At 47.6% G+C, this 70,588-nt stretch overlaps 1 protein-coding gene across 1 annotated transcript; it reads left to right on the forward strand.

Annotated features, from left to right (window-relative positions):
* Nucleotides 1-18,722: 18,722 nt before the first annotated feature.
* Nucleotides 18,723-58,424, forward strand: KDM5B (lysine demethylase 5B). Its single transcript, XM_068986161.1, has 25 exons — nucleotides 18,723-18,841; nucleotides 19,625-19,795; nucleotides 25,274-25,408; nucleotides 27,155-27,251; nucleotides 28,370-28,479; nucleotides 30,095-30,253; nucleotides 30,702-30,821; nucleotides 32,480-32,638; nucleotides 33,177-33,358; nucleotides 34,456-34,618; nucleotides 37,320-37,439; nucleotides 38,277-38,471; nucleotides 41,063-41,244; nucleotides 41,372-41,496; nucleotides 42,413-42,563; nucleotides 42,681-42,795; nucleotides 43,220-43,575; nucleotides 44,558-44,696; nucleotides 46,893-47,072; nucleotides 47,714-47,872; nucleotides 52,446-52,931; nucleotides 54,158-54,269; nucleotides 54,905-55,059; nucleotides 56,137-56,457; nucleotides 56,902-58,424. Exons 2-25 carry the CDS (start codon nucleotides 19,694-19,696, stop codon nucleotides 57,037-57,039), a joined length of 4,161 nt encoding a protein of 1,386 aa, XP_068842262.1. The 5' UTR covers nucleotides 18,723-18,841; nucleotides 19,625-19,693; the 3' UTR covers nucleotides 57,040-58,424.
* The last annotated feature ends 12,164 nt before the right edge of the window (nucleotides 58,425-70,588 follow it).

A 70,588-nucleotide genomic window follows, 5' to 3' on the forward strand; every position in this document is an offset into this window, starting at 1 on the left:
TCCTCCTTGCCGTAAATCTTTCCCAGCATCAAGGTCTTTTCCAATGAGTCAGCTCTTCGCATCAGGTGGCCAAAGTATTGAGAGTTTCAGTTTCGGCATCAGTCCTTCCAATGAATATTCAGGGTTGATTTCCTTTAGGATGGACTGGTTGGATCTCCTTGCAGTCCAAGGGACTCTCAAGAGTCTTCTCCAACACCACAGTTCAAAAGCATCAATTCTTTGGCACTCAGCCTTCTTTATAGTCCAACTGTCATATCCATACATGACTACTGGAAAAACTGTAGCCTTGACCAGACGGAGCTTTGTTGGCAAAGTAATGTCTCTGCTTTTTAATATGCTGTCTAGGTTGGTCATCACTTTCCTTCCAAGAAGCAAGCGTTTTTTTTCATGGCTGCAGTCACCATCCGCAGTGGTTTTGAAGCCCAGAAAAATAAAGTCAGCCACTGTTTCCACTGTTTCCCCATCTATTTGCCATGAAGCGATGGGAGTGAATGATGATGTTTAGGCAATGCTAATATAAGGGCTTTTCTTACCTGTTGACTTTAAATTAATAAGAATTCTCAGCTTTGCCATAGGAAACTGAGAAATCCTTTTTTGTCAGCTCTGGTGAATGAAGAAATGGATTGGGTCCTTGGGGCTGGCTCTAGGTTCCATTCAGTAGGCTTATTGATACATCAGTAAGTGCCAGGAATTGTTAAGGTTCTGTAGTGTACAACTTTGACTTAAGGAAACTTGTAATCTACTGGTGAGAAAGATCAGCAACTAGATTATAATAGTAGGATGTGTGCAAGTGATGGAAATTGTATATGGAATGCTTGAAGGTATTAGGGTTGGGCAGATAATGGAGGTGGAAAGAGAGTATGGGGAGAGGGGGCTGCCTGGGGTATCTGGGAAGACTGGGTTAGGGCAGAGTTAGGGAGGGGGAGGGGTGTAGAATGAGAGTGAGAGTCATCCAAACCTCCAGAAACGTCAACAGACAAGGAGCAAAGAGGACCTAGACGGAGGCTGCAGGCAGTGTGCTGGGAAGCCAAGGAGAGAAAAAAGCTGGTTTGTTGAGTCTGTATTTCAGACTTACAGGACTTCTTGGCGATGATTTTCTCAAGTCTCAACTCCAGAGACAGCTGTAAAATTCTCTCATTTAAAATCTGGGAGAGTAGATAATAGAGGAGTTTTATAGTGCGTGTCCCACTGATACCAGGCATCCCTTCACATGAGGACCAGTTTTATCAGGCTGGCATTTCCTCATATTTTGGGGTCGGGTGCGTCATAATCATGTAATAAATCGATCAAATTTATTATTATGCCCATGCTGCTCGGCTTGCTGGATCTTAGTTTCCTCACCAGGGGTTGAACCTGGCAGTGGTGGAAGCACCTAGTCCTAACCACTGAACCTCCAGGAATTCCCAAATTGATTATTGAATGTGGCAGTACATGTGAAAGAAGTAAGATAGTGCCATCTGTACAGCAGAGACAGGAGACACGTCATAGGATGAATTTAAGGTTTTTGGACATAGGACCTGTATCTGCTCTCCTAAATTGAGCTTGCCTGTGTAATATTACATCCTTTGTCTTTCAAACAGAAGATCTAGCCTTGAGGCACGGTCAGAATTAGAGTATATTGAATAGATGGTCTGGTTATGTTTGTGTAAATATTAGGTGATTGGCCGTGGGGTGGGGGTGAACAGAGCAGCTTCCTAGCAATACCAGCTCAGGTTCAAGCTTAGTCTTTTCCTTTGAATATGGCTATTAGGGATCATACATATTCTAAAATTATTTCCACTTTTGTTATTATAGTTAATATATCTTAATTGCAGCAGGACTGAAAGCTGTTAAATATTTGCTTTAATTAAATGTGTGGCTTACTATTTATGTTTCTTTTTTGTACAATTGCAAATGTATCTTGAGATAGATGGGAAGAGCTGACTCATTGCAAAAGACCCTGATGCTGGGAGGGATTGGGGGCAGGAGGAGAAGGGGACGACAGAGGATGAGATGGCTGGATGGCATCACCGACTCGATGGACGTGGGTTTGGGTGGACTCCAGGAGTTGGTGATGGACAGGGGTCCTGGCGTGCTGCGGTTCATGGGGTGGCAAAGAGTCGGACCCGGCTGGGCGACTGAAGGGAACTGAACTTGAGGTAGAACATCAGAACAAAGACCACCCCTTAGTGTCTTCTCCGAGGCTCAGGCTGATGTTCGCTGCCACTGCTGTCCCTGTCCTGACCTTGATGTTTGAATCTCCCAAGAGAGCCCAGTTTGTCAAGTAGGGAAAGTGCAGTGTAGAGCAGGTGTTCACGGATCTAATAAGCCTTTAAAGATAGGGTGTGGGCTGTTTAACGTTCCCTGCCCTTGGTGCCCAGGTTGGTTTGGGTGTTACCAAGTGCAGGTTGAGGGGGCAGAGTCCAACCTCATTCCTAAAGTCCTTTCCCTGACAGATCATTTTTGTAATCTTTCTGAAGTATGTAATCTTTTCTTAACTTTAAATCAAAACTACTTATTAAATAACTTCAAAAACTGTGGTATTGCTACAGGATCATAATGTGGCTTGGTTATAGGCATACCGAAGTAATATTTTTGCCAGTTATAATCGCTACAGGGGAGAAGGATCTGAAATTTCTTGCAGACTCATTCAGTGACCATAAGATGTCTATGAATGACCTGAAATGAATAGTGCTTTCCTGTTAAATTTTCATGATTAACCATCGTATTGTCAGCCTGTTTAAGGGGAAGATAATTTGTTTTAGAGATTTAGCTTTCTTAGGATCTTTCTTTCAGCGCCCCCACGAGAGACTGACCCCGACTTGCCAGTGAGTGTCCAGGAGTCTCTGGCAGAGGCGTGGGCTGGTGTTGGCCAGCTGCAGGGTTGGGGCTCTGAGTTCGGCAGTGCATGGGACCTTTTGAAGGAGGTCACCATCATCTTCTGGAGAAGGCAATGGCACCCTACTCCAGTACTCTTGCCTGGAAAATCCCATGGACAGAGGAGCCTGGTGGGCTGCAGTCCCTGGGGTCGCGAAGAGTCGGACACAACTGAGCGACTTCACTTTCACGCATTGGAGAAGGAAATGGCAACCCACTCCAGTGTTCTTGCCTGGAGAATCCCAGGGATGGGGGAGCCTGGTGGGCCGCCGTCTCTGGGGTCGTACAGAGTCGGACTGAGGCGACTCGGCGGCGGCGGCCACAGCGGCGGCAGCAGCAGCGCCATGACCTTCATCAGCCCTACCTAGTTTGGTCTCAGGTCAAACAGGGAGGGAACACAGCCCCGCCTGTCAACAGAAAATTGGATTAAATATTTACTGAGCATGGCCCCGCCCATCAGAACAAGGCCCAATTTTCCCCACAATCTGTCCCATCAGGAAGCTTCCATAAGCTTCTTATCCTTAATGACAGAATGAAAAACCACAATCACAGAAAGCTAATGCAACTAATCACGTGGACCACAGCCTTGTCTAACTCAATGAAACTACGAGCCATGCCCCTTAGGACCACCCAAAACGGATGGGTCATGGTGAAGTTCTGACAAAACGTGGTCCACTGGAGAAGGGAATGGCAAACCACGTCAGTATTCTTGCCTTGGGAAGCCCACGAACAGTATGAAGAGGCAAAAAGATAGGACACTGAAAGATGCACTCCCCAACTTGGTAGGTCCCTAATATGCTGCTGGAGATCAGTGGAGAAATAAATACAGAAAGAGTGAAGAGACGGAACCAAAGCAAAAACAACACCCAGTTGTGGATGTGACTGGTTATGGAAGTTAAAGTCTGATGCTGTAAAGAGCAATATTGCATAGGAACCTGGAATGTTAGGTCCATGAATCAAGGTAAATTAGACGTGGTCAAACAGGAGATGGCAAGAGTGAACATTGACATTCTAGGAATCAGTGAACTAAGATGGGATGGAATGGGTGAATTTAACTCAGATGACCATTATATCTACTACTGTGGGCAGGAATCCCTTAGAAGAAATGGAGTAGCCACCATAGTCAACAAAAGAGTCCGAAATGCAGTACTTGGATGCAATCTCAAAAACGACAGAATGATCTCTGTTCGTTTCCAAGGCAAACCATTCAGTATCACAGTAATCCAAGTCTGTGCCCCAACCAGTAATGCTGAAGAAGCTGAGGTTGATGGTTCTATGAAGGACCTACAAGACCTTCTAGAACTAGCACCCAAAGAAGATGTCCTTTTCATCACAGGGGACTGGAATGCATAAGTAGGAAGCTGGAGGAGTAACAGGCAAGTTTGGCCTTAGAGTACAAAATGAAGCAGGGCAAAGGCTAATGGAGTTTTGCCAAGAGAATGCACTGGTCGTAGCAAATGCCCTCTTTGAACAACACAAGAGATGACTTTGCACATGGACATCACCAGATGGTCAACACCGAAGTCAGATTGGTTATATTCTTTGCGGCCAAAGATGGAGAAACTCTATACAGACGGCAAAAACAAGACTGGGAGCAGGCCATGGCTCACATCATCAACTCCTTATTGCCAAATTCAGACTTAAATTGAAGAAAGTAGGGAAACCACTAGACCGTTCAGGTATGATCTAATCAAATCCCTTATGATTGTACAGTGGAAGTGACAAATAGATTCAAGGGATGAGATCTGATAGACAGTGTGCCTGAAGAACTATGGACAGAGGTTCATGTCATTGTACAGGAGGCAGGGATCAAGACCATCCCCAAGAAAACTGCAAAAAGCCAAATGCTTGTCTGAGGAGGCCTTACAAATAGCTGAGAGAAGAAGAGAAGCTACACCTTTCCAGAGAATAGCAAGTAAAGATTAGAAAGCTTTCCTCAGTGATCAATGCAAAGAAATAGAGGAAAACAATAGAATGGGAGAGATTAGAGATCTCTTCAAGAAAATCAGAGATACCAAGGGAACATTTCATGCAAAGATGGGCACAATAAAGGACAGAAATAGTATGGACCTAACAGAAGCTGAAGATATTAAGAGGTGGCAAGAAAACACAGAAGAACTATACAAAAAAAGATCTTCATGACCCAGATAATCACTATGGTGTGATCACTCACCTAGAGCCAGACATCCTGGAATGTGAAGTCAAGTGGGCCTTTGGAAGCATCACTACAAACAAAGCTAGTGGAAGTGATGGAATTTCAGCTGAGCTATTTCAAATCCTGAAAGATGATGCTATGAAAGTGTTTCACTCCATATGCCAGCAAACGTGGAAAACTCAGCAGTGGCCACGGAACTGGAAAAGGTCAGCTTTCATTCCAATCCCAAAGAAAGGCAATGCCAAAGAATGCTCAAACTACCACACAATGGCACTCATCTCACACTCTAGCAAAGTAATGCTCAACATTCTCCAAGCCAGGCTTCAACAGTACTTGAACCATGAAATTCTGGATGTTCAGGCTGGATTTAGAAAAGGCAGAGGAACCAGAGATCAAATTGCCAACATCCTTTGGATCATCAAAAAAGCAAGAGAGTTCTAGAAAAACATTACTTCTGCTTTATTGACTACGCTAAAGCCTTTGACTATGTGGATCACAACAAACTGGAAAATTCTTCAAGAGATGAGAATACCAGACCACCTTATCTGCCTGCTGAGAAATCTGTATGCAAGTCAAGAAGAAAAAGAACCGGACATGGAACAATAGACTGGTTCCAAATCGGCAAAGGTGTATGTCACGGCTGTATATTGTCACCCTGCTTATTTAATTTATATGCAGAGTACGTCATGCAAAATGCCAGGCTGGATGTATCACAAGCTGTAATCTAGATTGCCAAGAGAAATATCAATAACCTCAGATACACAGATAACACCATGCTTAATGGCAGAAAGTGAAGAAGGACTAAAGAAGCTCTTGATGAAAGTGAAAAAGGAGAGTGGAAAAGTTGGCTTAAAACTCAACATTCAAGAAACTAAGATCATGGCACCCGGTCCCATCACTTCATGGCGAATAGATAGGGAAAGAATGGAAACAGTGAGAGACTTTATTTTGGGGGGCTCCAAAATCACTGCAGATGGTGACTGCAGCCATGAAATTAAAAGATCCTTGCTCCTTGGAAGAAAAGCTATGACAAACCTAAACAGCATATTAAAAAGCAGAGACATTACTTTGCTGACAAAGGTCCATCTAGTCAAAGCTATGGTTTTTCCAGTGGTCATGTATGGATGGGAGAGTTGAACTGCTGAGCACCGAAGAATTGATGCTTTTGAACTGTGGTGTTGGAGAAGTCCCTTGGACTGCAAGGACATCCAACCAGTCCATCCTAAAGGAAATCAGTCCTGAATATTCATTGAAAGGACTGATGCTGAAGCCAAAACTCCAATGCTTTGGCCACCTGATGCTAGGAACTCACTCTTGGAAAATACCCTGATGCTGGAAAAGGGGACGAGAAGGCAGAAAGGGACGAGAGGATGAGATGGTTGGATGGCATCACTGACTCAATGGACATGCGTTTCGAGTAAGCTCATGGAGTTGGTGATGGACAGGGAAGCCTGGAGTGCTGCAGTCCATGGGGTCATAGAGTAGACGTTGCAACTGAGCGACTGAACTGAGCTGAGGATCTTTCTTAGTGAATTTTAAAAGGATCCTTCCATTATAGGCTTTATGAGACTTTTGGGACATGCCAAAAATCTGTATGAATTGCTCCAGATAACTTGGTAGGTATCTATCAAGGGTGTTTTTGTACTTAGCTTGTTCCTACAGAGGGACTTGGGAGGAAACTGTCTTTGAAGTCTGAAAAGCAGTATTAATGGGAGGATTGTTTTATATTTTCATATGGCAAACAATAGATTTTCTCATGAAACCAGTAAAGTGGGCCTGTTTGGTCTCATTTTGTCATTTTGTAAGTTTAAAAGTCTTATATTAATGATATGATTGTGTTTTGGTTTTTGACAGTTCTCTTGTGGAGTCAGAAGTTTGAAATATAAGATAAAAATTGATCCAAATTATTTTTTAATTGAATATTTAAACTATTGTAAGTTTACAGAAAAATTGAGAAGATAGGTCGTTTGAGAACCTCCTCACCTAGTTTCTCCCCCCTTTATTAACATGCATCAATGAACTGTTAGTATGACACACTTGTTGTATAAAATCCGTGAATGAACACAGGTGCACTTCGGTTTTATCTGATGTCTTCTGTTCCAGAATTTTATCTGGGACATCGCAACACATTTACTTGTCAGGTCTTTTTGGGCTCCTGTTAGCTGTGGTAGTTTTTCAGATTTCTTGGTTTTGATGACCTTGACAATTTTGAGGAGGACTGACTGGACATATCAGCAGCTTTTTTTTTCTTTTCAGGAGCCATTTATTCTTGCAGTCTTTCCTGTTGGCTGTGGGAATATTTAAACATTAAAGCTGTGGGAGTTGTTCTTACCTTAACTAAAGGAAGCCCTCTGCTACAATACGCACCTCCCTTGACACAGTTGCCCATGTCTAAATAAGGAGCATGATGTATTTTACTAAAATATTGTTTTCAAATACTTGTCACCAAGTTTTCTTTATTGACAAGTTTTTAGCAGTGAGAGGTTTTTTTATTTTATATTTTTAATCTTATAGAGACATTTAAAACTCACTTTCCTAATTAGACTTTGCTTGTCAGGAGCGTTTATTGGACATCCATAGCACTGTTCTGGGAAGGTAATTTCCATTGTAAAGTCTCCCTTATTCTGTACTTCTGGTACGGAGCTCACTGTCCTTCATAGAAGGGGGTCTCAGGCGGGCACCTGTGGCTCCTGTGATCACATCGATTCATTTTTATCCTGTGCTTGGCTGGCTGTAAAACGTGACCCTTGAGTGAAGCTGAAAGAAGCTTCTTAGAACGTATAAATGTTTTGTTTATGATAATTAACATTGAAAAGTAAAGGAAATAACCTCAATGTCCAATAATAAGAAATTATTAAAGTGCCACTACAATGAAATATTTATGTTGATTGTATAGTAATAAGTAAAATGCAATGTAATTTTTTGGGGGAGGGTTTGAAATTATGAAGATAAGCATCTTAGAAAAAACACTGGAGGGATGTATACCAAAATGTAGCAGGTTTTTCTCTACAATTATAGGGCTGATTTTTTTCTTTATTTTTTTTCAGTAATAAGTCTGATTACTTTTGTATTAGGGGAAAAAAGTATATTTTAAACCTACTGTATTCCTTAGCCTTTGTCCCATAAGAAAATATGCAGTCAGGAAATTTTACATAGTGGTCATACAGAAAATGGCTTTGTCAGTATAAAATATTGATGTCACACGTGAAACCATAGGTAGACTTGCCCCCGAGTGTCATTTTTTGTGTTACAGAAGTTGAATTCCATTGCCACCCTAGCACCTCTTCTCTGGACAGTTTTGTTAACTGCCTCTATGCCTGAAACAGTCTGATGGCATCACCGACTCGATGGATGTGAGTCTGAGTGAACTCCGGGAGATGGTGATAGACAGGGAGGCCTGGTGTGCTGCGATTCATGGGGTCGCAAAGAGTCGGACATGACTGAGGAACTGAGCTAAAACAGTCTGATAAGAATCTCGGTGTTTTTTTTTTCTTTGGTCACGTCTCACAATATGTGGGATCTTAGTTCCCTGACGAGGTATTGAACCTGGGCACAGAGTTGATTCCTGGACTGCCTGGGAATTCCCTAGGAAGCTCTTTCAGCATGAAAATCCTGCTTCAAAAAAGCAGGATGCGTGTATCTAATGCTGGAAAAAGAATACAGAAAAAAAGAAGATTAATGGACCTCGAGTAGTATATATTAATGAATTCCATTTTATACAAATTCATAATGAAGATTAGAGAATCACAGCCATTGTTTTAAACATAACCAATCAAAAAAAGAGAGAGATGATTGCATTAGGCTTCCTGGAAACGACAAATCTTTGCAACATGAACATTTCATGCTCGGTAACGTGCTTTTTCCTGTCATTCACTGTGTGCATGCCAGGTGCCTCTCTAAAGGCCTCGCCCACATTATTTCGCTTAAGCTTCCTGATTCCCTCTCTCTGCGTGCGCACAAGGCACAAGGAGCTAGCTTAGTTCAGAGTCACAGTGGAGCCAGGCTTTGAGCCTGGGCAGTGCGGCTGCGGGCCTCCTCCCTGACATCCCCTCTGCGATTTCGGGGAGGCATAAGCCCCACTGTGCCTGAGGAGGCAGCATCGAGCAGGTGACAGGCGGGGGATGTACAGCCCTTGCTTGTTACAGTCAATTTTCAGTTCATTTCGGTCGCTCAGTCGTGTCCCAACTCTTTGCAACCCCATGGACTGCAGCACACCAGGCTTCCCTGTCCACCAGCTCCCAGAGCTTGCTCAAACTTGTGTACATTAAGTCAGTGATGCCATTTAATTTTATTTAAGTTTATTGTTTATTCTGACTTTATTGAGTTAAATGTATAAAATAGTAAAGTATATACAGAGAGGTTTAATAATTAGTTGTGTATATAGATATATAAAATTTAGTCAGGATGCAAGTTAAAACAAGTTCTTTTCTATCCCAAATACAGTTACTTCTTTTTTTAATCTTTTTTATTTCTTAAGTTATGAAGATATGATAACACATTACAGGAAATTTGGAAAATATAGAACAGAGTTACATATATTTCCACTTATATATTGCTGTTTTTTTTCTAAGTAGGTAAATTAAGATTTTTAGTTGGGATTTCAGTATCAAACTCAAAAATTAATAGAAATGAATATACAGAGAAGTAGAAGGATATAGTAGGCTTGGAAAAAGCCCCGTGAGCCAGTTTAGCATAATTAAGATTTGTACAATTTTCACACAATACCAAAAGATACTTGAAAATAACCCACATAATTTCAAGTTCAGTGTGACATTTACCGAGAGAGATCTTTGAGTTAGACATTGAAAGCCTCAGTAAGGTTAGAAAACTGGAAAACCACAGAGGGTGACCACAGAGAAGACGGCATTCAAGTGAGAGATTAACATCAACGATGCTTTTAAAACCCCATGTGTTTGGAAGTTAAATGTCCACTTTTAAGTGATGGCTGTATCTAAGAAGCCAAAACAAGGAAAATTAGAAAATATTTGTAACAGAATAAAAATGAAAAGAGAATTTTCCAGAATTGGTTGCATGCAGCTGAATTTGAAGTTGCTCAATGGAACTAAATACAATGTGGAATCTTGAATAAAGAATTAAAAAGATAGTGTACCCTAGCGTAAAATTTTGTGAAGTTTGAACAAAATCTGTACTTTAGTTAATAATACTGTATCACATTAATTTCCTATGTTTTTTTTTTAAACGACATAGTATTTCCTTATATTCTCAGAAATGGATTAGAAGTTTCAAGCTTCATTCAACTTAAGAAAAAAAAATCCCTAAAATAATTGTCTTTTTAGACTTTTAGCATGAATACTAAATGCCAAAATACATGGAACTGTATCAAAGTTTTTTACTGAGTCAAACAAGTAGACTCAAAATGTCATGATTTTTTAGGCTAGGCAAAAACTCGTAAGTTTTCTAAACTCGTAAGTTTTCTGAATATTTTACATACTATTTGTATATGTGATATGTGTATGAAAAGCTTTTCTACTGTGCTTGATGAAGGCTTAAGAAAGAACAACCAAAAAAAGGGAAATGAGAGGACGCAAACTGAATGAGATGGGGGCCCTCGCCATCTTCCGGGACCCCTATAATGCGCATGTTGGTGTGCTCAGTGTCCCGGAGGTCTCTTAGAGACTGTCCTCTTGTTTTCTCCCTTCCCATTTTTCTGTATTCTACGGCAGTGATTTCCACCGTTTTGTCTTCCAGGTCACTTGCCTGTTCCACTGCCTCAGCTTTTCTGCTGTTGATTGCTTCCACTGTGTTGCTCATCTCTGTTCTTTAGTTCTTCTGTGTGTTAGCTCAGTTGTGTCCAACTCTTTGCGACCCCATGGACTGTAGACTCCCGGGCTCCTCTGTCCATGGGGTCCTCTAAGGCAAGAATGCTGGAGTGGCTTGCCTGCCCTCCCCAGGGCATCTCTCTCCTGCGTCGGGGGCTCCTGGTGGTGATGGTGGTGCTTTAGTTGCTTAGCCGTGTCCAGCTGCTGCGACCCCGTGGACTGTAGGCGGCCGGGCTCCTCTGTCCATGGGGTTCTCCAGGCAGGAATGCTGGAGTGGGTTGCCATTTCCTTCTGCAGGGAATCTTCCCGACCCAGGAATTGAACCTGGGTCTCCTGCCTTTCAGGCAGATTCTTTACCTACTGAGCTTTGAGGGAAGATCCTTCCTTTTGGTAAAGTTTCTTATAAAGCTTTAATCCAGCTATCTACTGTGGGTGGCAGTTACACTTCCTCCCTGTTAGTTGTTTGGCCTGAGGCGACCCGCCTTGAGATCTATAGGCTCTGAAAGTGAAAGTGTTACTCCGTCAGTCTTTGCAAGACTCTTCAAGTCCATGGGCTGCAGCCAAGGCTCCTCTGTCCATGGAATTCTCCAGGCAAGCACGCTGGAGTAGGTGTTCATTTCCTTCTCCAGGGAATCTGCATTGACCCTATCATATGCTATAGGCTCTATGGTAGGGTTAATGGCGACCTCCAAGAAGACCTAATGCCAAGGAGCATCTTCCAGGGCTGCTGCTGCCAGTGTCCCCGTCCCTGTGGAGAGCCCTGCTGACCCACCTCCACAGCAGACCCTGCACTGCTAGCAGGGAGGTCTGGTTCTGTATCCTGTGGGGTCAGCTGCTCCTGTCCCCCGGGTCCTGGTGCATGCAAGATGGCTCAGTTGGGAAAGACTCCTCCTGCAGTGTGGACACACAGGTTCAATCCCTGGGTGGGGAAGATCCCCTGGTGGAGGAAATGGCTCGTCACTCCAGCATTCTTGTCTGGAAAATCCCATGGACAGAGGAGCCTGGGGAGCTACATACAGTCTATCTGTGGGGTCACAAAGAGTCGGACACGAGTTGGCAACTAAACTACACCCTTCAGGAGTGGAGTCTATTTCCCCCAGTCCTGTGGAAGTCTTGTAACCAAATCCCACTGGCCTTCGAGGTCAGATTCCCTGGGGATTCCCGGTTCCTTTGCTGGACCCTCAGGCTGGGAAGCCTGACTTGGGGCTCAGAACCTCCACAATGGTGGGAGAACTTCTGCGGTTCAGTTGTTTTTGAGCTTGTGTGTTGCCCACCTGGCGGGTGTGGAAGTTGAATTTACTGTGATTGCTCCCCTCCTCCTGTCTGGCTGTGGCTTCTCCTTTGTTTCTGGACGTGGGGTATATTTTTTGGTGGGTTCCAGCATTGCCCCATCCGTGGTTATTCAGCAGCTAGCTGGGATTTTGGTTTCTCTCAGGAGGAAGTGAGTGCATGTCCTTGTAGTCTGCCGTCTTCAACCAATCTTCACTGTTACTTCTTTTTTTTTAAATGTTGCTCTCTTCTTTTTTAAAGGTTGTACTCTGTTTCTAGTTACTATGAAATATTTGCTTTATTTAAGGGAACTCTTTATTAACTTGTGTTGAAATTGCTATGATGAAAAGTACTGGTTGGCAACTAGGTGCCAACTAGAGTTAGGCTGAAAGGATGGGGCCCTTAAAGTTCTAAGCTCATATGCTCCTTGAAAGTTGAGGTTGCATTGACTTTTTGCTAGAGGAAAATTACATTTCGGCGGTCAGAACTCAATGTGATGTAATGCTTGTTATTTTTGCTTTGCAGTAAGCAACACTTACATTTGTAATTTCTATTCTCATCATAGTCCTGAAGGTAGCTATTTTTCATACTTTCCTGCAGAAAGAAGTTGAGATTGCCCAAGTGGTGAAGAATGAAACGCAGACTCTAGTCTTCTGCCTTTCAGTACATTACTCTTCTTCTGTCCTATAGTAACGCTGATGTTCTGAGGAACAAGTGTCTTTATCTATTATTATTATGTTTGGTTAAGTAAAAGGAGAAAGTATTGAAAGAAAGTGGGTTAGGGTAGTGAGATAAGAACTTGAAAGCGCAAAATTTTTAAAGGAAAGCCAGATGTACTCCCAGTACGGTTGTTTGGTTACAGACCCATTTGAGACCCTGGTGAAAGCTGTGAGCCTGCCCAGAGAAAACCACATACACTTAAAGTGCCTCATATTTAAGACATAAAAGTGTTCCATAGTCTAAAAAGAAAATCCTCAAAGCGTTCTTACTAGCAGCTCACTAAGGCCAGGCGATCTTAAACATACTTGAACAAACTGGTGGCTAATTAAAGTGCTTGGGGCCAGGTCTGCCCCGAGGGGAGTAAGACGCAAAGGAGAAGCAGCGCCAGCGTGTGTTTGCTTTGAGAAGACTCTGAATAAAGCCTTTGTCACAAGACTTCCCTGCTAGACCCCTGTCAGTGTCATTGTGAGTGGCAGTGGATGTCTGAGGGGCTCGTGAGCAAGAAGTCTGTGCCCACAGTTCACGGGGAGTGTGCTTTTGTGCAGATGTCTTAAGGCTGTCTTACAGACTGACGGGTGAGAAAGTGTCTTTAATTGTATTTCATAATATGTTACTGAAATCTTCATTAAGGCTGATAAATCTTACAACCTCAGCTCAACAGAAAGTTTTTTTAACTTCCCTTAACATTCTAAGATAAATTCTTTGTTCAGATCCTTAAAATTTGCACTGAGGTTCTGTGGTAATGTTGATAACATAAAAACTGTGAGAATCTGCCCTTTAGAACGCTGAGTTTTAGCTCTGCTGGCATTGAACTCAAATCCCGTGAGTGTGTTTTTTCAGTGATGAATGGGATTGATAGAGTATATGCAATTAGAAAAAAGCTTTGGTTCTATTCATGTTATTCTTTGTAAACTAACGTGCTTTTGATGCTGATTTTTACTTGGTTTTGTCTGTAGGGAATCGGAGAACTAACTTGTAACCTCTGTATACTTTCCCGTTTTGGTGATTGTTAGGTTTCAAATGATGTCAGTCTCTAGAAACATTAAAACAGCTTCTAGTATTTTGAGTATGTGGGTGTTAATAGTGGATATCTATGAAGTGAATTTTCATGTTGTTTTTGAAAAATCTTTAACATTCTATGGAAGTTATTTTCATACTGTCCATCATTTCAGGCATTTTCTGAATGAAATGTGCTGTAAGTTACTGTTGCTAAGTCAGTGCTGGGACTAAGGAAAGTGTTTACGTGGTGTTTCTCAGGCCTCTCTCAGGATTTGGAAGCTTCAGTGTCCTACTTAACTGCCTTCCCAAGGAATATATTTTTTAATGCTCAGGAAGATAATTGAGCTTTTAAATATTATAACTGTACTTTTATATTGAATAACATTTTAAAGTTTTTAAAGGAAATTAAAATGAATTTTGACAGGGAATTTATATGGAACTCCTTGCAGTCTATAGCTAGTTCATGTAGAAATTGCTTTTCTAATGTTAAAAAAAAAGCATGGTTTTATGAATCATTTTATTGGTAGAGGGCAAGATTTTGGTTAGATTACATGATATCCCTTTTAGATACTTCACTGTCCAACCAGAAATTATCACCATGTTTCTAGATGGAAATTTTTGTTGTTTGACATTTGAACATTAGATTCCTGTTTGAAAATTTTCACTTCTTAGAAGCTTTATTATGGTCTCTTTCCTTCTCTGATGGCTGGTATTAGTTAATTCACAGTGTATCTCTGATGGCTTCTTTCGACACGTAAAGGTCATGGCTCAGTGAGGCCAGACTTTGCCAAGGATTTCTTTGTTCTAATATGACAGTGAGCATCGCACAGAAAATGCGCTTCTTTTATTGGAGCAGAGCTTTGCCCCTGACAGTGGAAGACTCAAAACTGAATGACATTTATCCGATTTTATCTCATTTTTTGTAACCAGAGGAGGAGACAAAGTTTGCAGTGATCTGAATTTAGTGAAGGAATAATCTACTGAAATAGTTTTGGTTTTAAACATGTTATACGCACTGTGTGAACTTCCTGAGGACAAACACGTATTGTTTTCCCTTTGTGTGATTTTTAGGATTCATTTTACTCAAAAAATGTTGCAAGCTAAAACCAAGTATAAATTAAATAAGCTACATACATACAAAGACACTGCATATCTTAATTTAGAAAACTTTAATATGTAGACTTACAACGAAGTTAATTTCTGCATCATTGTGTTTTGGAAATAGAAGGCATATTTGATTCATTGGAGCGTATCATACATTACCCATAAATCTTAATCTCTAAAAGTTGCAGATCATTTGGGCATTATGTTAATCATTTACTTACATATTTGACACATTATCTTTGATATATTTTTGGTCTAACCTTCAACTCGTATCAATTCAATTCAGAAAGCCTACAGCTTTTATGAAGTAGTAGAGAGCAAAGCTCTGAGCAACATCCAGTCTTCCATTATGCTGCTGCAGAATATTAAGAATCAATGTAATTTTCTTCTGCTACATTTTATTCATATAATTAAACACATTGCTTTCCTTATTTTTAGTTAACAAGGTAAACAAAAATCATTTTAATCTTTCTGACCCAGGATGAAATAGGTAGTATTTTTGTAAGTCTGTTAGCAATATAGTATGTTTAACTAGCATTTAAACATTAGCTGTGGTGTTTGCTGAAGAGGCTGTATGATAGCATTAGACACTTCAAGACCTGATCTGTAATTGACTTGTTAAACAGGACTGTCATTTTTTCCTTTCTCCTTCCTATTCTTTTTGGGATTGTAGTAAATAGCTTTGTACCAATGTGTAATCTACTTATTTCCTTTTTAAAACAATTGTAATATTTAATCTACTTTTTAACATAATGTTTAATCAGGCATTGCTGGTGAGCATTTTCACTTGTGTGTCTATCACAAAAGCAAAGTCTTGTTTTAATTTTAAACTAAAAGCGGTCGATAGTGATAAATTCCAACAATATAAATTTGAAATTTAAATAACCTCTTTCCCCCTGTCTTTTATGATAGTCTTTACAATTTACAAATGTTAACACAAATTTGCAAGTTTTAGTTTTTCACTCATTCACTGTTGGCTGTCTTTCCATGTTTAGAGTGTCTAGATACTCTTCATTACAGCTGCAGAGTATTTTATTGTTATTTACAGATGTAACCAGCATTTGTATTAACTTGTTCTCTTAATCTAAAATTATTATTATTATTAGGTATTACATAATGTATTTAATATATTTCAGATTGTATTTAAAATGGGTAGTGAAGCAAAAGAAAAATCACCCGTTATCCTACCAAAGACAAACCACTGTTACCCTTGTTGCTCGTTCCCTGTTTTATTTTCCTATTATATAGCCTGTTTTTCTTTCTTCCAAAAAACATATGTAAGGAAAAATTTCAGTGTCAGTAAATAGAGCTATGTGTGTGTTTGTGACCCCATGGACTGTAGCCCACCAGGCTCCTCTGTCCATGGGATTTCCCAGGCAAGAATACTGGAGTGGGTAGCCATTTCCTCCTCCAGGGGTTCTTCCTGACTCTGGGATGGTACCTGGGTCTTCCGTATTGCAGGCAGGTTCTTTGCCGTCGGAGCTACCAGGGAAGCCACTATTAGAACTCTTCAACAGTTTAATTTTTGTCTTAAAATTATGTTGAAACACTAAAATAGTACATAATATAAAGTAAACCATCGTTAGGGTGCAGTTTGGTAACATTAAGTACATTGACAGTGTTCCATAACCGTCACCACTGTCCATCTCCAGAACCTTGTCGTTGTTCCAGACTGATTCTGTGCCTGTTGGTTAACTCAGGGTGCTTCTTAACACCTTTTAACTATTCTCTTACTGTGAACAGTTTTTCCCACTTGGAAACAGTTCATATACACTCTCCTTCTTGTCTGTTTTCTTCTAATAGTTCTTCCAAGAACCCGGATCAATAGGTATGTTAAGGATGACTTTTTTTTTTTTTTTAAGGATGATTCTTAAAGTTGGTTTTAGATGTCAGCCCTCCTTCCCCCAGGGAAGAGTTTATCCTCAATTTTATAATAAAGGTTAATGTTACTAGGTTACAGATACTAAAATACAGTTTGTATATAATTTGACATTAATATAGCTGTTTGGCAACCCACTCCAGTACTCTTGCCTGAAAAATTCCATGGACTGAGGAGCCTGGTAGGCTACAGTCCATGGGGTCGCAAAGGGGTGGACACGAGTGAGCGACTTCACTTCATGGTCGTTTGGTAAAGTGAGAGGTCCTTACAGAAGAGAGGAGTGGGAGCCTCTTTTGCTTGAGCTAGCGACCTTTCGGCGGCATCTTTGGACCCTGGTTGGAGGGGTGTGTGCAGGCCGTGTCAGTTATTTGGAGAAGGGGGATTGTACATACCTCGCTGTTCTGGTGGAAAAAGGTTGAGAAACTACTGCTCTGTGTTTTGTTTGACTCATTAGAAATGACATGTACTGTACTTAACCAGAGATTTAACTTCAAGACTCTTTTTCTAAGTGTGAGAATTATAAAGTTTTCTAATGAAAGCCGTTGCTTCTCTTCTAGGATTGGCAGCCACCATTTGCATGTGATGTTGACAAACTTCATTTTACCCCGCGCATCCAGAGGCTGAATGAACTGGAGGTGACGTCTTAACCACTATTCTGGTTGCCTGTATTCTAGTATTCTGAAAGGGCTCTTCTGAACTAGGCCTTGTCGCAAATCTAGTGGCTTCAGGGAAACTAAAGTATAGCTAGTAATTGTTAATATAGTAAAACAAATGGCAATAAGCCTTTGAAGCAAACCCCCAAACACTGATTTTTGTCAGTAATTGCCAGCCTGTTAATAAATGCATTTAAATCCTTGTAAATCTAAGGGACAACGAATAGAATTTAGATTTTGAAAGGCATTTGCTTTCAGAACTGTTTCATGGAGAAGATCTTCCAGCTCTGAGGTTCTTCCATTCTTCCGCATGTCTTCACTTAGATTTAAGAACACACTCTCCTTCCCCAAGGAGGAATGAATAGCCTGGGACTCTCTACAGAAGGGGAGTGTCTCTTCTTTAGTCCTGGGTGACTTGAGCCCTAGAGTGCTGGGCGAGTAAGAGCTGAGCGCTTCTCGCATGAAGGCACATCGTTCATATGAATGTTTTGCTAATCTAATTTTCATACCGAGCCGTGTTTTATTTTTTATACCAAACCAAACATTCTTAAATGAAAACTGTGTCCACTGGAACTCTGCTGCATTGGCAGTGGTGACATCTGGTGTATATGTTTTCAGGCATTTCACTGTGTTTTCACATTAAGCTTGAAAGATAGGAAGATGGGTATTAACTTTGACGTAGGTGGGAATATCTGAATACTGATCTCAATTTTGGTCTTATGCAAGATAAAACTCGTAGAACTGTCTGAATTTCACAGTGAGGGGAAAGAAAAATGAGATAATTTAAAAAAAAATGACTTGTAGGCTACAGTTAGTAATCTGTTAAAGGAGTAACATTTAAGAGTTTTTTTGCTAAGGTATCCAGACTATTAAAATTGATGTAGAACTGCTGCTGAACATGTGCTTTTAGATTTGCATTTGAGCAAATAAGAAAATTTGTACTTGGAGAAAATAGAACTTTAAAATACTGAAATTGTAAAAAGACCAAAGGGGCATATAGAAGCTTACCTACGATGCTCCTTAAATGAAGAACTTTTCAGATTTTGCCTATTTATGTTATGCGAGGACTTCCTGAGTGTGGAGCTGCTACTAACCTGGTACCTGGTAGGGACGGAATTAAATTTTTGATTTTTTATGTGTAATTATTTAATCAGTTTTATTTTGTCTATTTTGGGACAGTTTCTCTCTTGAATTCATAAGTGCTATTGCAGTTAAATATTCTAAGAATGAAAATATCCCATGCGCAGGAAAGGAGCTTTATAATAAGCTCGGTAAGAGTAAAGCTCAGTTCTTTGTCATTTAGGCTCAAACACGTGTAAAATTAAATTTCCTGGACCAGATTGCAAAGTACTGGGAATTACAGGGAAGTACTCTGAAAATTCCACACGTGGAGAGGAAGATCTTGGACTTGTTTCAGCTTAATAAGGTAAAAAAGCCTAATGACCATCTTTCTCAGTGAATAGTTTTTCTGACAGCATGAATTTGCTCTTCATTGCCTTAAACTAAGAAACTTACTGCTGCTTGAAATATGTAAAGTAAAATTCATCATTCAGTTTTGTGATTAATTGGTCTCTGCTTTTCAGGTTTGAAAGCCTTATCTTGTGAAGTATATTGCTACCACCTGGTTTTAGTCATACTTAAACTTCACAATGGTCCTCTTCGATATTCCTGTCTCTTTTATTACAGATAAGACAACAGTGGCTTTCAGTGTCCAAAGTGACCAGTTTGAAAAGGCTGAGTTATAATTCTCTACCTTAAAGTTCATCTCAGTCCAAAGCCTGCGTTATTTCCACCGGGCATGCTGCTGTTCTTCCTACTCATCAGTTTATGGAGATTTTAAAGGGTCACTGGGTTTGACCAATGGCTTGAACTCTGTCTTTATCAGAGATTTCATTGCTAATTTAGTTCTTTCTCATGGAAAATCGTGACTACTTTGGGGAACTGAGAAGTAGCTTTTGGAGGAGTACAAAAAGTTAATGGACTATGCTGTCAAAAGCAGTGTTTTTAATTTCTAGTTTAAAATTAATAGTGTATATATATGTGTGTATGTATATATATGTGTGTATTTTTTTACTTTGAAAATGTAATTTTTAAAAAAGATGATCACAGCCAAGAACATTTTATTTTCGGTGCCATACCTAGGCTTGAGGGATTTAGAAGTGATTTCCCTATAAATGTTTCTAATTTCTTTTGCTGTTTTATTTAACAGTTAGTTGCAGAGGAAGGTGGATTTGCGGTTGTTTGCAAGGATAGAAAATGGACCAAAATTGCCACCAAGATGGGCTTTGCTCCTGGCAAAGCTGTGGGCTCTCATATCAGAGGACACTATGAGCGAATACTGAACCCCTACAACTTATTTCTGTCTGGAGACAGTTTGAGGGTGAGTGGGGCTAGCCTTAACCTGTTTTATTTCGCTGCTTATTGGTACATGGTCTTTGTGAGGAATGAAAAGGCCTTGATTATGTATGGAATACTTCCTTAAAAGACTTGGTTTATCAATTTTTCCTCTGTTTTTGTTCTGTTTCGAGAGTGAACATACTAAAAAGGCTGTTTGGGAATGAATAAGGTTGTGGAGGAAATAGTCTTTTGAGGAAACTGAAACCTATATTACATGCTCCTTTCCTACAGTGAGCAGTTGGTTATCACCTACTTGTTACAACTCATGCTTTTGCGTTCACTTACTGTTTAAAGTATATTCCTGGACTTCCCTGGTGGTCCACCAGTAAAGCATCTACCTGCCAATGCAGGGGACATGGGTTTGATCCCTGGTTCTGGGAAGGTCTCACATGCTGTGGGGCAACTAAGCCCACGTGCCCAGAGCCCCTGCTCGGCAGCAAGAGAAGCCATTACAGTGAGAAGCCTGCACTGCAACTGGAGAGAAGCCGCACCTGCCGCAGCTGGAGAAGGCCTGCAGGCAGCAACGACCTAGCACAGCCGAAAACAAATGATAGCGAATAAGTTAAAAAAGTATGAGGCTTTAAAAAAACGGAATTCTCCCTGTCACATGAAAGTATAGCATGTGAAATATCTTGCTTGTGTGCTCTCTTGCCAGCTGAGATCTCCAAGGAGATTTTCAAATAGAATGTTGATTTTGGTAAAGAGTTAGGGAACTTGGTAGGTCTTCCCAGGTGGTGCCAGTGGTGAAGAACCTGCCTGCCGACGGAGGAGATCTAAGAGACGCAGGTTTGATCCCTGGGTCAGAAAGATCCCCTGGAGGAGGCATGGCAGCCTGCTCCAGTACTCTTGCCTGAAGAATCCCATGGACAGAGGAACCTCCTGGGCTACAGTCCATGGGGTTGCAGAGAGTTGGACATGACTGAAGAAACTTAGCATTCGCGCAGGGGACTTAGCAGTGCTGGACAGCAAATGGATCCCTTTTCTGATAGTTCTGTGTAACCATGTTTGTTTCCTTACAAATTATTCAGATGAAAACTTCCTTCTAATTAAAAGCAAAACAGTGTTATAAAAATTTCCCACTTTATTTTAGGCCCTGGTAGGAAGAAGAATATCATAATTACCCTTTGAGATATTGTGCACTAGAGCAGGGGCCCCTGTAGTTTTAGAAACTGTTAGGTGGAGAAGTAGGAAGGTATCACTGTTTCAGAGGGTGAACCACTAATCAGAACTGTATCCTGAGGCAGATACACCATCCATGATGCTCGCACCCTATAGATTCTCATAGCGTTTTTTTCTCTCTCGTGATTCCAGGAAGGCATTCTTTTTACCCTTGAAGAATGTGACTATTCTAATATTCAGAAAGTTGTTTAAAGATAGATGGATTGTGTGAGTGTTGAGTGAACCCATGGATGAAATAGTTAAGAATACTGTGTGTGGAACCTTTATGTCTCTGTTTTATAATCAGATCTACATATTTTTGCCCACAGTAGATTTTTTCCTTTTAACCTTCTTGGTGCAGAAGTTAGAAAAATACAGAGAAAGAGTCTCTCTGCTTTATGGGTTGCAACATTTTAGAAATAGCTCAATCTATGTACTTAGAGTCTCAGAGTCTTTTCCAGTGAGTCAGCTCTTTGCATGAGGTGGCCAAAGTACCGGAGTTTCAGCTGTAGCATCATTCCTTCCAAAGACATCCCAGGGCTGATCTCCTTCAGAATGGACTGGTTGGATCTCCTTGCAGTCCAAGGCTGGGAGGGATTGGGGGCAGGAGGAGAAGGGGACGACGGAGGATGAGATGGCTGGATGGCATCACGGACTCGATGGACTTGAGTCTGAGTGAACTCCGGGAGTTGGTGATGAACAGGGAGGCCTGGCGTGCTGCGATTCATGGGGTCGCAAAGAGTCGGACACGACTGAGTGACTGAACTGAACTGAACTGATGTACTTAGAGGCCCTGTAGTTTCATAGTTGAAAAGTATGTAAGCATTTATACAATTATAGTCTGAAAGGAGTGGATATTTAAAGAACCTCTGAAAGGAGTGGATATTTAAAGAACCTTTTACAAACATTGCATCTACAACACATAAATATTTGTTGAGGGGTCTACTGATATGTTCATTGTGGAAAAAGTCTAAAAGGGAAATAGGATGAAAATAAATCCCACCTAATCCTCTCATTTCATGTATTATTTTTATACACATACATACAAATGGAGGTATATTCTTCATGTACAGAATTGATCTTACTTTTTTCCTGCTTAACATGTCAGTGTATATCTTTGAAGATACAGGTTTTTAAGGAATCTGTGGCATTCCCTTTTTTATACCCAGACCTCTTTTTTTTTTAGGTTGCTTCTTTCCGGTTGTGCTGGGTCTCGTCGCTGCGGGTGGGCTCTTCTCTCGGTTGTGCTGGGTCTCGTTGCTGCGGGTGGGCCCTTCTCTCGGTTGTGCTGGGTCTCGTTGCTGCGGGTGGGCTCTTCTCTCACGGTGTTGAGCGGGGTTGCTCTCTGGCTGCGGTGTCTGGGCTTGTTGGAGCGGTGTCTTGTTGAGCATGAGCTCTAGCGCAGGCTCATTGGGATCTCCCTGCACTGGGGGTCAAACGCGTGGCCATTGCGCTGACGGGGATTTTAAACCACTGGATCACCAGGGAAGCCCCAGTGCAGACCTTGCTTTGATTTCTCACGTCGCATTCTTTGTGTGTGAATTTTGTGCCCATTTCTGATTTTTGAAAATAATCCTTAGAGGAAAGGAGAATCAAAATGCATATATTTTTAATGGAAAACAACAAGAGGCCGCTGGGCATCATTAGAGTGACTGGATCCAGAGCACGACGGCCCCGGTGCTGGTGGGGTGTGGAGCAGCAGGAGCTTCTTTCCACTGCTGGTGGGAACACAGAACGGCGCCGCCGCCCTGGAGGGCTGCGCACGACTGCCTAGAGAACGGAACGTGCTGATTGCCACACACGGCCCGGAAGGCACATGCTTGGTATTTACCCAAAGAGTTGCAGCTTTATTGCCAAAATTGGAAGCAACCAAGATGTCCTTTAGTAGGCGAATGGATAAACAAATTGTGAGGCACCCAGACGATGGAGTATTACTCAGCCCTAAACAGTGAGCTGTCAAGCCCTGAGAAGACAAGGAGGAAGCTTGCGTGCGTTTCTTTACGTGAAAGAAGCCGATGGGAGGGCTGCGCCCACTGGATGATTGTACCTCAGTGGCACCCTAGAGAAGACAAGACCATGGGGACGGTGCAAAGACCAGTGATCGCAAGGGGTGGGGGAGCGGAGGGAAGCGGAGCAGGCAGAGCCCAGCAGACTGAGGGCAGCGAAAGCGCTCCGAGTGGTGCCCCACCTCTGTCCAGACCCAGAGCAGGCACGTCACCGAGAGGGAGCCTTGTGGCGTGAGCGGTGGGCTCTGGGGGCTGTGTCGGTGTCGGCCCACCAGCTGGAGCCAGTGTCCTAACACTGGTGAGGATGTTGACGATGGGAGAGGCCGTGCATGTGTTGGGGGCAAGGGTTGTATGGTTAATCTAGGTACCTTCCTCTCAACTAGACTGTAAACCTAAAAATTCTCTTGAAAGATAAACCCTTAGTAAGGGCTGGGGGAGACGGGTGCTCTGTGAAGGAACTGTTGAAGCCTGAAGTAAGTTTCGGGAAACTCGAGAGACTGGCGCCGTGCTCGCGCGGGACGGAGCTTCAGTCTCGCACCCCGTGGGCTCTAGTGTCTCACGGGATTGCATGATGTCATTGCGTGTGATGATTCCAGTTACCTCGAAGGCCCAATTTCTCAAACCTTTGTTTGAGAGTTGGCATGTGGTAGCATTAAATATATAACAAACATATCAGGTGTGTTTTGAACTGACTGAGCAACTAACACCTTCACTTGAAACAAATTAATCTCTTCATATACATTCTTAAAAGTTTCTGAGCTTGATTTTATCTTGATTCTTCAAAGCCCTTATACAGCCAAGCAGACCATGTGTTATGGAGCTATTTACAGCAGTGGAGACTAAGAACCACACGCACAATATTCTGATTTCTGACCCTCCACTTCATAAAATGTCTATGAACCAGCCTAGTTCCTGTGTCCACAATCATACATACGTTCAGGTTTCAATAGAAAGTTTATCTAATACATGAAAGTGACTAATTTAGGTGGTAGACAGGTTTTATTCCCATCTACGTGTTTTCACTGAACATGCTCTTAACTACTTAATTACACAATGCCAGTGATACTCTCTTCTAATTGAATTGGTGTTTCTAGAGCAAATCTCAGAATAAGAATCTTTAATGTTTATAGGGTGTGCTGCCAGTGGCAGATTGGTTACTTGTTCATAGCATCGAGCAGCCTGTGAGTGTTTTCATTACTAGTCCCTGACACTGTGTTGGAAGCAGACTGTGTCAGGTGGTTGTTCTGTGGTGTCTCGGTGTTTCTGCTCCCCCTTTCTCTTGGTTCTTTTTGCAGATGTCATGAGGAAGGACCGGTCACGTTAGTGAGGCTGTGGTTGTGACGGTGCTCGCAGAGCGGAAGCTGTAGAAGGTTATCACTTCGGTGTATCTTACTCTGAGTGTGGATGACATAACAGCCTTCAGTGCTTACGTTGTGGAAACGGCTCTTAAAAATGCTATCTGTGATGTTTGTAGGTCCTCTTACAAAGGAGTAGTATTTTCTTGAAATTTATATTCGATTCAGTGGTAAAATTTTGTTATCACTGTTTTGTCACATCTGGCATTAAATCACCCTTTTACAGTGGGCTTCAAATCAAACCAAAAAGAAAAATCAGAGCAAAAAGACACTGTTGTATGACCAGAACCAAAGTTACTCCTGAGGGCTGCCTGTTAACCTTTGCCTCGTGAGTGAGACTTTGTAGGGATATGTTGAAGAAAAGGAAAGCCTTAATATGGGAGAACAGTCAGGTAATCTGTTTTCTCAATGCAAATGATATTTTTTTGATAACAGAAGGTGGCTAGTTATGTTTAAACCTACAGGATAGCATAACATAATGTAGAAAACTTACTGAATTCCACATTTCATTGCTGTAAATTTTTTTTTTAAATGAGATATTCCAATTATGCAAAGCTATTTTGGGAACGTATAGGGGCCTTTCTAGCAATTTGGACCTTCAGTTAATTGACAAGTTGTAAGCAAGGATAATTGCCACTGGCTCATGGGAGCTGCTTTGAGCCTGCTGTGGCCTGTTGTAACCTGATGAGATGACATCAGCATCACATGAGTTGAAGCAGCACTGTTCACCTCCTGGAAAAAAGTTCAAGGTGTTATAACTATATGTGTGTGTATATGGTTGATAACTGCAGACTTGTCTTTGCATTTATTTATTTAGATTTTAAAAATTGCACACCTGTATTTCCATCAGTAATTGTAACATATACCCTGCAAAAATCCATTGAAATTCTCTTTAGATTCAAATGGGAGAAATTCATCAGTACAATTGTGTTTTATTTCCAGTGTCTGCAGAAGCCAAACCTGACCACAGACACAAAGGACAAGGAGTACAAACCCCATGATATTCCCCAGAGGCAGTCTGTGCAGCCCTCGGAAACCTGTCCCCCAGCCCGACGAGCAAAGCGCATGAGAGCGGAGGTGAGAGCCTCGTGAGGCTGGTCAGGCCTGGAGCCCAGTGCTGGAGTCTCTGACCCCGGACTCTGTCGCGCATGCGCTCTCCACAGGCTGAACTTTCCTGACCTCACAGAGGCCTGCTGCGTGTACGCTGGCTTTTGCACTTGGAGGAATCGCACTGTTAGAGGGGCGAGGAATTGAGGAACTCCTTCTAGGTTTATGCTGCCGGGACAGTCTGCTGCTGAATGGTTAACAGTCAGAGACTTGGGAAGAATAGGCATTCATTGCGACCCTGATGATGTTGGGCAGAGTTTATTGGGGGTTAAGGCTAGTAGGTGTGAAGTTGAAGATTTTTCGCTGAGAAGAACTTTGTTTTTTTAACAAAGCATTTAGGAAGCAGGTAGTGACAGTTGTTTCTGTCAGACTTGAAGAGGAATATGTCTGTGGCAAACGTTCGTGCTGCAGCGGCAAGGGGCAGGGAATTGAGCACAGGTGAAATGAAAGAGAAGCAGGAGGGAAGATCAGGAGTGAACGGCTAACAAAACCAGCTCGCTTTCAGACACTCCTGCTCTGAGAGGCTTCTCCTAGAAAGGGAGCAAAGTGCTTTCCCAGTTAGCTTTTTCCCACACAGAGGGGGGAAGTTTGGGGTTCTTCCCTGGCTTGATGGACATGTATGAAGAATCAGTGATTAACATATTAAGAACAATTTAGAACTGGGAAGCCTCTTGGCATTAGTTGGGTTTCTGAATCAGTAGTTGGGTTATTTAGTAATTATTGGAGAGGATGAAAAAAATCAGCCATTTTGGTTTCTGAGAAAATGGATAAATTAAGAGAATTATTTTTTATTTAGGTGGGTTGGAATAGGGAAAAGATGACTCCATTTTTCTGAAGTGAGAGTGCCTCCGAATAGGAATAAATGGTTATTTGAAGCCCACAGGCAGGCTTCAGGTGTATTCGTCTTAAAGGGAGTTCTTGTTTGAGTACATCTTGATCTTGAAATGTGTAAGACATCCAAGTGCTGTGAACGTCCAGGTCTGTCTTGATGACACATCACGGTGATGGTAGCAGTGGACGTCCTAATTCTGTGTGAGTGAACGTGGGGCACAGTTTCACAACCTCACTTGTGTCCCAGAGCAGACAGGGCTTTGCTTGTCAACCAGTGTGAGCACGTTAGTGACTACTAGGGACCGTGATTGGCTTGCATGCTCTTGCTGATGGGAGCCCATGACTCAGTGCTGTTAGGGGAGCGGTTATAGTGATAGTCCACTACAGGAGTTAATAGGAAATTGCTGTGGAAGCTGAATTTTCCTTGAATGCAGCCAAACTTTGGAAGAGCCAGCAGAAATTACAGGCTGATGAAATTATGGAATTTCTGTAACTGTTCAGGCTGTGGCCTAACGATGACTGAATAGAGTGTAAGTTGTGAGCAGAGGAGGAGTGAGGAGCTTCTAGGAGGAAACACGCGCTGTTCCCAGTAGGGGTGCTGATGCTTCCCATCAGTCACTCCTGATCCCTTGCCTTTTCCTGATTGTTTTTGTCCTGTTAAAAGGGGAGAAGACTCGTAACTTACAAGTTTCCTCATTCATTCCTTAAGTAATTATAAGAATAAAGGTGGGGTCTCTCCTTTAAGGGGAAAGGGAGCTATGTTTTGAATGTCCTATTGATAGAGATAATTTTTAAGATTATGGGGATTTTGTGATTCCAACTGGATTTTAGGATATTTCTTTCTTTTTAAAGAAGATACTCACGTATATGACAAATTTTTTTAAGGCCATGAATATTAAAATAGAACCCGAAGAGACGACAGAAGCCAGAACTCATAACCTGAGGCGTCGAATGGGATGTCTGGCTCCAAAGTGTGAGAATGGTAAGAACGTCCACCCATGGGTAGGGAGGAAGAGCAGATAAGTGAAAACAGCCATTCATCTGTTAACTGAAACAGTGGAGCAGCTTTCCATACTAGTCACTGCGCTGCACCCTGAGAGATAAAATCTTATTATATTTGTTCACGTATGAAGTGACCAGAAGGTGAAATGGTCTCAGCTCTCCCTAGTTGCTACTTTGAATTTTGATTTGGCAACATTAATTGTAAAGCAGTGATTTGTGAGACGCATGGGCACCTTTGACTGAAGAGCTGAGAGGTTTGCTTTCAGGCACGCTTGCTTAGTCTGGGTTCTAGTTGCCTGCCTGGCCATTGCTCGATGTCAGTCACAGAAAGGCAGGTTTGGCGCTCTCTTGAGAGAAGTTCTAGACAGGGAGGCACTTAGTAATGAAGACGCTATTCAAGGAGACTTTTCTTAGTGGTTGGTGTGTCAGCGTAAAGGCAGCACAAGGCAATAGGAAATAGACGGGGTTAGCAGCGCAGATCTGAGTCTGGTCCTGGCCCAACCACTCACGGGTTGTATGGCCTTAGAGATGTTTCTTATCTGCCGTGAATGCCAGTTTTCTTGTCTTTGAAACAAATTTGATGCAAAGCATTATGTGATAGATACAGTAGTGCTTTAGTGCAGTACCTGGCACAGGATAGCCCATTAGCTAATAGCTAGTGTTTCTAAAAAGTCTGCATCTTTGAAACGAGAAAGTTAGGTTAGCAACCTCAGACCATGGAGGGCAGTCTGGAGTGTGGAGGGAGGCTCTGGTGGTGAGCTGTCAGTCCCACAGGCAAGAGCAAGAGGAGCTCACTGGCTGCATATGTGGTGTCTTAGTCTTAAGACCGTATCTTCACCTCCCACATTAGAAGCATACAGGCTTGAGCAGCATCTCCAGAAGTGCTCGTATCTTAGAGTTTGAGTGATGGGAGAGTTTGCACTTGACCCTAAAGCGATGAGCACAGAGCCCTTGAGCATGGTCGCTCGGGGTGCCCCTGCCGCTGCGGTGAGAGCAGCGGGACACCCATTCAGCGTGTGCTTCGGGAGGAGGTGGTGAGGAGGGAGAAAGCTGAAGAAGCAGAGCAGAGAAAGTGCTAACCTGGACTGCCTCTTACAGACAAAGACGTGAAAAGCAGCATCAAGCAAGAACCTGTTGAAAAGAAAGAGTATGTTACAGAAAGTGAGAAGGAAAAACCCAAGAGTCGAGCTAAAAAAACTACCAATGCTGTGAGTTGACATGTTTAAACTCTTCTGTGGCCCAGTTTATAAATATTTAATGCCTTGCCTGGGACTGCTGGTTCAGGGTCTCTAACAGTGAAGAGACCTGCGGAGGTGGTTTGTATCGACAGCTTGTAAACAGGGAACACGGAAGCATCGTGAAGATGGCAGTCACTCCTGGGGACAAGGACGGCCGTGTCTCTGGAGGCCATGCCGTTTAGCCCTGAATAATGGTGAGCTCAGGCCTATGCCGTCGTTGCTAAGTGACTCACCTGCCTCCAGGTAAGCTGCAGGTGGATCAGAAAATGACGATGGTGTTCTCCAGCAAGGAAGGAAAGGGGAAGGAGTGTGGGGCCCCTGGCAGCCAGGGCCCGGCAGGGCTGTTCACTCAGGGGGACAGAAAAAGCCAGGCTTCTCCCTCAGCCCCCTTCTGAGCGCCTGGGAGCAGCAGCTTAACAGCAGTACTTTTGATCTTGGAATTTGACGTTACTCAGTTAAATGTTCTCTTCATAAATATCTGTCCCTGCCCCACCACGAAAACACAGCCATCAGAAAAGTGGTTCTGTGAGCCAGTCCGGGTCTCTGTTGGCTACAGCGAAGACGCCTGCTTGGGCTGCCTTGATGAAGTATCACAGACCGAGCGGCTTCAGCAGCAGAACCCGATTTCCCCCAGCGGTGGAGGCTGCGGGTCTGAGGTCAAGGTGTCTGCAGGCCTGGTTTGTGCCAGAGGCCTCTGTCCTGGGCTCTGTGTGTCTGTGTGCGAGTCTCCCCTTGTTATCAGGACACCAGTCAGATTGGATTAAGGCCCATTCATAGGGCCTTTTGGGGCTTCCCTGCTGGCTCAGTGGTAAATAATCCACCTACAATGCTAGAGACTCAGGTTTGATCCCTAGGTTGGGAAGATCCCTTGGAGAAGGAAATAGCAACCTGCTCCAGTGTTCTTGCTTGGGAAATCCCATGAACAGAGGAGCCTGGCAGGCATGGGATTGCAAAAGAGTCGCACACGCCTGTGCAACTAAACAAAAACAAATACGACCTCTTGAAGACCCTGTCTCCAAATGCAGTCGCATTCTGAGGTGCTGGGAGTCAAGACTCAACATGTGAATTTGGGGGAAACGGTATTCAACTTATAGTAGGTGATTTCTGAGTAGTTTTGTCCTTGTGTATTTGGGAGAGCTTCTTAACTATCACTCTTGAATTAGGATGTAAAGGGGTAATTTGATATGCTTAATTAACTTAAAACAGTTTCCTTTTAACATGCTAAAATTCAACTTTTCCTTTGTAAGTTCTGTTTTTGGTTAGATGAATAATTTATTGCCTAACTTATTCTTCTAGAAGACTTAATCTTTCTGTAAGTTAATACAAGCTGGATATTTAACAAGTAACTTTAATTAAAACACATAATTGAGAAATGTTGAAAATTACTCTGTACAGTTGGGAGTGCATGGGTATTGTGAAATATCTCTTATAGAAGGTGAAACATTTTTATTTAGAATGTTCCTTACAGAGGATGAAACATTTTCATTTGCAGCAGATTGAAGAGACTAGATTATACTGCAGATTCATCACATTCTTAGAATTTCTCAAGAGCCTGCCTGTGTTCGTGCCTGTTTTCACGCTGCAGGTTGACCTGTACGTCTGCCTCTTGTGTGGCAGTGGCAGCGACGAGGACCGGCTTCTCCTGTGCGACGGGTGTGATGACAGCTACCACACCTTCTGCCTGATCCCGCCGCTCCATGACGTTCCCAAGGGAGACTGGAGGTGTCCTAAGTGCTTGGCTCAGGTCAGAAGTGATAGCAGAGGCGGCCGTAAAGCGTTTCCTTCAAATGTGTTTTCTTTGCCTTTGTGTTTTATATTGGGCAGTTGATAATAATGAGGCTCATGATAAAAACTGGGGTGGGCCTGAATGGAAAGGAGGTCTTGGAAGTGACTGCACAGCTATGCAGTCAGCTAAGAGGCAGAAAAATGCTTTAATAACTATGCTTTAAAACTTCTCATTTAAAAAAAGCATTGTATGCTCTTTGCAAAAATTCTTAGGAACTGAACAACCTAAAATATAGATAACTTCACAATAGATAACCACTGTTAATATTTTCCAGACAAGTAGAATTACACTGCACAAGTAATTTTAATAAACATGTAATTATGATTTCTCAAATATACATATATGTGAACTGTAAGTAAATATGAATATACTTAACTATTTTTCCTTTCTCTTTGTTTTTGGACAGGAATGCAGTAAGCCACAAGAAGCATTCGGCTTTGAGCAGGCGGCCAGGGACTATACTCTCCGTACTTTCGGCGAAATGGCAGATGCATTCAAATCTGATTACTTCAACATGCCAGTCCATGTATGTACATTCGTGCTGCTCTGAGTTAGGGTTCTAATAACTTTGAGGGAAGGTGTATTGAGGATATTTGAGTTGGTTCTTAACTCTGGTAGTCAGTTCATGCACAATAAAACCTTTAATTTGTTCAGTAGTATTAAAATTCTACAATACTTTTAAAATGCACTCTTTAAGATTTCATTTGATTTCTCTAAGGATAGGCTTTTTGAGACAAATGATATAGCAGCAGGGACAGAACGCCGATTAAAGGCCAACACTGGCAGTCCTTCCAATTCAACAAACATAGTTTGAAGAAAACATCACGTTTACTGAATGACTCCTGTGTGCCAGTCAGTGTGCTGTGCCCTGGGGGCCTGTTTACGTATTCTTATGTTGTCATAAATTAGCGCTGTGAGCTTTACACTTTTAAATCCTCCTTTATTCACTTAGAAGCGTAAGTGTGCTTCATTCAGTGAATGAGTGCACCAGGACGAAAGGGCACCTACCATAATTTTGGAGACTTAAGCTGTGTTTTCTTTTTCTCACTAGTAATAAAGTGCTATAGCAAACATTGTATGCATCTCTTTAGTTGGATTATTTTCTTAATATTTATCCATCTTCTCCCCATCTGATACACCAAGCTATACCATTTATGCGATCCCAGCAATGTATGGGTGAACCTGCTTCTCCTAATATCACTAATGTTAACTGTTACTTAAAATAGCCCCTTATTTAACAGGCTTATAAATAAATTCAAGTTATAGTCCCTTTAAATTTTCAGTTCTTTTGACCCCTCCTGTATTACATATTATTTCTCCATATGTTTGCTAAAACAGTTCTGATGCCTCTTCTATCTGTGGTTGGCTTTTTATTTCACTGAAACGAGGACTTAGAGACTGGCCTCTGGCCTCATATCAGATGAACAGCAGACCTTAAGCATTCTTTTACATTCCTGGCGGCTCTTTACATGTGAGCTTGCAGCTGCAAAATCACGGCAGCCTATCTTTACCTTGAGGTTGCCCGCATCACTCTCTGCCAGGTCAGGTGCAGAGAGTGAGAATGTGGATTCAGGTGACGTGATCAGACGCATCTCAAAAGATAAAGCATCATTCAAACACAGCTAACCATTGTTACTAAACAATAGTCAACCAGGTTGTGTTTTGGATTTCTGAAAACAGAAAAACACCTCCAATTCTTAAATCGCAGCATTTTGCTCTCCTTGACCCCTTGTACGGTGGGGGCCGGGTTGTTGATAGAGGAGCATGGATTTTCAGCTCATACTCTGGTTATAAGAGTGTTTTTAAGAAGATAATGTTCACATCTGTGCTGCAGACGGGCCAGTTGTGCATTTGGGACATGGCATGCGTGCCAAGTCTTGTCCAACCCTTGCAACCCCATGGACTGTAGCCCCCCGAGGCTCCTCTGTCCACGGGATTCTCCAGGCAAGAGTACTAGAGTGGGTTGCCATTTCCTCTTCCAGGGGATCTTCCTGACCCAGGGATCGAACCTGTGTCTCCTGCATCAGCATTCACATTCTTTACCATTGACCCACCTGGGGAGCCCTTTGGGATGTTAGGGACTGTTTTTCCTCAGCCTCCTACCCTGTGATACTTAGGTTGCTCACGGGCCATGAGCAGCTGCGGAAAGCCACTTTCTTCTGTTCCTCACTGTTTTGTTTATAGATGGTTCCCACGGAACTGGTAGAGAAGGAATTTTGGCGACTAGTGAGCACTATTGAAGAGGATGTCACCGTGGAATATGGAGCCGATATTGCCTCGAAGGAGTTCGGCAGTGGCTTCCCTGTCCGAGATGGGAAAGTCAAGCTCTCGCCCGAGGAGGAGGTGAGCTGAGCTGCGAGCGCCGAGACTTGGAGGAGGAGGCAGATGCCCTTAGAGCTGGTCGGTTTCAATTAATGAAGAAAGAATTCACAGAAAAATAAGAATCCTAGATGATATGGGAGAATCACTTACCTCCCTTTGCCTTCAGATTCAATAATTTTAGTTTCTCCTTCTGAAGAAAACATGAGGCACTGGGATCAGACGTGTGTGTGTGTGTGTGTGTGTGTGTGTGTGTGTGTGTGTGTGTGTGTGTGTGTGTGTGTGTGTGTGTGTGTGTGTGTGTGTGTGTGTGTGTGTGTGTGTGTGTGTGTGTGTGTGTGTACCCACTTACATAAGGTGCAAAGCTGGGCAGAAGTAATCGATGGGCATCCAGGAAGTAGGCACAGTGGCCGCTCCTCTCCCCCACAAATTACCCCCCCCCACCCCCATTCTCTTAATTTTGAAGACTATTTACAGCCAGCCTTTTGAAACCAGTGGAGTTCCAAATTGTTAGCATGTTAGAGCTAAACCTTTATCCTTTTTTTAATCTCCTTATTTTTAGGAGTATCTTGATAGTGGCTGGAATCTGAACAACATGCCCGTGATGGAGCAGTCTGTGCTTGCTCACATCACTGCTGACATATGCGGCATGAAGCTCCCTTGGCTCTACGTGGGGATGTGCTTCTCTTCCTTCTGCTGGCACATTGAAGACCACTGGAGCTACTCGATTAACTACCTGCATTGGTGAGGAGCCCAGAGAGCCTATGAAGAGCATGCCAGCTGGGCTGGAATACGTACCCACCTCTTAACTGTGACACACCCTTTAACTCTGTCTGAAGAGTAATGAATTTTTTATTCCTTAAGATTTTTGTTGACAGCTGTTGGAACAAGCAGCCTGACATGCTGAGACAAAGGCTCTTAAGAATCCATATGAAGTCCACGGAGCCCTGAGCTTGCTCATGGGTTTTGGTGCGAAGATAGGCAGTTTTTCTCTAACCCTCAGAGAAGTCTTTACTCACAAGAAGTCTAGAGAGCACTGTTCCCGTTGGGTGGCAGTGGCAGCCTCGGCAGCCCCCTTGGATGAGGGACAGGGCTCAGGGCCCACGGTTGCTCTAGGTTCTCGGAGCCACCCGCTTCTGAGGGCTGGCCGAGGACCGACTTCTGTGTCAGGTGGAGTGGGCCGCCTCCTCGCGTGCCTGTGGTGGGAGGAGGCGGGAGGGGATATAACTCCTCACACAAGGACTTGGAGTTGGCCCTCTATGGGCAGAGCACCAGTCCTGTTCCCCAAGCAGGCACTTCAAGCTGTGGAGTGGAGGTGTTCACCACACCTCATAGGCTGTCACAGATTGATTGGCTGACAGGTCACTGTGCTCTGGAAGAATGAGAGCTCTGTGGAAGTGCCTCCCTGGAGTTGGGTTTCACTCCTCCAGCAGCGCAGGCAAGGGAAGGGAAGACGTGGGCTGCTGCTGTCCCTCGTTAGCCGCTGTGGGCAGCCGTGGCCGCCACCTCACCTCTGCTCACATGATGCCTTATGTTCTCAGGATGCGCGATCCCTGTGCTTTCTGAAGGGTCAGGTAAAATGGGAGGGAAGGGGGGCCTCAGGTGGAGTTCCCATATTCAGACTTTACACTTGAAGAGGCAAAGCGCCTCACTGTGTTCAGGTCATACTTCCGGTGACACTTGGGGATATTGCTTCAGTTTGAACATTGCCTTACAAAGCAAGATCTTAAAAATAGAAACTGGTGAACCATTTTGTTTGCATGGATATTTGCTGGTTGATTTGTAAGAAGCCGCTGAAATATCATGTGTTTTTTGAGATTGTTCTGCTTTTACTGCTTTAGGGGTGAGCCAAAGACCTGGTACGGAGTTCCGGGGTATGCCGCCGAGCAGCTGGAGACTGTGATGAAGAAGCTGGCCCCAGAGCTCTTCATCTCCCAGCCCGACCTTCTCCACCAGCTTGTCACCATCATGAACCCCAACACCCTGATGACTCACGAAGTGCCTGTATGTTTGCGTCAATCCTCCTGCCACCCAGACTTAACTCCCCACTTCTTTTTCTCCCCATTGCCTGCGACTTTATGCAGTTGATTTGGTTGTGTAGAAATAACTGTGTGGTGTAATTTCGTACAAAATTGCATTAAGCCAGTGGGACTGGATCCTCAAAACACCGTGAAAAAAGCTGGTCTGGTACAAGTGCTGACTAGCTTGCCGAGCAGCCTCGTTTTGTCATAGTGAGTGTGGGGCCGCCTCCTCCCTCCTCTCCAGTGTTCAGTTCATAGTATGTTCCTAGGCTGTGGCCAGCGCCATTCCTGCTTTCTAAACTGTCACTTAGTTTGTAACTTTAGTTCTTCAAAGCAGCAAAGCAAAAACCTTAGAAAATGAGTCTTGTTAGTGTGAGTGAGTTACTGTGGTACTACCCACTTCAGTGGTCTTGGGCTTCCCTTGTGGCTCAGCTGGTAAAGAATCTGCCTGCAATGCGGGAGACCTGGGTTCGATCCCTGGGTTGGAAGGATCCCCTGGAGAAGGGAAAGGCTACCCCCTGCAGTATTCTGGCCTAGAGAACTCCATGGACTGTCCATGGGGTCACAAAGAGTCGGACATGACTGAGCGACTTTCACTTTCACTATGGAAATGGCTAGGTTCTGTTATAAATTAGATCTAAACTTGTGTGTGTGAATCCTTCATACGCCATTCCTACTTTAGAAAGTATCGAATATGCCTGACCCTGGTTTTGAATGGTGAACTGAAACGGTGACTTCCTGGTGGATCTTAAACACTACGCCCCCCCCCCCCGCCCCCCAATTAAGCTTAGTTTAAGAGAAAATTCAAAGAACAACAACAAAAATAGAAAATTCATTTCAAGGTCTTGAGCTTGGATTTCAGGGCTCCCACTGTAGACTGAAAGGTGCTGTATGCTTTTTCCTATGAGGTTTCTGTACAAAGTGACACTTTTGTTTACTGACTTCCTTTCAGTGGAAACTCGGAAGACATTTTGGCAGGCCAGATTGAAATGTATAAAGTTGGAGAATCCAACTTAGTTAGCTCAGGCGAGTGTAAATGATACCTTTACAGTGTTAAGAGAAATTCTTGATCTCATGATCTCCATTTCATGCTTTTGGGTTCACAAGCTAGTAAGTTGGGCAGATGAAGAGGACTTTTCTTTAAAGGATCTTCGAATATTCATGGGCCAAAGCTTAGAAAATAAGGACCAGTAGCCATCAAAACACCACCATCACCTCATTGTTGGCATTTTCCGTATTGATTTCCCACCCCACACTGATGGACCTTTCTGATTTGCTTTGCAAAAAAAAAAAGGCAAAAGTTAGTCACTCAGTCATGTCTGACTCTTTGTGACCCCATGGACTATAGCCCACCAGGCTCCTCTGTCCGTGGAATTCTCCAGGCAAGAATACTGGAGTGGGTTGTCATTTCCTTCTCCAGGGGATCTTCCCAACCCAGGGATCGAACCCAGGTCTCGTGCACTGCAGGCAGACTTGACTGTGAAGGAATTTTAAGCACTGGGATGAGCTGGTAGCTGGCTTTAGAAGAGACCTCCAGCCCAGTCCTTTAATAGCTGAGTAACCCATATGGGGCTAGACTCTGGATCTAGAGAGGCAGATGAATGACACTGTGCATTTTAGGGCCCACAGTCTAAGAGAAAAGACATAGTGTTTACACAGACAATGGAAGGGTGGTGTGGTTTGACAACGGTGTCAACTCTGGTGAACCGGAAAGGGCTCACGAGGGCATTGAAGCCCAGGTGTGGGGCCCTGAAGAAGTGTAGTGTGTGTGGCACCGAGTCGGGGAGGGAGGAGGCAGTCCTGGTGACAGGGCTGTGTGGTGCTTAGTGGCCTCACACTTGGCCTGTCGGAGCCCTGAGAGCGTGTTGCAGCACGGGGCTGGGCCTCGGCCGGGAACTGCTTGTCCTCGTGGCCTGCCTGCCTGGCGCTGGGGAGCTTGGTTCCAGCAGGTGGCCAGTTGATGTTGCTCTTGGTCTGGGAAGTGCGTTTTGGAGAACTGCTGGGGGAGGCGCGTGTGTGCAGGCACAGTCATGTCCATCTCTGCGACCCCGTGGACTGCAGCCCACCAGGCTCCTCTGTCTACGGGATTTCCCAGGCAGGTTACTGGAGTGGGTTGCCATTTCCTACTCCAGGGGATCTTCCCCACCCAGAGATCGAACGCATCTCTCTCCTGTGTCTCCTGCATTGGCAGGAAGATTTTTTTTTTTTACCACTGTGCCACCTGGGAAGCCCTTGATGTTATTATTACATAATAGTTGGTTCAGCATGAGGATTTTGTGCCTAGAACAGTGTGGGTGTTTTTTGGGTGAGAACAGTTGGAAAAGAGGAATTGGCGGGGGTTAAGTTTGAGGCCCAAATCAGGAAGAGTTCTGTATGGAACGAGATCCTTGAAATAGAGTGGAATTTCTTTAATGGGTGGTAGGAGATCCTCTTTCATTTATGATACTATTTAGAAGGGTGTGTCCTGATCCTGGATATAGCCAGGTTGTTGTGTAAGCTGTTTTCTCTTGAGATACTTACACACCTGGAAGTCTGAGTAACCACTCCATCTTGTGGCAGAAACAAGTATCTCTAGGCAATACCCACCACACTTGTTGGCCCGCCCTTTCTGGATCTGATAGTCTGTGTCCAGAGTGTCTTTCATGAGAAATGTCACTGAAAATCTCCAATTTTTGTCTCTTTAGGTTTACCGAACTAATCAGTGTGCTGGGGAGTTTGTGATCACGTTTCCAAGAGCCTACCACAGCGGTTTCAATCAAGGTTTCAATTTTGCTGAGGCCGTTAACTTCTGCACTGTTGATTGGGTGTGTAATTATGACCTAGTGAGCCTTTTGACATGTCCTGGTTTTCCTGCAGAAGTGGTATAGACTTTCTAGTTGCTTAAACCAGTTGCTGCTGAGACGGCAGGTCCGCCAGTCGGGCACCTTCCAGCAGGAGAAGGCACTAGCCCGCAGTGTGAACCCAGGACCTGGTGAAGAGTCTGTTGAGCTATGTTTTGCTTGAAGCTCATGTCTCATTACAAACCAACAACAAACATTCCCAGTCTGAAGACTGTACATTGACTTAAATTTTCCAAACACAGTAATTTTTAATGATACTTGATTTTAGATGGTTGTAAATTGCATTTTTATATTAGTATTAATACTTTTCATTTACTTAAAAAGAGCTGTCTAGTTTTAAGTGGGTGTGGTGTTAAAGCTAATAAGTTGTAACCTTGTTTCAGTGCTTTTTAATAAAAACAGTACTACTTCCTACACCTCTAATTATTTTCTGTACAGTAATAATAGTTTTTAGAGCATTTTTGTTCCCTGAAGTAGGTTAACCACACCAATTTCACACAGTTGCTTCAGGAAATGTGAAGATTCATATTTCTGATTAAATTCTACATTGTGGTAGACAGTAATGCCTCAGTAATACTTTGGGTTTTAAAACCCTGTTACAATTGAGGTCCCTAATAGCCAGATCTTTGAGATGCAAAGATTTTGAAAGGTCCGAGGCTTCTTTGAGTCCTGCTGTAGGTCGATGTATAGTACGGGTGATAACCCGAGATGTGCTCTCTGCTCGTTCGGTAGTACAGGGCTCTTTGGAAACAGGCGGGTGTCCCCTCCCGCACGTCACGTGTCTTCCCTCTTTTGGCGCAGCTGCCCTTAGGCCGACGCTGTGTGGAGCATTACCGTCTGCTCCACCGCTACTGCGTGTTCTCCCACGACGAGATGATCTGCAAGATGGCTTCCAAGGCGGATGTCCTAGACGTCGTCGTGGCCTCGACTGTTCAGAAAGACATGGCCATCATGATTGAGGACGAGAAGGTGCTCAGGGAAACTGTTCGCAAGTTGGTAAGGTTCCTGAAACTCCCATCTGAGTGTCGCTGGGTGTCACTCAGTACAGTCCTCACACGCAGGACCCTTCTGACGGGCGTGTAGCACTGCTTCACCGTGCTCTCGTCTCCGTCTCTCCAGTGGCCGATGGTGCAGGCGCTGTGTCACGCTCGCTGCCCGTGCGCGTGTCCCTTCGGTGCAGCGTCTGCTCGCTCTGTCTTGCTGCGCCCCTTTTTACAGGCTTGTTGAGACGCTCCTCTTTATTCTGACCAGCTAAGTGTCCGCAAGTATTTCCTTGCAGTTACTGGTTTGTCTTCCCACTTTCTTAGCAGGGTCTTCCAGACAGCAGAAGCTTTTCCTTTTGATGAAATTCAGTTTCCCATATTTTGTTGTTGTTGTTTGATTTTAATGAGTCTTTTTTGGTGTGTCCTTCCTAAGAAATTCTCCCCTAACCTGAGTCACAAGCGTTTCCTAGTGTGTAGACATCTAGAATTGCTAGTTTTAGGTTTTACATTTAAGTCTTTACTCCTCTTAAGTAGTTTTTGTTTACGACAAGTTGTGGTTGAGGTCATTGTTTTTGCATTTGACTGTATAAGTGTTCTGGCACCATTTCTTGAAGATGCCCGACTCTTTGCCCATCGGCTGTCCCGGCACCTTGGCTGAGAGTCGGTGCGTGTGAGCCGCTCCTGTGCTCTGTTCTGGTCTGTTAGCCTGTGCCTTTATCCTCTTGCTGATGCCTTAAGGTCTTGATTACTGTAATTTTCTAATAAGTCTTGAAGTAATTTGAATCCTCCAACTTTTGCTCCTTTTAAAAATTATTTTGCCTGTTTCAGCCCTTTTGCTTTTCCATATAAAGTGTAGAGAATCAGCCTACTGATTCTACCAAAATGCCTGTTGGCATTTAGATTGGATCTGCATTAAATTCATGGATAGTTTGGGGGAGAATTGATCTTGTAACAACACTGAGTCTTCTGATCCGTGGACAGTATATCCCCTCGTTTATTTAGGTCTCCTTTTCTTGGCTATGCTAGAAAGGCTGGGCATTCGGGATCGTACTTCCCTGACCAGGAATCATCCCTGTGCCCCTTGCAGTGAAAGTGGGGAGTCTTGTCCACTGGACCACCAGGGAAGGTCCCCACTGAGGTCTTCTTGGTTTCTTTCACTCCATGTTTTGTGGATTACCGCACACGGGTTTTACACGCATTTTCTTGGGTCTGTAATTAGGTTCTTCTTGTTTTGGGGACTATTATAAGTAATACTTCAGAGTTTTTCCCAGTTTTTTCTTGCTGGTATTTTAAAATACAATTTGACTTTCAAATACTCTATCCTGACTGCTTCCCTAACTTAATAGTTCTTACAGCTTTTTTGTAGATTCTTTGGAGACAGTCGTCTCCTCAAATAGTCATATGGATTTATTTTTCAGTGTGCCTCTTTAGCATGTTGGCTCCCTGGAGCCCACTGGGAATCAACAACCGCTTGCTCACCTTCCCCTGATACTGTACCATTCTGGAAGCAGTGCCCAGAGGGTTTAAGTGTCTTACCAAAGTCTTCCGTCAATAGTGGCAGCTTGTTTTTGCAACTTGGAGAACTCATAATTTTTTTTCCAGATGTGGAAAATTTACAAATTAAAACTGAGTGGACTAATATGATTTATTCTCAACCAAAATTCATAGAGTTGATCCTTAATCTTACTTTAAAAAAAAATTTGGAGACATCTCCTTAACAAAGTCCTTTTTAAGAATCAATTTCAGGTTAGAACCAAAATTCATTTATTAGGTTTTTCCTAACTTCTGATGAGCAGGATGTGAAATAGTCCAGAGGCTGAAATACAGAATGAAAGAGTAAAACAAAGGAGCTGGCTGGTTTATAAACATGAGTTGGCCAGACTCTGCATTCTCAGCTTTAGGTTGGAGACAGTTCCAGGTAAGGAGAAAAAGTGGTACAAGTTCAATTTTTCCAGAACAAAAGAGGCATCCTCGACGGGCTTGTCGTCAGGTGGTGCACATCACGGCAGGGATGCACTGGCTCGAGAGCTCATCTTGCTTGACGCTTGGTTACCAGATGCTTCATTCTGCCTTCAGTCTCTGCGTCACAGATTGGCGAGCCTTTTCCAAGAGCCAAGCAGGCCACTCAGTAGCTTCCCATCCACAGTTCCTGCATGATAGTCTTCTCTGCTTACCCTGTCTTCTTTCCTTTTATTTATCTTTGTTATTTTAATGGATTCTCTGAAGTCCTGTATAGCATTTCCTCTGCAGTAGAATGTATTTACATTTCTTTGCTCTTATATATACCCCAAATTTGGGCAAGGCCAATTTTGAGTAGAAGCAGCAGCTAATCTCAGTAGTTTTATAAGCCTGTGAATAGCTGTTCTCATATTCAGATCAGTATAGCCAAACATAAGGGCCTACCTTGTCCAGAAGAGATTGTTCCGGCCGAGTGAAACAGGTTAACTTGCCCACATTGACTGGGCCCACACATTTTTAATCACGCAGTCTCTGTTTTGGTAGGGTTCTCTCTGGTGTTTTTAAAGCTCACCTACTGCGTGTTTTTCTTGGGAGCTAGTGGGTGGTATTATCCTTTGGCGATCTCTAAAGTACACTTTATTTTAGGGAGTGATTGATTCAGAAAGAATGGATTTTGAACTGTTGCCAGATGATGAGCGTCAGTGTGTGAAATGCAAAACCACATGCTTCATGTCTGCCATCTCCTGCTGCTGTAGACCTGGCCTGCTTGTTTGCCTGCATCACGTAAAGGAATTATGTTCCTGTCCTCCTTACAAATATAAATTGAGGTGAGTAGGAAGAATGACTCTTCTCCCTGTGGAAAGCACTGGATGTTTAATCTAGGCTTTGTGATGTTGGCATCTCATTACCTTCAGGCCCACGTATCTCAAAGCCAACCTGCTCTTCTGTTTCCAGGTACAGATACACTCTGGATGACCTCTACCCCATGATGAACGCACTGAAGCTTCGAGCAGAATCTTACAACGAGTGGGCCTTGAATGTGAATGAAGCTTTGGAGGCTAAGATTAATAAGAAGAAAAGTATGTGGTATATAGAAAGTGTGATTTGGTGATTGACAAATTGGGGCTGATTGTAATACAGTCAGCAAACAGTTATCGGCAAACATTACTTGAAGCAGCCTGGTTGAGCTCATCTGTCCAGCCAGGCTTAGAGCTTTAGTACAGGTTTTAAGCCAAGAGTGAATGAGGCAAATGTCCAAACATCAAAGGGAAGTCTTAGTGTAAGAGTTCTGAAAGATTGCATTCTTAACAGAGGCAGCATTATTACAAACCACAGTAGCTCTTACACGCCTCTGTCTCAGAAACAAAAGTATTTCACATTTTATATGGACCCTTAGAAAAAGTTTTTGTTTGTTTTGCTTTTTTTTTAAACTAGCGTTCATGACCCAAATAGTATATCCTAAAGAGTCAGTGAAGAGTTTATTACTTTTTAGCTCTAGTCAGAGTCTCTGTCCTCATTATTACCTTTGAAAGTCACTGCTTCCCTTCACATCTCTTCTCTCAGAGTGGTTTCATTTGCTTTCCTTTTTGGAGCTCAGCAGGGGACTCTGCCCTCTCCTGTTCCAGGGCACGTGCAAGATCAGTCTGTAAGCCGCTGGTTCCCTGCCAGCTACAGTTAGATGGATGCAGGAGGAAAGTGTGGCTCCAGCCACAGGAGGATCTGCATGTGCGCTCTCCTGACAAGTCAGGTGTTCTTTGTTTCAGACACTTGTCCATATTAAAGGGCAGTTCCAGGCACTTCATAAAGCCCTCCACTCTCAGGGCACCACCCACCGGCCCCCCAAACCCCGCCAAAAAAAAAATCAACAAATTTACTAGAGGGAGAGCATTGCAAATATCCATAGATAAGAGCTGATAAAATCAAACCTCATCTTCTGTATTTCATACCAGAAGTTCATATATATTGATCACAGAAAAGGTGATCTTTTGTTTCTAGGCCTTGTCAACTTTAAGGCTTTGATTGAAGAATCTGAGATGAAGAAATTTCCAGACAATGATCTTCTACGTCACCTCCGCTTAGTCACGCAGGACGCGGAGAAATGCGCCTCTGTCGCCCAGCAGCTACTTAATGGCAAGAGGCAGACGAGGTAGGCTCTGTGCACACCCGCTTTGGGTGTGGACTCTTGGGGAGTCTGCTGTGGCTGGAGTCTGGGGTGCTGGTACACGTGTCCTCATGCAGCCTTCTTGGGCCTTTGTCTCTCTAGATACCGGTCTGGTGGAGGGAAATCCCACAATCAGCTGACCGTGAATGAGCTCCGGCAGTTTGTGACCCAGCTGCATGCTCTCCCCTGTGTCCTCAGTCAGACACCGCTGCTGAAGGTGCCCGGATGGGGGCTGCCCCCTTCCTATATGTGGTCATCCTGTATTTTGTAAATAAGCTCAGTTGACATGATGAAGTCCTGTTCTTGAGTGGTTACTTTGTACATGTATTTGCAAATGTGTTTAACAGCAGCTTGAGTGGTACATGTTCATAAAGAGGTTGTAACAGGCCTGCAGTGGAGAGACAGTTGGAAATTCTCACCTTGACAGGGACCGCCAGCTGCTCATCGCCGCTGCCGTGCGTCTGCCTCGAGCCCCTCGTTGAACCGCCGTTTGGCCGATGCGCTGTCATGTTGATGTGTGTTGTTGCTGGGGTCGAGTGAGATGCAGAGGGTCATGTTGGATACGCATTGAAGACTGTACGTTTGCAAGAAGCCTGTTGCTGAAATTAGTGTTTTGATGCCACAACCTGTGTTTTTTTTAGGATCTCTTGAATCGTGTAGAAGATTTCCAACAGCATAGCCAGAAACTGCTCTCTGAGGAGATGCCCAGCGCTGCTGAGCTGCAGGACTTGCTGGATGTCAGCTTTGACTTTGATGTTGAGCTTCCCCAGCTTGCTGAGATGCGTGTCCGGCTGGAGCAGGCCCATTGGCTGGAGGAGGTGCAGCAGGCTTGCCAGGACCCTAGCTCCCTCACCTTAGATGATATGAGACGTCTCATAGACCTGGGGGTGGGCCTGGCCCCGTATTCAGCCGTGGAGAAGGCTATGGCGCGGCTTCAGGAACTGCTCACAGTGTCAGAGCACTGGGATGACAAAGCCAGGAGTCTCCTCAAGGCCAGGTAACTGAGCGCGGCCACGCCTCCCCTGGGGAGGGCTCGTGCTTGGTCCACGCTGGGCAGGGCACAGGCTTAGAATGAGACCCAGGCGCAGCAGCTGAGCTGTGCGTGTGGAAGTTTAGCTGAGATGTTTGCAACTGCTTTGGAACTCGGTCAAAAGAAGATTAATGTTTTTTTCTTGATTTACTGATCGTGAAATGAATGGTTCAAATGGACACTCATTTTCTAAAAGTGGTTTAATGAAATTTGCCTGGATTTCAATGGGAACATCTTTGAGGGAAGAAAACATTTACAAATAAGTGGAACTGTTTAAACCCAGAATTAATGAAAGAGATCCCAAGGAGTCGTAAAGAGAAGCATCCGAGCCCCGCGCTGCGCAGGGCCTTGAAAGCGGTGGCCGCGCTGTGGTTCCCAGCGTTCGTGCTGTTGCCTCATGACCTTGTCTGTCCTGGAGGGCGTGCTGGGCTCCGGCTGACCATCTGAGGGGAGAAGATGGTTCCTCCTCGTCTTGCTTTCTGTCTAACAGACCTTTACTGTTGCAGCTGACAGCATACAGTGCAAGGGATAGCTATTTTCTGGACGTTGCTGTTTAATCCTGAAATAGTGGTCATCGATCAGAGGACAAAGAAGTTTTGGGCTTTGTGCTTCGGTGTGGTGATGTCCTGGAGAGTCTTACTTATCTTAGTGGAGCTGTATGAGTCTTGATCGCGTTTCTAGTTTAACATGGAGGAAATTACCCCTAAGCTACCTTTTGCAAACAGAAGTTTATGGTTATTCCATTGTCAAATCAGAACTAAGTAGAACTGAGTTATTTGCCTTAGTCTTATGTAGATAATTTGATATCATGTAGTTACTTGCTATTTCAAAAAGTTTATTTGCAACTGTGAATTTCCTTTGAAGTGGTTTCTCTAACTTCTCTGATAAGTAAGCCACGAGACGTGCGAGCGGTCGCGCGGAGGCTGACTACAGTCTTTCTGCTCTCTAGGCCTCGGCATTCACTGAGCAGCCTCGCCGCCGTGGTGAAGGAGATCGAGGAGATCCCCGCACACCTGCCCAACGGCGCGGCGCTGAAAGACTCTGTGCAGAGAGCCAGAGACTGGCTTCAGGAAGCGGAGGCCCTACAGGTAGGTTTCCAGAGTCCCGCGTATGCCAGCGCCTCTCTGAAGAGCAGGGATGGAAGGCTGGTGGAGGGATGTGCGCTGGGCTTCGCGGCGCGGGGCCTGTGTTTGGGCCGGCCACGCGATTGATTCTCTTCTACCCGGTGTAGATGCCCTTGCCCACCCCACCTGTTGTGCTCACCAGTTGGCTTAATATGTAAGACTTAGCTATCTTTCACTAACCTTTTCTGGGAGCTTGGGAGCCTCCCATAACAACAGTCTTAAGCACTTGATTGGGGTTGAAGAGAAAGGGCTAAAAATGAAGTTGTGGGAGAAATGCAGTTACTAATCTTTGACCGTTATGGCTGTCTCTCGCTGGCTTGCCAACTGCTTGGAGTTTAGAGAATGAAGAGTAGGCGACTGAGCGAGTAGTGATACGTGATTCCATGGCCAAACTGGGCAGTGAGGTCCGGGACTTTCACCGCACAGGTAGTGACTTAAAAGTGCAGAGGAAGTGAGGCTTAGCATATTCTGGAGAAACTCTCCAGAGAGTCAGCACAAAGTATCTGCGGCTCTGTGCTAGATGGTGTACTTACTGAGCCTTTACCTATAAGTTAAAATAGAAAATTAAATGCGTGTGTAGCATTTTTAAGGTATAGACAGAATATACCTTCACCATGTCCCTTAACCTGGTGGCTGCAGTCCGTGGGGTCACAGAGAGTCAGACAGGACTGGGGGGCTGGAGACGAGACACGCTCTCTGTTTTCCTCTGTTTCCCGTTGGGGGACTTCATGTGAAAAGGGGTGGCTGGGGGTGTTTTCCTTTTTCTCTCTTATCATCATAAAACACCATGTCTTATGGTCCTATTGAGAAAAAAAGATCTTTGAATTACTTAATGGGCTAGGTTTAAAATTTTTTAATTTATATTCTTCTTGAGTCTCAAGTTCTGTTTTGTTGAAGCCATCAGACTCTAGGAACAAAATATCTGGTTTTCTAAATATCTGCATAATTTAAGTTCTGCTAATAGACCAGTTGTTAATGAGAAGTGCCAAATAGGACAGCTTAGCCAGGTGTTTTCAATGAAACATCTGGACATCTATTCTGATTAACAGGGAAGAGAAGATACATTGTTTGGTAAATAGTACATAAGGAGTGACTCCAGACAGTCAGAGAAAAAAGCATGGGAAGTGTTTGCTGTGCACACAGACTTCCCCAGCGAGATCACTGATGCACACTCTTGTCTGTCACTGCTGGAACCATCATGATTGTAGCCTTGGTCCTTGCTTCCACTCATGGTTGCTAGCCGCCAGAAAGTGAGGTGGTGGCAGTGGTCAGGAGAGGTGAGCATATGAAATCAGAGGAGAGGACACGTTTCTAGGTGGGTTTGGTTCCCTTCACATGTTTTCATGTATGTGCTTCTTAGTTCTGTGTCTGCAACAAAGTCTGTCGATAAGGACAAAAAGCAAGTTTTGCTCCATTCCTGAAATAATAGCTTGGCCTTGAATCATGTATGTAAGGACTAGCAGAGAAATGTGACCAACGACAGGGCGACCCCTTGTGTTCGGTGGACTCCTCGTTCTACAGTGCCGCCCAGCTGTCTGTTTACACGCAGGGAGTGCTCTGCATGCTTCAGAGTGTGGTCCCAGTACAGCCCCAGCAGCCCCTGGGAAGTTTTAGGAATACAAATTCACATGGACCCTTCCCTAATGAACTGAATCAGAAATCTGGGGGTGGGGCCCAGGAAGTTTTTAAAACAGGCTTCCCAGATGGTTCTTAATAATAAACTTTGAGAGCCAGTGTTCTTTCTCAGCTCATTTTAGTTTTCCTGGATAATCTATTAGCTCATTGTCGGTGGGTGGAGTGAAAGCCTGTTTTTCCTCTTTGTTCTCTCAGTCAGTGTGGAAGTCCTTTGAGTTGTTACAGGTTTGCATTTCTGTTGGATTTTCTTCAAACCCACCAAAATGGCAGATACCCTGAGAAAGGGCGTAAGCGTCTGGGCGAAGGGATGGCAGCGCATGCCAGTCCTCAGTTGTGTCTGTGGCTCCAGCATGAGCCAGGCTCTTGCCTGGTGACCAAGTGGGATCCCCCAGGGGCCTTACTGTCACCACCACCAGCTAGCCGGCAGGTTCAGTCGGCATCACTCGTGAGTTTAGTATGTTGAGATCATGGGGGGGTACTTTGTGCACGTCCACAGAAGTGTTCTCTTTCCTTTGACTTAACTAGGCTGGAGGACGTGTGCCAGTGTTGGACGCGCTGGTGGAGCTTGTCACTCGAGGCCGGTGTATCCCGGTGCATCTACCCTCGCTGCCGAGACTGGAGTCCCTAGTAGCTGAGGTTCACGTTTGGAAAGAATGTGCTGCTAATACATTCCTGACGAAGAACTCGTCCTATTCTCTCCTTGAGGTAAGTTTGCGCTCAGACCACCTTGGGGCCTTGCGGCCCCTCACCTGGTAAACACACAGCCCCTTCGTTATGGAGGGGGCAACACTGACTGATGTATGCTCTAGGAGTTATTTTCTGAGGGGAGCCAGGGAGAGTCTCCTGAATTTCGCTGGAGACTTAGGAGAATCTTTGAATGTTTTCTGCATATGTTTGGGGATAGCATTCACTAAGGAAGAAATATTCCTCTTTGAAGTTCCTTGGTCTGTTAGAATTGAACATTTAACCTTGGCTATGCTTCACCACTTGGATTTGCCAAGCTTGATAAAAGATCCCCACCTCTCAACATGCTTATAGTTCACACTTGTAGTTTCCTTAAGCTGATTCTGGTCACATGTTACGACTGGAATCATTGCATTTTACTTTTCTTCTCTTTACTTACTGTTTGATTGAATCTGAATCAAAAGTCTGTCTTTTTGTGAGATTTGCTTCATCCTTGCTTCCTTCCTTTGTAGAGTGGGATTTCTGGGATCAGGGTTGGATGTTACGCAGAAAATATAAAGAAATCCATGTCCTCCCCGCTGCTTCGGCTTTTACTTGGGAACTTGGTGATGCTCTGTGGTGAACCAGACAAACCACAGCGGCTGTGCTTTGTTCCACATCAGGTGCTGTGTCCTCGATGTGACGTTGGCCTTTTGGGATTAAAGAGGAAGCAGAGAAAGTTAAAGGATCCCTTGCCGAGTGGCAAGAAGAAGAGTCCCCGTGTAGAGAGTCTGAGCGACCTGGAGAGAACGCTGATGGAAAGCAGAGAGACTGCTTCAGCTGTGCGTGCTGGCGCTCCTCCTCTTTTCTCGGGGGGAGGGCCGTTTCTAGCTCTTCCTTCCTTACTGGGTATATTGGGAAGGCAAGTAGGAGAATAACTTCCAGAGTACTCTGTTTTACCAAAGCAACTTTAGGAAAACTGTCATTTGTAAAAGTTTTTAATGGAAGGTGCCTGCGAGGCCTCCCAGACTCAGAAACACTTCCCAAGCCTGTAGCTCGGTCCAGGGCTTAACAGGTGACCTGCAATGCCAGCTTACTGTTAAGTTTACAACAGGCCATACACTGGAAAGGGTACTGGGTACTCCTGAGTCTGATCTCCTCTTAGCGTGAGCACTGTGGATCCAAAGATAGTGTCATCTTGAAGAAGATGGAGCAGTATCGGGCCAGTGTTTGGTGAGCACAGTATTGGATGGAAAGAAGAGAGCTATGGACCTGGATGCTTTAGAAACTTGCCAGGCGGGTGTGACTGGCCTGCAGCGTTAGTCTCAGGTGTGCCTGGAGTGACCCAGGATATGTGTATTACCCAGTGGTCCCTGTATGAGTCTAGTCAGTAGCCATCACCACACAGGTTTGCTTTTTTCTCTTGTGATGAGAACTTTTAACATCTACTCTCTTAGCAACTTGCAAAACTATAACCTAGTGTTAATGACTATCTGGAGTAGGGAATGGCAACGCGCTGCAGTATTCTTGCGGAAAATTCCATGGGTAGAGGAGCCTGGCCAGCTGTAATCCATGGCGTTGCAAAGATCTGGACACAACTGACGTATTCCCCAGAGAAGAGGGCACAGTTCCTTTTCGTATCAGTGACTACGGTCACCGTGCTGTATGCCGCAGCCCCAGGATTTGGTTTTGCCTTTTGATCCCCTGCACCCATCTCCCGGACCACTTACCTCTGGGAGCTGCCCGTCAGCGCTCTGTGTCTGTCAGTCCAGTTCAGTCTCTCAGTCGTGTCCCACTCTTCGCAACCCCATGGACTGTAGCACACCAGGCTCCCCTGTCCGTTACCAAATCCCAGGGCTTACTCAAACTCATGTCCGTTGAGTTGTGTCCATCCAACCATCTCATCCTCTGTTGTCCCTTTCTCCTCCCACCTTCAATCTTTCCCAGCATCAGGGTCTTTTCCAGTGAGTCAGTTCTTCACATCAGGTGGCCAAAGGATTAGAGTTTTAGCTTCAGCCTCAGTCCCTCCAGTGACTGTCTAGGACTGATCTCCTTCAGAATGGGCTGGCTGGATCTCTCTGCTGTCCGAGGGACTCTCAAGAGTCTTTTCCAACACCACAGTCAAAAGCATCAGTTTTTCCATGCTCAGCTTTCTTTATAGTCCAATTCAGATCCATACATTACTACTGGAAAAACCATAGCTTTACCTAGATGGACCTTGGTCGGCAGAGTAATGTCTCTCCTTTTTTAATATGCTGTCTAGGTTGGTCATAGGTTTTCTTCCAAGAAGCAAGCGTCTTAATTTCGTGGCTGCAGTTACCATGTGCAGTGATTTTGGAGCCAAAGAAAATAAAGTCTCTCACTGTTTCCATTGTTTCCTCATCTGTTTGCCGTGAAGTGATGGGACCGGATGCCATGATCTTACTTGAATGTTAATCTTCTGAATGTTGAGTTTTAAGCCAGCTTTTTCACTCTCTTCTTTCACTTTCATCAAGAGGCTCTTTAGTTCTTCTTCACTTTCTGCCATAGGGTGGTGTCATCTGCATATCTGAGGTTATTGATGTTTCTCCCGGCAATCTTCATTCCAGCTTGTGCTTCATCCAGCCCGGTATTTTGCATGATGTACTCTGCATATAAGTTAAATAAGCTGACCATATACAGCCTTGACGTACTCCTTTGCCAATTTGGAACCAGTCTGTTGTTCCGTGTCCAATGCTAACTGTTGCTTCTTGACCTGCATCCAGATTTCTCAGGAGGCAGGTCAGGTGGTCTGGGACTCCCTTCTCTCTAAGAATTTTCCACAGTTTGTTATGATCCGCATAGTCTTCTGTGGGGTGTTATTTTTTTTTTCTTTTTTTAGATTTCAAATGTAAGTGAGATCATATAGTCCTTGTCTTTCTCTGGCTTATTGCACTTGGTGTAATGCTTTGAGTTCATCCGTGTTGTTTCAGATGGCAGAATCCTTTTCTCTGTCTGTGGTTGGTAACACCCCATTGTACATACACAGCCACGCTTCCTTTCATCCACCAGTGGGCGCACTGAGGTGGTTTCCGTATCTTGGCTGTTGGGAATGAGGCCGCCTTGGACATGGGAGTACAGATAATCTTTTCAAGTTAGTATTCTTGTTTCCTTTAGACGTGTACTCAGAAATGGAATTGCTGGGTCCTGTGGTAGTTCTGTTTTTACTTTTTTGGGGACCCTTCACACTGTTTTTCCACGGCGGCTGCAGCAACTCACAGCCCCACTGTTATAGTGTAGGAGCGGGTTCCCTTTTCTCCACGTCCTCACTGACACCTGTTATTTCTGGTCTTTTCGACGATAGTCATTTTAAAATAGGTGTGAGGCGATGTCTCAGTGTGGTTTTGATCTGCATTTCCCTGATGGGCAGTGGTGCTAGGCGTCTTTTCATGTACCTGTTGGCCATCTGTTCGTCGTCTTTGGAGAAATGTCTACTGGGCCTCCTGCCCATTTTCATCGGGTTTTGTTTTTGCTGGGGTGACAGTGCGGGTGCTGTTGCAGTATGTGGGTTCTTCACAGATTTGGGGTCTTAATCCCCTGGATCAGGTTACAAGCTGCCAATACTTCTCCCATTCTGTAAGTTGTCTTTTCATCTTGTTGATGATTTCTTTCCACGTGCAGAAGTTCTCTAGGCTGATGAAGCCCCTTTTAGGGTGGTTTTGAAGGCACGAAGCCTTGCCCTTCCCGGAGCAGGAGCCCACCTGCTGCTGGGGCGGAGCTAAGCGGACTCGCCCTTGGGCCAGGACGCCTCTCTAGTCTGAGCCCTCAGTGCTGCCTGGCTGCCCTCGGGATTGACGTGGGGTTACCCTGAAGTGTCTGTGTATTTTGACACGGACTGTCTTTAGCATATTCGTCTCTTTCTTCGGATTGTAGTCAGCTGTGGCTGCCTGAGCATCATTCTGGTGCTTCCGAGCTGCTGCTTCCACTGTTACACGGCGGGTTTTGCACAGGCTCGGCCTGGAGCTCTGCTCGGCTCTGCGCATTGCCTGCTGGCCGCTTTGTCACCGCGTCACACCGTGTGCACTGCCTGCGCGCTGCTTCATCTGTTGAAGTAGGAGATTTTCCAAATTGAGCAGGGGTTTGTTAGGTGGTTTATCCTAGATCTTTTGGTTTCTTGCCTCAACCCTCATTGATACATTTTCTCCTCTAATCCAGAAACAGTGGCGCGTCAGTCTGGCCTCACGACTCAGGTTCCTCGTCTGGTGACCGGGGGTGGATCTGATCTCGGGAATGGTTTAGCTGTGACACATTAATATTTTAAGGACTCGGAAATAGGGTTGGGAAAGACACGGTTCTGTAAGCCTTTAGTTTTTGCTTCTGGTGGGGAATGCTGGTTCTAAACATCTGTGCTTCCTCTGTGTTTCTCTTCAGTGAAGTATCAGGACTTGGCTCGTCCAGCCGTTTGCTATGAAAGGTCAATGTGTTATGTACCAAGGGGGTAGTGACTTACTCTTACATAGCTAGTGATCTGAATTGGTCCCCCTTAAAGCAGTTCTACTTCATGGTGAGCAGTGAAGAAATCTGTAAAGCCTGGACTGCCTCACATAGAGGTCACACGTGGACAATTTGTACATATTGGTCAGGAACATGTTCGGTATCACTTCAGCTTTTTACTCTGAAACTAATTATGCTTGTGTTTTCAAGTTGCTTATACAGATTACCTGATCTCGGAAGTGAAATGTGGCTCTTGTTTTAATAGAGAAAAGACTATAGCAGGCACACGTGCCGCTTCCTGCAGAAAAGCAGCTTGCTTTTGTCTGTGCCTGGTGGCCTCACAGTATGTTTGTGTGTGCGGGGCGCTTGGTGAGGTGCTCCTGCAACCCCTTCAGGAGGGACCCTCTCTCACCACGTGCGGTTCATGCGTCCAGTGCACCTGTGAGGCCTGATGTTAGAGGCAGTGAGAGACACAGGCTACTGTGGCACCTGAGAGACTTTCTCATCTAAATTACCTTTCTAGAAGATCACAAAAGTTACTGGAGCTGAAGACAAACCTCAGAAACTTGTACATAGACAGTGAAAAGCCTGGATCTTAGAAGGGAGGTATATCTTTTAAGAGATACACGTGCAGAGAAGTTGGCTTGGAAGAGCAGTGTGTGTTAGGTAACTGCTGACAGTGTGGTTCGCTGTGAGGCAGCCAGAGCACCTGGTCACATGGCCGTGGGGTCGTCCCAGCAGCCCTGGAGGCGGGCACTGTTCCCGACTCCAGTTTATGCCTGTGGGCGTCCCACCACAGTGAGCAGAATGTTGTTGTCCAAGGCGCCCCCACGGCTTAGTGAGGCAGAACCGGCGTTACACCCAGAGCCTGCTCTGGAGCCCTCCTCACCGCCACGCCCCGTGAGTTTGAGAAGACGGCCGAGGTCTCTGTGCCATCATCCTTTATCGCCCTCTCCTTTCTAGATGGCAGCACTCGGGGAAGCTCGCGCACGAGAAATGGAAGCCTTGCAGTCTCTCCGACAAGCCAATGAGGGGAGACTGCTGTCGCCCGTGCACCATGTGGAGATGAGAGTCTGCGTGTGTCAGAAGGCCCCCGCGGCCCCCATGATCCAGTGTGAACTCTGCAGGGATGCTTTCCACACCAGCTGTGTGGCGGCTCCCAGCATTCCACAGGGCCCCCGAATCTGGCTGTGTCCCAACTGTCGGAGGTCGGAGAAGCCTCCACTCGAGAAGATTCTGCCCCTGCTGGCCTCCCTGCAGCGCATCCGCGTCCGCCTGCCTGAGGGAGACGCGCTGCGGTACATGATCGAGAGGACCGTGAGCTGGCAGCACAGAGCCCGGCAGCTGCTCTCATCAGGGCACCTCGCGGCCCTGCAGGACCCAGTGGGCTCGGGACTGTTGTGTGGCAGGTGGCAGGCCGCAGCAGGACAGGTGCCAGAGACCAGCAAGGTGAGCCTGGGCCCTCTCTGCTGGTCTGCAGACAGCTCGCCGCCGTGCCCCTGTGGCGCTGGGCGCTGCTGCTGCCGGCGCCCGCTGTCCTCGCAGGGCTCCGTGCTCCTGCCACGTTGTCCGCTTCCTCTGCTCCCGGTGCTCAGTCTGTGGAGCAGATTTCACCTGCCCATATATTCATATGCTTTCCCCATTTGTGTGGATGAACCTAGGTATTTTTAATAGATATACTTAATTTTTTTTTTTTTTTGCTTAGCTGTTTTTTTTCCTGCTTCCTATCATGTGAGTCACTGAGCAGAAAGAGAGCGTGCCTCCTTCTGTGTCTTGTTGCTTTTTGAGGAAAAATTAAGTTTTGAAGCATCTTATGTGCCATGTTGCTTCAGAGGGGAGACAGTGGGTCTCACACGATCTGTGGTCTTGCTGCCAAAAGCCTGATTCTGATAACCGTGACTTTGGTGGCGGGGGTGGCGTCCTGTCGTCTTCCGCAGAAGATAAGAAAGTGCAGTCGGGAGTGCAGGGTTCAGTCCTCGTATAAGGCCCACCTGACGCCTCCCGGATGCTGCGGACTCTCCAGCAGAGTCACTGCTCCTCCCTGGTGCTGCACCAGCGGAGGCCTGTGGTCTGCAAGGGCTGTGTGAGGTGCAGGCTAGACATGGCAGACAGAGGGTTGGCTCTGCTGTGTTTGGTATCCCCCCCGCCGCCCATTTATTTCCAGTTTCTGAAATATAGTGCCTGGCACTGAGCAGATGATGTGTTTAAGTTTTTGCCTCATAGTTGAGTTGTGGCTATTCGGACAACCTAGCCTACATTGGAGACAGTTGTGTTCCTTACACATGACGTGCTGAAGAAAGTGGGGACATGAATGGGAGTGCTGTCTGGTAGCTCCTCAGTTGGTTTACCCAAAGGGCTGCATGTCTGTGTCAGGCAGGTGAAAATCTCCCCCAGGAATCCAAGAGGCTGTGTGATCTGTTGCCATGCAGAGAAAACTGACTGACTGCCCAGTAGTGCTCTTCACCTCTGAAGTCAGTCCAGGCACAGCCAGGAAGGCCAAAGGCTTGGTGAACAGGAGTTGGCTTGGCCAGATCTGAGATGCCAAAGGCTTGTTTCAGTTTGGGAGCATCAAGTCCTCTGCTATATGCTGCCTGATAACCCAAGCTACTGCTGTTAGGCTGGTGGGAGTCTTAGTCCTGGGAGAGCCTTACTGTGAGATGTTTTCCTCCCGTCAGATGCCTCAGCCTCCTGGCCCCGCGTCCTGCTCCGTGCCTGGCGCCTGGGACGGCAGAACCTCCTATTCACACTCTCCCTTCTCCACTGGCCGGAGCTGTGTCCCCCTCCATGGTCTGTATTGATCACCACCATCATGATCATTGTTGGTACTCTGAGGGCTTGAATAGTAGCAAGTGAGACTGCAGCAGTTTTCTGTTGTAGAGAATCTGGAACTGTTGAAAAATGACTTTGCTCTTGTATGTGGGATATGTGTTACTGTGTACTTGAAAGGTGGGAGGAGAACCCTGTTTAAAGGCTTGTAAGTGCAAAAGAAATAGAAAGGAAAGCTTTATATCCACTGCTTTCAGGGAGGAGTGGGCTTATCCCATGTCAGCTGATAGTTAAACAGCAAGTGATACGGTCAGATGCTCAGTCACAGGTTCACTTGTTGCTTCATTACTCAGGAGACTTGAGGGGGCTGTTCGAGACCCTGCTTCTCTTCTGTCCCTCCTGAGGGTGACTGTCCCCCGGGAGCTCTGCCTGGAGCCCCAGCCCGTGAAGAGTGCCCAGCCCTGAGACGGCTGTCCAGGCAGAGGCGTCTCTCCTGCGTCAGCGCCAGACTCAGTCTCATTTGGGCCTGTTGGGCTGTGGCTCTGGGCACAGAAAGTGGCTCCACTTGACGTGGGGAGGGTGGCAGTTGGCTGGGTAGTCCTCCTCTGCTCATGTCACAAGGAGTGTCCCCGTGATCTGCTCTGGTCTTGACACAGGTATCAGCCCAGAAGTGAATGAGCTGCTGATGGAGGCCCAGCTGCTCCAGGTGTCCCTTCCTGAAATTCAGGAGCTCTACCAGACATTACTCGCAAAGCCGAGCCCTGCGCAGCAGGCTGACCACAGCTCTCCAGTGAGACCCGGCAGTGAGAAGGTGGGCACTGGGGTTCGGCGTCACCCCCTCTCGATAGCACAGGGATGAGACGCTGTCTCTGATCCAGGAAAAGATGCCGACGGCGGCTGGGCTCGCAGCCTGGGTTCTGGAACTGGTTCTTAAACCACTGTGTGAAAAGCGTTTCTTTTTCATAAGGCGCTTCTCATCATTTCCATGTGATAATAGCTAGAAACAGGATTATTCTTGTGTAAGAGAAATCCTGTTAGATGAAAATGTAACTACAGCTGGAAAGGCTTTCATTCTCGAGTCAGCGTGTAACAGATGCGGTAACTCTGCTGAACGGAGCCTGACAGCTGTTGGCAGGGCCCGGTGGCTAGACCAAGAGGGCCCGCTTCTGCTGTGCTTCGTTGCTTTTGGCTGCACCGCAGGATCTTAACACCTTGACCAGGATCAAGCCTGTGCCCCTTGAAGTAGCAGTAGGGAGTCCTAACCTCGGGAGCTCCCGGGAGGCCCCGGGGGGCCTGTTCCCGTGCTCTCTCCCTGAAGTGCCAAGGCCCCGTTTCTCAGCAGCGTGAGGTGCTGCTGCTGCTGCTGCCTGCTAACGGAATCGCTGACCCCTGAGGATATAGTCGAAGCAGGAAGACAGCATAAGGGTAGACCCTGGCGTTTAGGATTGATTTTATTGTTTCAATACCAAATAGGGTAGCACATTACCAACTGTGTTCAGTTAAAAGCACCTTTTTTCTCTAAGGGGCGGAGATGTCCTTTACAAAGGACGGTATCGGCCTGGTTTCTTAGCCATCTGAGGGTCAGCATCTCCCAAGAAGCTCTGTGGACGTCAGGCATTTGCTCGTGTGTCTGGCCTCTCCCGCCTCCCGGCACTGCTGGGCTGGTGTGAGGCAGTTCACGTTGGTGGCACGTTTGTCCTCCAGTGTTTGATGGGCTGAACGGCAAAGTTAGGTGGTCCTGTGGGGTGGGGTGGGCGAGGCCGGGAGCGGGGGCAGCCTGTCTTGGTTTCGTGGGGCGCACCTGTTGCTCATGCCTGCGGGTGTTGACACGGCAGCTTTAGTGAGAGGCAAGCCGTGCCCTAAACTGGGCTTGCCGTCTTCCTCCCAGAGTGACGGCTGCCGAGGGAAGCGAGACGGAGCCAGTGGCCTCGAGAGCAAGCTGAAGAGACGCCTGGAAAGAGAAGGCCTCTCCAGTGAGCGGTGGGATCGAATCACCAAAATGCGGGCCCCCAAAAAGAAGAGAATCAAACTGAGCCACCCCAAGGACACGGACAGTCTCAAGTTAGAGAGAGAGTGTAGCTATGAGTTGGTCCCCTCTGCCGACACGCAGTCCCTGCCCTCAGACTCGTCCTCCTCGGAGCAGGAGGACTCTGAGGACGAGGACGCCATCTGCCCGGCCGTGAGCTGCCTGCAGCCAGAAGGAGATGAGGTCAGTGAGGTTTGGGCCGTGGAGGACATGCGTTCCCTTAGCTCAGAACCCTGTGAGCACCAGCTCGCCCGGCCGGGTCTCTCTCCTGCTTAGCTGCCTTGAGCCCGTCTGAGTGGATTGCTCACCCTCCCCCACTGGTGTCTGCTCTCACAGCGCTCCTGGGTCTCCTCCCTTTTCTCGAAGAAACTCTTCCTCTGCCCTTTCCTTTCCTGCTCCTCCGGCTCTCGCCGCCCGGCGCTCAGAAGGTGGGGGGGTGCCGCTGTCGTCCCTTTGCTTACTTGTCACGGGGCGACCTGTCCTCGCCCCGCGCAGCCACCGCGTGGAGAACAGCTCAGCGTGCTCGCCTGGGCTGCCGTGCCGGAGGTCCCGTGAGGGGCAGTGGCTGCCCCGGCCGCCAGGCCTCTTCTCCCCTGAAAACCCCGTCTCCCTGCTCTCTGTAACCAGGTGGACTGGGTCCAGTGTGATGGCAGCTGCAGTCGGTGGTTCCATCAGGTCTGTGTTGGTGTCTCTCCCGAGACGGCCGAGGAGGAGGACTACGTGTGCGTGCGCTGTGCGGAGACGGACGCGCCGGGCCGGAGATAAAACCCGCAGAGCCCTTCTCAGTCAGGGCTTGGCCCGGGGACTCCCAGTTTCTCAGCAAAGCTGCAGGACTGGCGTTCAAACCAGCCTGTGAACGGTGCTATTTCTATTCCTTACGGGATCATTTTTCCAGAACTCTTTGAAAAAAAGAAAAAAAAAAAACAAAAATTTTTCGACACTTTTTGTATTTTTTTCCTTAAGAGCTGTTTGTGGTTGTTGAGGTTTGAAACGCTGACTGTTTTTGCAGGGGTTCCCACCAGTTTGGAAGGATTGGCGCTTGCACCTTCTCATGTACAGCATTAAAATCTCACCTCTTCCTGGGGTTTACCGGCTGAGTCCAACTCGGTTTCAGTGCCCAGAAGGGCCCAGTAAATCCTCATTTGAGGAATTTCTCTCTCGTTTACTCTGTTACCATATTGGGGAGCTTAAGTTTTTCACTTTTGAGGTTTTTGTTTGTTTTCTTTATCCACTTTTGTTTTCCTGGTAGACTAGGTTTATTTATCTAAGCAATAACTTCCATGTTGGTTTCAGTGGCTGCAATTAAAACCAAACAAACTTCCAAACAGTGTGGTGCTTTAGCATCTGGCGGATGTCCGAACACAGGCGTCTGGCTTCTGGTGTCACTGGGGAACTGGTGACAGAGAAGAGGCTGCTCCCTAAGCACCTGTCACTGCTGTTCTGGCTCTCCGCACCCCACCCCCCGCCTGCTCATTTGGAAGCTTGTATCAAGTGTTGCGGTTTATATTGTGGAGTAAATCCTTGGTCCTAACGTAACACTACCTGCTGGTTATTCAGAGCCATCAGCCTACAGCTGCTTCTGCCCCTCCCTGTGGGCTGTGAAGAACCCGAGGGGGGCTTGCTTTTGCCTCTGCCCACCCAGGCGACAGCAGCAGCTGGTGGTAGCCTGCAGATACTAGGGAATTCTTCTGCATCCTGCTCTGTCTGGTGGGCCACATGCCTCCAGTCCCCGCTAACAAAGACCCCCTTTCCTCCCGTCTTCATGCACCAGAACCTTCTAGAAAGCCATGCTGTTTTTAAATACGCTTTCTCAGAATGCTGGTGGATCATTCTGTCCCTGGGTCAGTTCCCGGCCTCAGAGGAGCTCTCCTTGGGGGGATGATGTCTTTATTCTGTTTGAATCGACAGGACGTTTGGTTTCGGGTTAGGACCTCAGAAGGCATCCTCACGGAGGCCTAGGAGAAGGGGGCTCCAGGGAGCACTCGGGAGCAGCCGGGCTCCCCTCCCACCGGCCTTCCTCTCTGGCTCGCTGCTGTTGCCGGTCGTAGGTGGGTCCCAACCTTCGCACCCCTTGTCTTCTGAGGACCCTGTTGCGCAGTGGAGAAGACGTTCTGGTGAACACTCTGACTTGCTTTTCCTGTCCTGTTGCTAATGCCTACTTTGCCTACATTCCGTAGACCGGAAGATGGGTAGAAACGGCGGTCTTTAATAAGACCACAAGAGCAGCGGCAGCTGTCTGTGACGTAGCAGAGATTACGTGTGTACTGCTCCCTCTTATGCAATTCAGTTAATTAAATTTCTGTAAGAATGACTCTGAAGTGTCTCCAGTTTTCCCAGAGTTGTCCTCATGTTTCTCCTCATCTTACGGGTTTGTGGGGCCAGTGGAGGAGACTGTCCAGAGTGCCGCCTGGCGTTAGAGCAGTTTGATTTACAGTGTTGCGCCAGTCTGCTGGTCTTGGCCTTTTTAAGTGTCCAGATCCTTAGAGCCCCTGGCGTCGGGGCAGGATGCTGACTGTCCCAGTTCCACAGAGAGAGGAAGCTTAAGGCCACCCTGCTCCTGGAACAGAGCCTTGCCTGTGGAGAGCTACTCTGCCCGTCTGGGCTGCCCCTCTCCTGCCCTGCCAGCTTTGCCGCTTCACCTGGAGGGTTGTACGTGATCCTTGACAGGAGCACCCTTGGTGCTAGAGATTCTCTGCCCCTTGGGGATGGCGGAGGCAGGAGTGTGTGGGAGCTGCCCCTCCCCGGGTGAGACCACTGGCCCTTCATACACGATGGTGCTGCAGTTGCGGGCGCATTGGGTGCCAGCTGTCAGCTGCTGGTACAGACCCCGGCCTGCTGTGTCTTCAGCCCTGCCTGTGTGGCCGTGCGGTGTGAAGACGCACACCTCCCGGTCACCCTTCTGAGGGGACGCACCACGACACTGGCGGTCGTGTGTGAGCTCTGAGGCTGCAAAGACTGTCACGCAAGCGAACTGACCCCTTCCTGTCTGGTCTACAGCCGCGTGAGGAGGAGGAGGGCCGAGTGAGCCTGGCGTCTCAGCCAGGAGGACCTGTGGACGGAGGGCCTAGTGCGCTGCTGCCTGTGGCGGCCGTTCATGTTTCTTGGCAGGTGAGGCTGGGGCTGCTCGCTGAGCACGGTGGACCCCGCCTGTGTGTAGACTGTCCTGGAGGAAGACTGGGGTGTGGGTGGTCTGTGAGCAAGGTCTGCCTCTCTGCACTTCATTCCAGCACCCTGGGAGTAGGGCCTTGTTCACCCTCAGAGTGAACCTGAAGCCAGAGATGCCGCCTGTGCTTGGGGTTGGTGGGAGCCTGCTTCTTCGTGCCTGTGAGCTCTGGTGACGGGGCAGAGGCGTTGGTGAGATTTGGGGTGCTGTGGCAGACGTGTGGCGTGTGACCCACTTGCTCTGCTAGCACACCCACCATAAAAAGGAACACGACCTTGGGGTGCCTGGACGGGGGTAAGCCTGTGCCCAGCGTGGGTGCCCCCTGGAGGGCGTGAAGCCTGGCTTCTCTCTACCTCTGGCTGAACTTGCCACAGGCCTCTGTCTCTCCTTTGTCTCGCTGTGATGCTGATGGATAGCCCGGCATTCAACTTACACCCTCTTCCGGCTGGAGTCTGCCTTGGTTGGAGTTCACTGCCCATGGGTGGTGGTCCGGGCTAAGTTCTTTCTGGGTTTCCCAGCTTGTGACAGACTGGAATGGCTCACAGATAACCGTGTCCTGTAACAGGAGGCAGGTGCACAGCAAGGGTTTTCAGTCCGTGCCCATCGCCGTTCAGTCACTGAGCCAGTCTGCGCTGGGCATCGGCCTGTGTTGGAATGGCCTTGCCTCGGTGTAAAGATGCAGACAGCACAGTCCCTTCCACTGGACTTGACCTGTTGAGGAGGGCACTGAGGAGCGGTGAGGAGCCCGGTGCCCCGCCCTGAGCAGCCAGGGGGATGGCTCCCGCCCTCCACCCTCCCGTCCAGCACGTGGCTCCTGAGAGCCCCCCTGCTCCTCAGGGCAGTCCCTGAGAAGCTGCCTGGACAAGACCGCGTGTGAAGTCACACCACCATAAATCCAGTTCCAAAACACAGAGTCCATGTGTAATGCGCACATTTCACTTCTTCCAAATTGATGCACACCTTGCCGTGTTCTGAGACTGCTCGCGCAGGTGCTGCCCCTTCCTGCCAGCGGGGACGGGGCCTGCAGGTGGTGGCCCAGCCCCCTCTTCTGTCTTCAGCTACTTGCACTAGGAGGAGGGGCAACGCGGCGCTCTTATTCTCAGGAGGACTCGCTGAGTTGGACGGAGGAATGGGATTGCGAGGTCGTGGGCCTGGTTCAGGTGAGTAGAGGCCAGAGGACTATTCTGTTTTCCTTGAACTGGAACACAGGGAAAAGTTAATGGCTTTTCTCAGGGAACATTGTTATTTGCTCTATGGAAAATAAACGCCCAAGACACCATCTCCCTGGAAGCAAATGTCGCTCCTACAAGCCGGAAGTTGGGGACGCGGCGGGGGCCAGTGGCTCCTTTCTGCCCGTGATCCCAGCAGGAACACACACGGGAGGCCCCTCCTGCGCAGGCCAAGGACTGTGGGTCAGATAGTTTATCAGAAAGTCAGCGGGTGAAAAGGGACGCTTCCTGTTCCCTGAGTCCTGTGTTCATCCACTTAAGAGGCTAAAACTCAGGAGATGGCAGCCTGGGGGCGAGGGCTTTTCTCCACAGCGATCGCCACGCATCATCCATGATGCTCAGTGTGGGCTTCCAGTAAAACGGATGAAGAATTTAGCCCTTGTATGAAGGAGTTTGGCTTTCAGAATTCAGACTCTTTTCCTGCAATCTTTTGTAAGTTTTGCCCATACTTATAAGCAGTTCTGTCTAGTTTTTATAAAAGCAACTCTTGACACTCAATGGTTTATATTATCATAATGACGGACTTTCCTGGTGGTACAGTGGGTAAGAATCTGCCTGCCAGTGAGGGCACACGAGTTCATTCCCGGGTCTGGGAAGAGTCCAGATGCCTCAGAGCAACTAAGGCTGTGCACCGCAACTAACAAGCCTACACACCCAGAGCTGTGCACACGGCAAGAGCAGCCGCTGCAACGAGAGCCCCACGCGCCACAGTGGGGAGTGGCCCCCGCTGGCTACAAGTAGACAAAGTCAGAGTGCAGTAACCAGGGCCCAGCACGGCCAAAAACTCAAACTGTCTAGAAGTCAGGACTACAGCCAGGAGTAGGCGAGACCACAGAGGGCCAGCTGCAGACTCAGAGTCCGGGCTGGGCGAGCCTGCGTGGCGAGCTGTGTCCTGCCCTGGTCCAGCCCTGGTGAGGCTGCAGGATCCCGGGACACTGCTTGGTGCCCTCTGGCTGGGGCCCACCGAGGCTTCTGTTCTCAGAGCGGGTGGTGAGCACCCGTCTCAGAGAGACCAGCAGGTGGCAGCCCCAGGAACCCAGGTGGGGTGAGCCTCCTGGGCCTGTGCCTGCTCTAAGCGAGAGCTCTGAGCACATGCCTAGGGCTGGGAGCCCACTGCGTCCCTCTGCCCCTGCCCCGACGCAGCAGCTGGGGTCGAGCAAGACGACCTCGCTCCCAGTATCGATGGGACATGAGCCCTGTGGCCCTGGTGGTGCGGGGCTCCGGGTTCTCCACGAAGCCCCTTTCTCCCTGTGGATAGCAAGGACAGAGGCAGCAGCGTGTCTATGTGACTGCTGGACTTAACCACATGCCTCTGTGGGTGCCGGTGAGGCCAGGGTCTGCTGGGCACAGACCTCCCAGCCTTGTCACGCTCGGGACGGTCCAGTTGAGCTTGCAGTGGACATGGCTGCCTGGCCTGTTTCCTGGGCTCTAAATTTCCACCCCCCCCACCCCCACCTTCCAAGAAACTTGAAGGAGCAGGAGCAACACTGAGGGTTTTGCTGCATCAAGGCAGAGCAGGGTCCAGAGAGCAAAGCGGAGGCCGCTGAGCAGGAACGAGAAGGCGTTTCTGGGAACCGAGTGCACGGCCAGCAAGGCCCTGGCCGCTGCCCAAAGTGCCCAACCCCGCACCGCCTGCTCCTGGTGCTGGCGGAGGTTTCCCTGGTTGGATTGGCCGGGAGAGAGAGAAATAGGGACTTAGTCAGTCTTTGGGATTCTTTGATGTTACCGAGGCTCCCACACATGCTTCCCCAGCTTCAGTCTCTGGAAGATGGGGAGAGCGGGATTAGGGACCAAGGCCTTCGGTGCAAGGAACACCATTTACCCGGCAGAGGTCTGCAATGTGCTGACGGCGACCCTCCCCGCAGCTTCCTTCCCACGGAGCCCCCCTAGACTGTCCCCTGGAAGTAGCATCGGGGTGTGCCCTGCTCGGCAGCCAGACCCAAGCCCGTGTCCTGGAGACAGCCAGACCGTCCCGCCGTGCTGGGGCCTGCACGGCACGGAGCGCTCCACAGCCCCCAGGTGCCGTTCCTAGGGCTCCTCTGGCCTGAGGAGCCGTTTCTCTGTGGGTGTTGGGCCTTCACCCTTAGCTTCAGAGCCTGAAACTGGAAGCAGCTGGGTATTAGTCAAGGGGGATCCTCCAGGTTCCTGTGAAGGCTGTGCCCCCAGCCTGGCTCTGTCCCGGGTGACAGCAGCTGAAGTCGCTGAAGACACCCTCAGGACGAGCCTGCAGGGCTGTTGGGCGGCAGGGGGCTGGCGCTGGGCCACGTTCCTGCCAGGTCCCTGAGCGCGGCCTCCCTGACGCCGTGCGCCTGCAGCCTGGGGCCCCTTAGGGATTCCGCTCTATTCAGGGGAGACTCAGACATGGACTTGAGATGGGGCCCTCAGGCCTTCTGCCCGAGCTGCTGGTGGCCCTAGTTCTGGGCTCCACGCGAGGTTAGTAGATTTGGGGTGTACAGAACTTGGACGCAGTCCCCGAGAAGCTGAGTCCAGGGCAGAGGGGCCTGTGGAAACAGGTCTCTGGGACTTTTTGGTCTTGGCTTCACGACTGGTGAAGTCAGGAGAGCCGCCCTTGGGTTCTGTCACCCCACACTGACTGTGTGACTGTGCTGAGGGGGAGGCTGGGCCCACTCACCTCCCCCAGTCCCACCCAGCCCCCACCTCAGAGCCCTGACTGCAAGCTGTTCTGGGGCAGGGCTCCTCTAGCAGGGACAGGCCTTGCCTCCGAGGGGGACCCTTGGGTACAGACTGCGGTGAATGGAGGAGACATCTTCAAGGACCCCCAGTGTGACCAGAAGGAGATGTATGTGTGTGGTGGGGGCAAGCAGTGATAAGAAACAAGCCAACACAGTCCTTAATACGTGGTGGGTGCTCTCTGAAAGCTGAGCCTGAATTCACCCCCTCTCCAGAGCCTCCTGCGCAGCCAGCACCCCCGTCGTCTCCCAGATGACACGCAGCCGCTAGGACTGCAGGCCCTCCAGCCGGTTCCAGGGGGCCAGACGGGGCTCACGCCCAGTCTGGGCCCTACACTCAAGGCGACAGGCCTCTGTGTGCCCTTGAGCCTCGCCTTCGCGGGCTGTGGCTCCCCAAGGCAATGAAGAACTCCTGAACCCTCCCCGACCAACTCCTGAAGCCCTCAGAGGCTGTGGGTTTTCTCCCACCACCAGCGCAGTGCGGCTTACGGAGGCCTTAGGAACTGGCGGGACGCTGTTTTTCTCCTGAACTGGTTTGCTTAATTCAGGCAGGCGGGAAATGCACTTCAGCTGTCTTATTAAGCTCCGGTATCTGCGGCTTCAGGGTGCAGGGACCCTGCTGATGGGGGCCACCTCCCCCGTGGCACTCTGCCCTCACCCTGTACCTCCTCCCATGGTTGGCAAAGGCACGTCACTTGGCACAGGCCAGGCATATCCATTGAGATCCTGGCAAGTGACCAGGAGAAAACAAGACCTTTAGTGACGGGAGGGCGGCACGTCCAGGTGACAGGCCCGGCCTGAAGCAAGGCTCTGTGGTGGTCGTCTTCTCTGGACAGAAGCCCCATCGATGCCCACAACCCAGAAGAAAAGACCCAGCTTGCCATGCCACTCACGGACCTAGCTGCACACACACAGCAATATTTCGGACCAGAGGCAAAGCAGACACGCCAAGCCCTGCTCCAGAGACGAGGCTTAGGCTCAGGTCCTCTCCTTCCTGAATCTTGCTGTGGGTGGGCCACAGGCTGAGTGAGGAAGCTTCCAGGCTCACTGTGTGTCCTTGGGAACATCCGTCTGCCTCTCTGGGGCATATGAGGACAGCCGTCATGAAACTTGCTGGCCAGAGGTAGCAGTGACAAGCCCCGGCTCCAGCGCAGCCCTCTGCGGGTGCCCCCCCACCCCCCGCACAGTCCCATGAAGTGAGCTCACCGCTTAGTACCCAAGCCTGTGGGCGGTGAGCTGAGCCCAGGCTGAGATTGAACCCAGGCAGCTGGGCACCAGAAGCCACAAGGGCCAGTTCCACCTGCAGGCCCCCTTGGGCAGTCAGCAGGGGAGGGGGCCAGTGTGGGCCTCCAACCACCTGACGTGAGTGGGTTGACCGGGCTCCTGTGTGTAGACGCCCTCAGCGGCCTCTGCCCACTGGTGAAGAGAACCTGAATGACCTGTCTGAGCCCACCTGCCTTGGCCGAGCCCTCGGCCCTGACCTTACGTGACTCCCCTACCCCGGCACAGTGGCCCCTGCGCAGGGATCTTCCTGTTGCTGAAGCCTCGTGGCCGCCTGTTGTCAAGACCCTTCCCAGGGTTCCCACAGCCCCCGCCCCAAGCCGCAGCGCCTCAGCAGGTGCTGAGGTCTCCGTTCGACGGAGACACAAGACACCCTGCTGCCACCCTGACCTGCTGCTGCCATCTGGAGGCTCCAGGAGGCCACCTGGGTCAGTCACTGCAGGACTGCTGCCACCGCCCCCCCCCCGGGGAGTCGGGGGTCTCAGGTGCCACAAGCCGCGGGGGGTGTGCCAGTGCCAGCCTTGGCGCTCCCAGCCCCCGACAGGTGCCAGACAGCATCTCCACTGGGGGTCGGGGTGAGGGCACGCGGGTGAGGCTGCAGTCAAGGGTGTCTGGCTTGCTGCAGACGTGCAGAGGCCCAGGGAAGGGCGGCGGGGCAGCCGGGGACACCCCGGCCGGCCGAGCGTCTGTCAAGGCCTCTTCCCCCGTGATGGCCTCTGCACTGCGGGCCGCTCTGAGACTCAGCCTCAACACACGGACACTTCATGGACTTGGAGATGTAAAGGTCTCAGTGGTTTGCTTCTCACCCCCCTCGATGGTGGGTGTCCTGTGTCCTGAGAGCCGTGCTTGCCCTTGGGAAAGAAGAGTTCGCCTGGTGGGGCTCCCGGCGGAGCACTCAGCAGCGCACAGCCCCTTCCGTGCATTTCTGGATTCAGGGAAGACGGGGGCTGTCTGGGGAAGGAGCGGGGTAGCTCAGGAGAAGCTGCTCCTCGACCATGGCGTGGGGGCCTCCGCTCAGAGGCATGCATTTACCTGGGACACCAGACTGGCGGGTACTTTGCTGACGAAGGAGGAATATAAAGATAAAACAGAGTGTTTATTACTATTATTCCCTTTGAAAAGAAAAATCATGTTTGCTTCCAGAAAAGTCAGATCAAAGAATGTAAAAAGAGGAAGTCCCCATGATATTCACGAGGTCCTGTGATCTGATCAAATCTGAGATCATCTTTGGGATTTGTTTCACTTCCTCTCTATGCCAGGTATGGTCCTGAGAATCTTAAGATGTGACTTTTCTAGCAGTATAAATTTAGAGAGAAGTCCTCCTCAACCCTCCCTGTTTTGTGGTATTTGAGTTTTATTGGACTCAGTTGTTAAAACTTCATTGTTTTCGTTCATTGCGTTGGGGGGGAATAAATAGTCCAGTCACTCAGTCATCTCTGACTGTTTTGCGACCCCATGGACTGCAGCACGCCAGGCCTCCCTGTCCATCACCAACTCCTGGAGCTTGTTCAAACTCATGTCCATCGAGTCGGTGATGCCATGCAACCATCTCATCCTCTGTCGTCCCCTTCTCCTCCCGCCTTCAATCCTTCCCAGCATCAAGGTCTTTTCCAATCAGTCAGTTCTTCGCAACCAGGGGGCCAAAGTATTGGAGTTTCAGCTTCAGCATCAGTCCTTCCAATGAGTATTCAGGGTTGATTTCCTTTAGGATGGACTGGTTGGATCTCCTTGCAGTCCAATGGACTCTCAAGAGTCTTCTCCAACACCATTCTTCGGCATTGCTTTTCTTTGGGATTGGAATGAAAAGTGACCTTTTCCAATCCTGTGGCCACTGCTGAGTTTTCCATATTTGCTGGAATATTGAGTGCAGCACTTTAACAGCATCATCTTTTAGGATTTGAAAGAGCTCTGCTGGAATTCCATCACCTCCAATAGCTTTGTTCCTAGTGATACTTCCTAAGGCCCGCTTGACTTCACATTCCAGGCTGTCTGGCTCTAGGTGAGTGATCACACCATCGCGGTTATCCGGGTCATGAAGATCTTTTTTTATATATTCTGTGTATTCTTGCCGCCCCCTCTTAATATCTTCTGCTTCTGTTAGGTCCATACCGTTTCTGTCCTTTATTGAGCCCATCTTTGCATGAAATGCTCCCTTGGTATCCCTGATTTTCTTGAAGAGATCTCTAGTCTTTCCCCTCCTATTGTTTTCCTCTATTTCTTTGCACTGATCACTGAGGAAGGCTTTCTTATCTCTCCTTGCTATTCTTTGGAACTATGCATTCAGATGGGTATATCATTCCTTTTCTCCTTTGCCTTTTGCTTTCGTCTCAGCTATTTGTAAGGCTTCCTCAGACAAGCATTTTACCTTTTTGCATTTCTTCTTGTGGGGGATGGTTTTGATTACCACCTCCTGTATAATGTTACAAACCTCTGTCCATAGTTCTTCAGGCACTCTATCTATCAGATCTAATCCCTTTAATCTATTTCTCACTTCCACTGCATAATCATAAGGGATTTGATTTAGGTCAAGCCTGAATGGTCTAGTGGTTTTCCCTACTTATTTCAATTTAAGTCCGAATTTGGCAATAAGGAGTTCATGATCTGAGCCACAGTCAGCGCCTGGTCTTGTTTTTTCTGACTATATAGACCTTTTCCATCTTCAGCTGCAAAGAATATAATCAATCTGATTTGGTATTGACCATCTGGTGATGTCCATGTGTAGAGTCATCTCTTGTGTTTGTTCATCACATGTGGAATAAATAATTATAGTTCACTTAGCCAGCTTCCTGGAGGAGCTGGCCTTCACTGACTGTTTAGAGACCTTTTTTTTAAATTAAAATTTAAGATATTATGCGAATTGTGTGATACTTAACTTTATCCATGTTTCATTTTTTGGTTCCGTCTAATGAGTTAATGTCTTTGGTATTAAAAGCATTTTTATGCAATAGCTAAGAAATTAAGTGGAGTTGAGTATGAAATATATTAGTGTAAGTAAAATTAAAATACCTCTAAACTTGGTGTGTCTACAAATCAAGTCAGATAAAGGTCACTAAGACCTGAGTGGCAGGAATCGCACAGAAGATTTAAAACCCTTTGCTCTCTTACAAACAGGGAGGCAGGCGCCTCAGTGGAAGCTTCACCAAGGTTTGTTGAATTGTCAGAAGTGATGCAAACTGCCCCAGAGACTGACAGGGTGTATGGGGCGTGGGGGGTGCAGCTTTGGGGGCATGTTTGTGTTGGGAGGGGTGTGAGGAGAAAGCAGGAGCTGGGAGCTGCTGAGGCCTGCGGAGTGATGGCCGGCTCGCCCCGCTGGCTCTGCTCTGTCTGCTCGAACGACAACAGCAGAGCTTTGGAAGATTCTTGAGGCAGAGACATCCCCAGAACACAGTGGGGGTCCAATCCAAGTGCCAGCAGACCTGTGAGAGATGGAGATGGGCACAAGCAGGATTATTTAAGCAGCTGAGTTGGCCAGTGGGTGGGTGAGGGTGCAGGGGGTCTGGGTCCCCAGGGAGAGCAGTGATGGGGTAGATGCCACCTCCCTCTGGCCCGCCTCCGGCTTGAGACAACTGGAGATGAGACAGTAGGAAGCTCTGTTCAGCAGAAAGTGGTGCAGCCGGGTAACCAGGGGATTGTAGGCTCGGTCTCCCTGGAGAGCCCTCCAAGTTAGGCAGCCCTCTCCTACCTTCATAGGCTCAAACGGTGTTGCACAGGGACAGAGCGATTGCCTTGATGGCCTAGTTGAGCAGCAGTTCAGCGTCTAGGGTTGGCCGCAGGCTCTTCCTTCAAAGGACGAACAGCTGGAAAGCAAAGTGGTAACGCGGTGGGGGGTGGGGGGGTGGGCGTCCCTCCCACCCTTCTCTCAGCTCCAGAGCCTGGGGAATGGGTGCCAGGGGTGCTGAGCTCCCAATCAGGCTTGTAGCTGACACTATTGGTCCTGATGGATTAATGTGGAGGCCGTGGCCAGGAACATCGCATTTTTCATGAAACCAAACTGACTACAGCCTAGCCTCTACATAGTCTAGGAGGCAGGCCAGCCCCCTCTGCCCCTGGGCTCTGGGCTCATTCAGGAGGAGCCCTGACCACAGCTGGCACAGGTTTTGACTGGAGTGGCAGGCAGGGAGGCAGCCCAGCCGGCTTGGATGGGTTCTGTGCCAGGAGACTGCAGCCCTCTCTCCCGCCTGCATCCTGCCGATGCGTCACCAGCTGGGGACCAGGAAGGACAACTCAGGCCCTCCAGGGAGGCAGCAGGTCCTAGGATGCTGGCCAGGGTGGGCAGCCTGAAGGTGTCAGCTCAGATGCCTCTCGTGGTCTGGATTCAGATTCCACTGCCCCTTGCCCTGTGCGTGGGGGTGACCTCCAGGCCTCGGGCAGGCACAGCTTCAGTCTCATCAAGGACCCCGCAGGCCTTCCATGCCCTTTAGGCAAGCTGGCTGCGACGGCCTCCATGAGTGATAGGGAAAAGCCCAGCTCCTCTCCCTGCCCTCCTCCCTCAAAACTTGCTTTCATTTCTCCCGCCCCTCCCCTCCGCGCCCCCCCCACCCCCCCACCCCCCCACCCCCCCACCCCCCCACCCCCCCACCCCCCCACCCCCCCACCCCCCCACCCCCCCGCCCCGCCCCCAGGCCGCTCGGTACTCCCCTTCACTCAGGAAGTGTTACTGAGAACTGAGGTCAGGTCAGGCGCATTCTGGCGGGAACCTCTCTGGGCATCTCTGGGAGAGGCAGATACTGCCCTCTGGTGATCAAGTTGACTCCAGGACACCTCGTGAAGATTGAGAAGCTCCAGACGCTGCAGGAGTTCCAGATGCGGAAGGGAGAGCAGCACCTGGTGCTTCACCCCCCCCCCCCCGCCCCGGCCCCTTCCATGACTGTCTGCAGCTACTTGGCCATAGGACCATTTCGGGGCTGTTTGCTCCCTGCAAACCACCCCAAACCCACCTCCGCTCCGAGGCCAGCCCGTGTGGAAAGGCCTGTCCTGTGATAATTGGTCCTCCTCTGCTCTCTTCTCCCCCACCCACGCTGTTCTCTGAGCCGCTCCAGGCACCTTTAACACCTCCCAAGGGTCCTCCTCTTCCTCACCAAGTCTCGAGGCTCAGAAACCCCTCCATCCAGGTGACAACTGCAGGTAGAGGTGACCTTCCAAGGAGGAGGACGGCGAGGAGAGGGGCTCAGAGACCCCAAACGGCTACCAGGGCTCCTGCGGCCCGTGATGGCGCCTCGAACTGCAGTGGATTTGGGACATTGAGGGGGAGCTGGCACGAGAGAGACAGCCCCTCTCGAGTGAGGACCGCGAGGCCCGGCTCCCGGTCCGACCCTTCCTGACCTTGAGCAGGAGTCCGGGGTGGGCTCTGAGAGCCCAGAGATGCTGCGCGTAGGGCACCCGGGTCTGCCCCGCCCCGGCCCGCCCCGGCCCGCCCCGGCCCGCCCCGGCCCGCCCCTCCCTACTCCGGCCCGCCCCTCCCTACTCCGGCCCGCCCCTCCTTCCGCCCCGCCCCTCCTCGTCCCCTCCCCCTTCCCGGACTCCGCCCCCTTCTGGCAGGTTCCCACCTCCAGCCGGTCTCCGCCCCTCCGTGGGCCCCGCCCCCACTTCCTCCCGCCCCTCCGGGCCCCGCCCTCTCCCCGGACTCCGCCCCTTCTTGACAGGTTCCCACCTCCTGCCAGGCTGTGCCCTTCCCCGACCATCCGGGCCCCGCCCTCTTGGCTCCGCCCCCTTCGGGCCCCGCCCCCGCCCCGCCCCTGCCCCGCCTCTACCGCCTCCTGGCACTGCAGCGCGGGTCGTGCGCCTCCCTGCCTCCTGCCGGTCTCCGCCCGGCCCCGCCCTCATTCGGGCCCCACCCACGGCTCCTCCTCCGGCCCCGCCTAGGGCTCGCCCCTACCCGCTCCCCGCACTGCAGCGCGCCCCGCGGATGGGAACGTCCCTCACCTCCTGCCGGTCTCCGCCCGGCCCCGCCC

The sequence above is a fragment of the Capricornis sumatraensis genome, chromosome 14, assembly GCF_032405125.1.
Source record: "Capricornis sumatraensis isolate serow.1 chromosome 14, serow.2, whole genome shotgun sequence".
Lineage (NCBI taxonomy): Eukaryota > Metazoa > Chordata > Mammalia > Artiodactyla > Bovidae > Capricornis > Capricornis sumatraensis.

Coding starts and splice junctions, on each gene's coding strand:
- KDM5B (XM_068986161.1), top strand. CDS start 19,694: ATGGGCTTTGCTCCTGGCAAAGCTGTGGGCTCTCATATCAGAGGACAC. Junction 47,073..47,713: donor CGTCCTATTCTCTCCTTGAG/GTAAGTTTGCGC, acceptor GTTCCACATCAG/GTGCTGTGTCCTCGATGTGA. Junction 54,270..54,904: donor GAGCTGTGTCCCCCTCCATG/GTCTGTATTGAT, acceptor GTCTTGACACAG/GTATCAGCCCAGAAGTGAAT.